This window comes from Leptidea sinapis, chromosome 24, assembly GCF_905404315.1.
Source record: "Leptidea sinapis chromosome 24, ilLepSina1.1, whole genome shotgun sequence".
NCBI classification, from domain to species: Eukaryota; Metazoa; Arthropoda; class Insecta; order Lepidoptera; family Pieridae; genus Leptidea; species Leptidea sinapis.
This window is the reverse complement of record NC_066288.1, coordinates 8,535,871-8,587,099: the sequence shown is the minus strand read 5'-3', so window position 1 is coordinate 8,587,099 and position 51,229 is coordinate 8,535,871. Positions and strand designations below refer to the sequence as shown.

Sequence of the window (51,229 nt, the reverse complement as noted above, 5' to 3'; positions counted from 1 at the left end):
TATTACACTCACCAGCGTTCTTTTATCAGCCAGTTCCACAATTGAGAGGCTTTTGTACACGACACTGGATGAGTGACAAAGCGGAGCCTTTTTCTGATGCCAGACACTATTTGAAAGCTACCATCTTATGTATCAAGCGCAATTTGACAAAGAATTTTTGAAGAATCTCAAGCGTGGCACTGTATTAATACAGTTTACAAGACCCGAAAACTATAGCTCGAAATGAACAATCATAACGGTAATCAATCGAGCTCTCTTTTATTTCAGCAAGGTTAGTTCAATAGGTAAAAGTATTTAATGAGAACATAACTTAAGCTCCGTACGTTATAGACCCATCGATCACGTGGGCAACCCTCAACTAAATACACTAGCTATTGTTCGACCTCCTATCTCTGCAATCAATCATTTTTACTATGACCTATTTCTGGTGTAGACCCAAATATTAGTTTTAGAATTCGATTATACCAAATGCTATAGATTAAGCGTAACGTCATATAATACAACGTATTTAGATTAACTAACATCTTGATAATTAGTTAGACTTATTGTCAATTATACATTGATATACTATAAAGAACTAGACTGCCAATTTACTATTAAAAAGCCGTCAAAATGGCGGAGCGAGAGTAAGAAATGTTCAAAGTCATTGTATACGTTCATACAAAGCTCATTGATTATGGTGCGAAATTTGCGAATGAGACGGACGTTCCTTTTCGCACATTTCTTCGGTGATGTATTTGTTTTTAGCAATTTTTAAAAATAATTTAGCAAAATCAATATAAACGTAAAGTTACATAATTGTGTTAATTTAAATGAACACTTACCTGAAGTACGACACTCCATACTATTTAAGTTTGGATATGCTGGTATTTGGACAGTTTTTCAATGAACACCAACCTCCACAGTGCGGTTTCTAACCGACTTCAAAAAAGGAGGAGGTTCTCAATTCGTCGATATGTTTTAGTTGTGTTTGTTACTTCAGAACTTTCGACTGGATGAACCGATTTTGATAATTATTTTTTTACTGGTTCAGATCTGACAATGGTATGCATGAAGATAACCATAAAAGTCTTAAATTTGCTGTAAGTATGTGCGTGATAACTTTACTTCAATATCGCGCCAACCGATTTCGAGTATTCTTTTTTAATTCGAAAGGATTTACTTCAAAGGTAGTCTCGTTAGGTCCTGATTAACATGACAAAGTAACTAAACTCTTTAATTCTTAGGATCAAATTAAGTATACTTGGCCAAATCTTTTATATGCTCTCCGGATATTTGAGTCACCTACCGTAACATCGTTATGATCAAGTAATTGTCGTAGTCGAATATTATGATCAATAGAACTCCTTAACGACTTACAGTAAGGGTACGATCTGTGGCAGAATTTCTGTCTGTAATCAAAAAAACTATACACCAAGGCAATAGATATAATATGCACCAAAATGTAATTAATTAATCTAATTCTAGTTACGATTATTGTTATTTTTGGAGTCGGTAGTACATAATATTATAAATATTGTTTTGGAATAGTGTTTTTGAAGTCGATTGTTGTTTTGTTAATATTTTTAAGGAGCTCTCTTCCACGTACTACGAAACTGTGGAATGAGCTTCCTTGTGAGGTGTTTGTGATCAGTTAACACCAGATGACCCGTACACTCGTTTGTCCTCTTTTCCTATAAAAAAAGACACAAAGCAGATAATATTTTTGTTTCTCTGGTTTGTAAAACGGAAATATTCTGATAGTGAAAAATATTTATATGTATTTAAGTTAATCTGAAAAATTAAATACATTTATTAGCAGTTTTGTGAAATAAATACACACATCAGCTGAAAGTCTTGGAAATTATCTTTAATATTGAAACTAATAAATTTAAGCACTTCCTAACAACGATCTAATCTATCAATCGATTTCTAAAAAGATTCTAGCAAGTAGTAAACAAAGGAAGCCAATGTGTATTACCGGCCTAACGATGCTGGCAAATTCATCCGTCTTTTAATAATTCCAAAAACATTTTTCGTATTGTACAAAATATTACAAGAATCTCCATTTCCTTAAGTATGACGAGAGAGCAAGGACCCCGACGTCACCGATCATTAATTCCCACAATGACGGCCAATTTATCAAGAGCGAGATATTTCAAAGAGCTTTGGCTGAATCATTCGAATCAATTCGTAGCCGCCTATTTGTTATTTCAGCGTATTGATGAAGTATAAGTGGATTGTGTCGCATTAGGCAATACAAATGTGACTCGGTATGCTTTTGAAATGTAAATGTATTTGGCAGCAGCTTTACTGCGTCTGGTAACACTGTTAACAAATCGATAAAATACGCTATTAGCTCCCTGTATTCTAGTTCGGTCTTCGTTTATAAAACTACAATTGCTGAGCCGGTAAAGTACATTGTGTTGCCATATAATTGAATGTCTCATTGTATGAATTATCAAATGTAATGAAATGCCATTGACTGAATTATTTATATTTCGAATATATAGGTATTTCGAATTCAAAACAATATATGATCCTAATAAGTAATCATGATAAATTATATTGTAAAACCTTTTCTAAAACACACGGTTCCGTAATGTTTGGAAAAAAACAACTCTTCATTTAGGGCCGATTTTTCGATTCACAGTTAAACAACTCGATAAGCGAAATTCGACGGATAACGCAATTTCAAATTTTTCAACAGGCAGATACAAGTTATCGAACGAATAAAGACTATATCCGGTGATTATATTTATCGGCCCCTTTGGGAGCCGGTTAAGAGGTATCGGTGCGATATTTATGACGTGTTTAAGTTTTTAGGCTATATTTGTTGCTATCTCAAAGCTAATAACTATCTTCTTTTGACGACTACATACGTTATTGATCTTATTATTAGATAGTAGAAATTATAAATTATAATATAATGAATATTTTTGAGACGATTGATGACTCGCAATTGAAGAAATAATCCAGATCCTCAACTTTGTGAACTCTCCGGAAAGAAAAACCAGTTGTGAGAAAGAGACTAGACCACGACATTATCTGGGATGGGATGAGTTCGGGAGGAGATTTCGTCTAAAAAAATATACTGTTACTTACTTACTCTCATCGGTTGAGTATAAAATTAAATATGAAAGCTATGGTATGTAGTATTTTTTAATGATACAAAGCTACATACATAATTTTATGTAATATCAAAACTACTCTGTGCTTAATATCTATTTAAGTAGATAGTGGTACTCATGTACTTTAGTTAGTTCAAGCATGCTCCTATACTACGTGTAATGTGGTTCCTAAGAGGAGAGCTTCAATCGAATTTCTTATGTAGAACAACAAGTAAGAATACAATGTATTTTTAACCAACTTCAAAAAGGAGGAGGTCATTTGTCCCTCAAGAGGAATAGTCGCAACATGGCCGGTTTTGGAGACAAACGTGGCCACCATTTTTTTTGCAACACTTCGTGAACGAACAACAAACACAGCATCGACGTTTTCTTGCTGACTGCAGTTTTTGGACGACGTTGACGGGGATCATCACTAAGCTTGACACGTCCTCGTTGAAATTCAGCAAACCACCGATAAATTAGGGTTATGGATGGGGCTTCATCACGAAATGCAGAAATCATCCGGTCAACACACTTTTTTTGTGTTAAACCACTTCGAAAGTCATAATAATTAATCGCTCTAGAATTTTGAACGACTAAACAAGTTTGAAAAGACCTTCTGACAAAACCGAGAATCTTTTTTTAAATAAATAAATGGTATTGGATTTTTAAGACCAAAGACTTTTCAATTAAAAAGATTTTAATATGACAGGAACAGTGGAAATATTCCATTCTCCATACTTTTAGTGCAGCCCTCGTATATACACGTGGGTAGCACTGAAAATGTTAAGACTTGGCCAGTTAGAAACATTGCTGATGAAAACTTATTTTGAATTTCAATTTTAGAACTCTTTGGTAACCTAATGTAGTAATAATAGTAGTATCCCGAAACCAAAAGATAATTAGCTCAATGGGTGTTTCCTTTCGAGGATCGGCCAACTAAGGTAAAGAAAGGAAGAAGTCAAGGAAAAAAGATGATTGCCTCATTCTTTGGTCAGAAAGGTCATTTCGCGAAAGTTGTGCAAGAAGATGGAAGGACAGTTACTGCAGACTGGTATGTCAACCGCTATTTGCCTGTTGTCTTAGAAAAAATTCGACAGCAGCGCCCTCGAAGCAGGATCCTCCTTCACCACGACAATGATTCAGCGCACTCCGCAAAACGGACTGTTGAATATTTGACTATGGCAGGTGTCGAGATAATGAGTCATCCGCCATACAGTCCTGACCTGACGCCCTGCGACTTTTATTTATTCCCAAGAACTAAAGATAAAATTCGAGGTATTCGCTTTGAGTGCCCTGAAGATGCGGTGAAAGCGTACGAAAATGCTATCGAAGAGACCCCTGAGGAAGAAAGGGCCCACTGCTTTTTTCAGTGGTTCCATCGAATGCGACAATGTGTAGAGAGGAACGGAGATTACTTCGATAATCAATAAATGTATTGGCAACTTTCTACATTAAGCCGTTTTTCATTTTCTAAAGATTTTCAGTGTTACCTAGGTAGGTATATTAGTGTGGCAAAAAAATAGTTACAATATTCGGCAATATTTAACAAGATGTTTAATCTTGAAAGTATTAGTCTCTTTAAAATATTTAGAAAATTTAAAAACATGTCTCAATGTTAGTGATTACCACATGCATAATATAATAAAATCGTGACGAAGTACGACCTGTACATTAACATTTTTTGTGCAAGTTTCTTGTAGTGTATTCTACAAAGAAAACCGAAGCCAAAAAAGTTGTTTAAAGAATCTGTTTCTATATATTTATGTCCGGACAAGACGCAAACAGCTGCATAGGTTTAATTAAAATTCTACATGAATATTAACAAGAGATTGGGAGATAATATAGGCCACATACGAGTCACCATTACCAGTGGGAGGATCCTATGCACAGGATGCCGGCAAGATTATGGGTACCACAATGGCGCCTATTTCTAATAATGTATAAGCATTACTGTGTTTCGGTCTGAAGGGCACCGTAGCTAGTGAAATTACTGTGCAAATGAGACTTAACATCTTATGTCTGAAGGTGATGAGCGGAGTTGTAGTGCCGCTCAGAATTTTTAGGGTTTTTCAAGAATCCTGAGCGGCACTGCATTGTAATGGGCAGGGTGTTTCAATTACCATCAGCTGAACGTCCTCCTGTCCCTTATTTTCATAAAAAAAGTATTATTACGCTAGCATAGTATTTCTGGTGCTTTACAACATTGACGCGGACGACTTCCCGGGCAGCAGCTAGTATATATAAAGCACCCCACAGGCCGTTGTGAGATGAAATAGTTAATGATTAATAATAATCATAAACAAAACTTAATGGCACTACAATAAGTATAAAATCTTCTAGAAGTGTCGGCGAAGAGCAGCTATACAATGAATGTTATATTAAGTCGAGTGGTATTTCAACCACCTCAGAGCGAGAAGGAATTCTTCAAAGGAATTTCATTAAATTCTGTACCCGCTTATTGATATGGACGCCCAGCCATTGGAAGTGAAGTTCTCACTTTATTAAGACATATAAACGATGAGAAATGCGTACGTGCTAATAGCGGTATATTCCTCCACGTCCTAGTTATTTGAACTCAACAGAACTGGCACAAATACTTTTACTTAAGCAAATATTTTACTTTGAAATACAATACATCTCTTACATTTATTGGACAAGTTTTTTTTATGGAAATAAGGGAAGAGATGAGCCAGACGTTCAGCTGATGGTAATTGATGCGCCCTGCTCATTACAACGCGCTCGTCAACTTGAGACATAAGATGTACATTTGAGTCTCGTTTGCCCAGTAATTTCACTAGCTATGGCGCCCTACAGACCGAAACACAGTAATGCTTACACATTACTGCTTCATGGAAGTAAAAGGTACCGTTGTGGTACTCATAATCTAGCCGGCATCCTGTGCAAAGGAGCCTCCCACTGGTGTACTCTCCCACTCCAGTGAGATACTTACAAACAAATCTATCTACATATATATTTAAATACTAGTTGACCCGACAGACGTTGTTCTGTATATAATAAATAAAATACTGTTTTTTATGAATTTGTCAATAATATTTCATAACATCAAGAATTATTTCGTAAAATATGCTCCCTGTTGTTGTAATGAAATTGTTTTACAGCAGAACTGTCAAACCGTGCGTCAAAAAATTCTCTCATAGAAAATATGTCATACAAAACAAATATCGGACGACGGGGGACACATCAAAGGAAAAACAAAATTGTTGTTTTTATTTAATTCCGAACACTTTCATATTTATTCACCTTTTAAACCTAAATTAAAAACACCTAAAACCTTCATTTTTATATATATAGATATAATGAAAACGGTCTTTGTTTGAGGCTCTTTCAAGCCTAAACCACTGATCTTATCGACATGAAACTACCACCATTCGATGTGAAATTTATCTTAGATAGTTTATGACTATTTTTTGAATTCCAGCGTTCCTTCATTAATTAATTTCCTTTTAAAATTCACTCAGTGAAATGGGCGGGAATGACTAGTGATTTAATAATTTGAGGAACTCTCACGATGAAAGCATTGATAGTTGTACTTATATTAAAGAGCTCAAGATTCGCACTTCCTATACGAGGAAACTAAGTAGTTATAAAGGTTGCCCTTCTGAATTCTAAGAGAACGGTAGCTTTATAATTATGAAGCATCGAACTAATTAGTTCGATGAAATGGTATATTCATTTAGATGTTACATATAATATAAATTCATTTAGATGTTACATATAATAAGGGCTCATTAACTATAAGAAAAGTAACTCTACCTACGATTTAGGTTGCAACCTGGATTTTTAGTTGTTTTATATATGTGTAACTTTAAAAATTTATGCAAATCCAAAGAGGACTGAGTTGATATATATTTATAATAATAATAATAAATGTAAAAGTGTGAATTTACATATAATTTTTTTTTTGTCATTTAAAGAAAATCATCGTTTTGTTGAACTAAGTTGGTTGGGTGTAATTTGGCCTGAGGCATAGGCTTTGCTTAACTTCTTCCACTGATCATTGTCGAGAGCTAAACTTTTTCGTTCTTTTGTTTCATCCCATAAAAATACTGTTTGTTCTCATTATGCAAATGTTCAGTGTTTGATTGGTTGTTAGCCTCCTAAACCTTGTTAATAGTAAAAACATTATAAAAAATACAATCAGTAGCAACTCAAACCCGGAACAATTTAGAGGATCGTTATGCGCTGTAAGCTACTCAATAATGGTGCATGACAGACAAGACAAGACGCGCTGACACCGCTGAGATGTAGCAATATCAATTAACACTTATGAACAACTTAATAGTGCAGCGCTGACAAATTGCTACGCGATAACTCTACGTCGCGCTGACGAGAATTCGTTGGTTTAATAAAATGGCGTCATTTTGTCTCGTATCCCAGCAATTTCTAAAAAACGAGTATACAATTTTTTAACTGATCCGCACACAAGAGTCTCTTGTAATCAATTTCGAAAATAGTCCTACTAATATTATAGACGCGAAAGTTTGTAAGAATGTAGGCATATATATTTGTTACTCGTTCACACAAAAACTACTGAATGGATTTTAATGAAACTTTACAATAGTACAGCTTACACACCACACATAGGCTATAATTTATAAAGATACAGTGTGATTTATCGAAAATAATACGATAAGTGTTATGAAGTAGGAAAAAATGCGAGCTTTTCATGAATGCGCTGCAAAAAACTGTAGGAGTTACAAATATTATAATGTATAATATAATTGTTTATCTTTAATAATCTTAGAAAAAATCTCGGGACAGCATATTATATCTATCTTTTATGTGTTAGCCATTATCGCCAAAATAGTGAACCATGAATATAATAAAAATTATTAATTTATTTCTAACCCACATGTGGTAGTAAAAAATTGGTCCTTATATCAAAATAAATGCTTTTATCGAATCTGGTATTTAAAGTGGGTACTTTAAATACCAGATTCGATTAGAAGGTTCTAATATTATAAACACAACAATTTGTAAGAATGTATTTTAGTTACTCTTTCACGCAAATAATACTGAATGGAATTAAATGAATGGTTACTAAAAATTCATTTAGATGGCATATATTATAATAAGGGCTAATTAACTATAAGAAAAGTAACTCTACCTACGATTTAGTTTGCAACCTGGATTTTTAGTTGTTTTATGTATGTGTAACCTTAAGAATTTATGCAAATCCAAAGAGGACTCGGTTGATATATATTTATAATAGTAATAATAAATGTAAAAGTGTGAATTTACATATTTTTTTTTGTCATTTAAAGAAAATCATCGTTTGGTAACTAAGTTAGTTGGGTGTAATTTTGGCCTGCGGCATAGGCTTTGCTTAATTTCTTCCACTGATATGAACATTGTCGAAGGCTACACTTTTTTGTTCTTTTGTTTCATTCCATTTACATTATGCAAATGTTCAGTGTTTGATTGGTTGTTAGCCTCTTAATAGTAAAAACATTAAGTATAATGAATACCACCAGTAGCAACTCAATCTCGGATCAATTTAGTGGATCGTTCTGCGCTGTAAGTGACTCATTAATGGTGTACGAGAGACAAGACAAGACGCGCTGACACCGCTTAGATGTAGCAATATCAATTAACACTTATGAACAACTTAATAGTGCAGCGCTGATAAATTGCTACGCGGTAACTCTACGTCGCGCTGACGAGAACCATTGGTCTAGCTCACTGACATGGATCCAAATAGATGCCGCGAGTGTATGTACTTCGCGTGTCAAACAGAGGTCTCAATGCTCTTCCTTTAACGCTTTTATTTTATTTTTTATTATGATTTACAATACATTGCTGATTTTAGTAATAAGCAATACCTACTATTGATGTACTGAAAACGTCAACTAATGATAAGGTGAGTGACTAAACGTTAGGTTCGATGCACTGGCATTTAACGACGTCACAGTAGGTACAAAAAAAGGGCACGCTTGGTTTTCATACAGACGGAGGGATTTGTGTTATCTACTTGGATCTATATCTGTGGTGGAGCTCGCCCGTTGGGCGGTCTTTGGTTTAATATAATGGCGTCTTTTTGACTCGTATCCCAGCAATTTCCAAAAAAGAGTATACATATTAGATGATCCACACACAAGAGTCTCTTGTAATCTATTTCGTAAATAGTCCTACTAATAGTATAGACGCGAAAGTTTATAAGAATGTATATGTGTACGTTTGTTATTCTTTGACACAAAAACTACTGAATCGATTTTAATTAAAAGTTTACAATAATATAGGGGAGTTATTAATTTTTAAGGCCTGCAGTTCCCATTAAAAGTTGCATTTTCAATCTGTACGTTTGTGCTGACCGACAAAAATCGTTTAATATCGTTAATTGGAGTATATTGCAGTATCATCATCATAATATACATACGTACCTATCCATCCTTACAAACTTTTATAATGCCATTCATACCAGTGAGATCATTCCAAAAATACTTTGTTCCAATTTACATACATTACACAATTTAGTTGTTCGAACACTTATAACTGGAGAACGACTAGACCGATTTTCATTATTATTAATTTGTTTAATGTGTTTATTTTGGAATATCAAAATAATATAAAAAGATTTCAATATTCACAAAAGTATATATAAGCTCTGGATCTACTGAACCGATTTTGAAAATTCTGTACTGCCAAATAGTCGATGGAAAGCATCTATGTTGCATTGTTAATGGTGGCAAGCGCATTCACGGTGCTCAAAATTTTGTGGTTTTAGAATTCCGCACTGGATTGTAGTGCTGCTGAGAAAATCGAAATTTACATCATTAATTTGCTTATCGTTTAAATATAAAACAAACCTTATGAATCAGCAATATCTCAAAGCTCCAATTTACCGCGCTAAAATTTACCGCGCCATATGTCAAAAATGTTGATGCGAATATTTTATTAAACGTAGAGGTGGTAAAACTGGTGGAATCTGCTATATTTCTTGGCATTACTATTGATTCCAAATTGCAATCGGGCCCCATATTGACGGATTGGCGAATAGGCTTAGTTCTTCAGTATATGGCGGCAGGATGATCCTGTTGCCGGAGGCTCGGATTCAGATTCTTAAAAGTTATTATATACGTAATGGACTCCGGTCCTCGACACTAACCTATGCGGAACATAGCGGCACTAGGCCGCTACTTCACGCCGGTATTCTGTGCGAGTGTGGTAATTAACCCGGACGAGTTTGGCCCGATTGTGCTGACGTCATAAGACGGCAGGGAGACCCACTTCTAAAAAGCCCTTAGTCGCCTCTTACGACACCCATAGGCCTGGGACTCCCTATTCTTTTTACGCCCCGGGGAAAGTACAGGGCAAAATTCATTCATTAAAGGTTCATAAGCACATTAATGAATTTGCTAGATTCTGTGCCAATCATAATGTTAACAAGAGGAACAAACATAAACTTGTTATGCCTACTACTCGGTTAAGTGGAGTTAGTATGTCTTTTTCAAATTTTTGACTTTTTTATTTTTATATTGGGCGATGTACCTATAATTATGCTTTTATAATATGATCCCAGGTAATGTACAAAAAAATGTGTTACGAAAAAATTTAATAGAACTGTTAAAAACGTTTGTGCGGGAAAGGTTATTATAACATAAATGATTTTCTTAATGATACCACAGACTGGGAATGAAGCGGACACCTTCAGGCTCTTTAATTATAAATGTTTATTATACGATATTACATTGCAATTCATATTTTTATAAGACAACAAGCCCGCTGAGTTTCTTGCGCCCGTTCAATAAGTAATTTTGAATCCTATTTGAAGGAAAATATTTTAATTTGAATTTTCTCAACTTAAGATATAAAGAAATACGTACGACTCGATAGTAAAGAAGTTATTTTTGTAGTCTCAAATAAAAAGTGATATTTTTCTAATTTGCACTTACTTACGTTGCCCTCGTTGAGAGTATCATGTTGAATTTATCAACTTGTTTGCTTTGAATTAAAACTTTATGAACGAAATCGAATGAAAGGTTTTATGAACCATTGTTTGAAATACACGACTATAAACTTTAATGTTATGGTTATAGTTGACCTGTTTTTTTATAAATATACCAACAAAATAGAAAACATGACATTCAAATTTTCCATTTCATAACGATAAATATTTATCGATTTGATTGACTGCATACAAAAATGCTTAAAAGCATTTCTATGTTAGCTTTTAATAATAACGTTGATAACAAAACACGATCTGTGCCTATTCCATACCTGTTTTCAACGGATTCCTCAAATAATAAGGTATCGAATAACAACCCCATTATTCAATTTTGTAGAGAATTTAATGAAATCTGTGCTGGTATTGATATCTTGTAAGAAATATACATTCGTTTAAAAGTAGTCATTATAGATTCAGCTGGTTTACGTTCAATGTTTTGTGTTAAACTTAAATCTCATTATTATGTCATTTCTGTTTCTGTCACTCCACTTTTCTTGCTGTATTTGGTAAATGCTATGTACAATATTAATTAGATCTTAGGACTTGTAGTTTTATCCTGTAATCTGTTATTGTACCTTATTGTAAATAAAAATGGCTACGACGATATCCCTATTACTATTGTCAATGAAAAGCACCAAAAAGTACTTATTCTCTTTTGTGTTTGATTACGGCTTACAAAATTAACTGTCAACAATTCTATATAATTACATAACAACTTAATGAGGTATCTCTGGCAATGCAAGACACAGACTCAGTAAAGCGTAACATGTCAAGCACCCCTTATGATGTGATAAAGATCTTTGGGGGAAGATTGAAAAAGCCTGTGTTGTGTCGCGCTCTAGATGCAAGTTCAAAGACCGACCCCTACGTTTGTCGATTCGCAGCGGCCGGGACTCATTCAGCCAGAACAAACATTAAAAGTATACCTTCTAGCGCTTTTATCGCTTTCTACTATATGTTTATTTATTTTTAAGTGGAAAAATTCACAGGGTCACAACTTATAGATAAGCCTACATAATAATTAGGAGATATTGCGCTTAGAAAAAATATGTATGGATAATAATTGTATATTTGAAAAAAAATATTTTTGTAACACAGTTCTGTTAAAAAATTATAAATTTTAGTTTGAATATTATTTCTCCTTTCATAAAATAATATGTATCGTATGTTAGGTAACTAGATCGGTGGCGGAACGTTAGGTACCCAATAACAAAATATTTAAGTCAAACATCATTGGTAGAGCCTCATACTCTCCCATAGCTAACATAAAATAACTTATATTTTATGTGTTTAAATAAAGTATTAAAATGTCTAGGTAATTTAATATTCTATGATATTATTCGTGTCATAAAGCGCTTCAATCTGCTGTACGGGAATATTTCTGCTGTGAAGGGTAGTTGGCGCCGCTCTGTCGGCCGCAATCGCTAGTGTGTCGCTGGCACTGATCGTAGACAAAGATTTGCAAGGAGGTAAGATTTGTACCTATTATTTGCGATCCAATTTTGCGTCTTGCTATTTAACATTTTTCTGCACAGCGACTACATTTTTTTAACTGGAAACTTCTTTAGGTGCGCTAACACACTCACTTACTTACTTGTCTTGCTTGCTACATGAGTAAGGGTTTATTGCACATGGAGACAGACGAGCATCCATACGGGTCAGATGATGGTGTGTGATCACTCAATACTCTGTTGTAACAGCAGAGGTATTACATAAGCGTTGCCGACCTCGCCTCAAATAAACGTGAACACATGAATTCAAAAACCGAAAACACGTGGCGTTCGTAGCGGGCGAGGATCGAAACGGGGCCCCGTGATGAATGTCAATGTTTCTACCTATTGTGGTACCAACGCTTCAAGGAGAATGATGGGTGGTGGTTATTTTGATTGAGAACGAATCCATTTTACCAGTGGAAGGCTCATTTGCATAGGATGCCGGATAGATTGGGTACCAGAACGGCGCCTATTTCTGCCGTGAAGCATTACTGTGTTTCGGTCCGTAGGTAGTGAAATTACTGGGAAAATGAGACATATACATCAGTTGCTAATATACGAGGGGCGGTCAAAAAGTTCGCGGAATGGCGGGGTTGGCGGGGGTGAGGTCGCTCCTCCAGGTAGCCGCTACTTGAGTAACTCATAATTACTATATATGCCAATTTCTAGCCTAATTGGGTCATTAGCTTTCGAGTTACAAACGAGTGAACAAGTAAATCGGGAACAAACTAGCCACTATGGAGAAAATTGAACATCGCGCCGTCGTAAAGTTCCTCACCAAACAAGGAAAAACGCCTCAAACTATTTTGCAAGAGATGTTAGCTGTTTACGGAGACTCTGCTCCTGGTAAAACCATGATTTACAAATGGCACGGCCTTTTCAAGCAAGGAAGGGAGTCAATTGAAGATGATCCTCGACCTGGACGGCCCATTGAGGCCACTACGCCGGAAATCATTGAAAAAGTTGAAAAACTTGTATTGGAAGACGGAAGGTTGAAGAAGAAACAACTTGCAGCATCAGTTGGAGTATCAGAAACCACAATTTTAAATATTCTTCATCAACATCTTGGCATGAGTAAAGTGTGTTCAAGGTGGGTCCCGAGAATGCTCACGCCGCTGCAAAAACGTGAGCGCGTCAACTGTTCCCGCGAGTATTTGGACCGCTGTGGAGAAGTTAGGGAAGAAATTATGGCCCGAATTGTAACCGGTGATGAAACTTGGGTTCACCACTATGAGCCTGAGTCAAAGCAGGAGTCGATGCAGTGGCACAAAAAAGGCACACCACCCCCAAAAAAATTTAAAGTGTCGCAATCGGCCGGAAAGATCATGGCGACTATTTTTTGGGATACTGAAGGTATTCTTTTGATCGATTATAAAGAACGTGGTGTTTCTATAACGGGAGAGTACTACGCTTCCCTATTGGACCGATTAAAAGAAGCTATTAAAGAAAAAAGAAGAGGAAAACTGACAAAAGGTGTACTCCTTTTGCACGACAACGCGCCCGTTCACACGAGTCATGTTGCGACGGCTGCCATTCATCGATGCGGTTTTGAACAACTACGCCATCCACCCTACAGTCCAGACCTGGCCCCTAGCGATTTTTATTTATTCCCAAAGATGAAGAAAGAGCTGCGTGGAAAAAAATTTAGAGACGATGATGAAGTCAAGTCGGCGATTTCGGCGTATTTTGACGCCCAAGACAAAACCTATTTTTTCGACGGTATTAATAAGTTATATGCCAGATCCCAAAAATGTATTCGTGTTAAGGGGGAATATATTGAAAAGGAAAAATAACATAATGTATCATTTCATCTTTTTTCCCAGTCATTCCGCGAACTTTTTGACCTCCCCTCGTAGGATTAGTAATTATAACGATAAATTATTGAGGTTTTATAGGATCTCATTTATTAATATTTGGGCATGGATTATGTTCATCCGGTATATTTTGGTTTAACATCTTATGTCTCAAAGTGACGAGCGCAGTTGTAGTTCCGCTCAGAATAATCGGGAATTTTCAAGAATCCTGAGCGGCACTGCATTGTAATGGGCAGGGCGTATCAATTACCATCAGCTTAACGTCCTGCTCGTCTCATCCCTTATTTTCATTAAAAAAAAAACAATTTTTTTGTTCTGTTTTGTATTTCGTTATTTAGATAGAGACAACAATACCTGAAAAAGTTTAAGAATAATTGTTAACTTACCAAATGAAAAGCGCTTTGCAATTGTATTTGGGGCGTAACTCTATACGGATCTAACTCAAATACTTATTTTTTCTTAAAATATAGATTTCTTTTGAATCGTCGACACATGCATATTTACCATGTGTTCGAAAAAAGTAGAGCGCTTGTAAAGAACAAATATTAAACCCTCTTGGCACAGTTTTAAATTGCTGATATTAATAAGTTTTTGTGTAATTTTAGTTTTTCTACTTTTTTATGGTACAGCAGTCAGTATACGAAATTAGCTTAATAATTTATTTTATCTTTATGGAGGACAAACGAGGATAAGGGTCATCTGATGGTAAGTGACCATCCATACTCTTTTACAACACCAAAGAAATCAGAAGAGCGTTTTGCGCTTTTATGATTAAGCCATGCCATGTCAAAACATGGCATGGAAAAAAAGAAAAATTTTATTTTACGCACCTAGGGAGGAAAGTAGGTCATTCTCATCCGCGGAATATTGTCCATCGCGGATGGCAATGTCCTTCTTATCTCACGTAATACCTATACGGATTTTTTTCACACCTGGATAACAAGCTCGCTTTTAATCCATAACGAGGGATAAAAGTCGTCTTACCGGAAGAGACTCGGCTACTTTTCTCCCTCGTACCAGGGACTAAAAGTGAGTTTTTCATCGAGGTAGGAAAAAATATCTCTTTTATTTTACAAAATGTTCGTTTATGCATCGCAGATCGCATCACGATCAACCATGAGGGGCCAGTGTAAACAATGAAACCTGATACTTACTAATATTTTAAAGCGTAATTTATCAGGTTTCATACAACAGGCCTTTGTAAGCTTACCCTCTTATTCATAATGGTCCGCTAACTTTAAACAGCCGCTAAGGAGTATTATTTCTCATTCTGACTTAGGTCAATAGAAGAAGACGGAGTGAGAATTAGCAATGCTTTAAGTTAGCAGACTATTATGAATAATCTCTATAAGTAATGAATGAGTTCATTAGGTATTCAGAACAAAAACTGATTGTTTCATACAATTATTATACACCTACTACGAATTGATAGATTACAATTGATTCGAAGCTCTTATAAATTAACTTGTGATATGTTTTGATGCAGGTAAAAACAAACGAAACATTCAGTAAGCATTCATAATTAGCAATACAGTGCAGTTAGTTCCTGCAATGGCCTTAATAAAGACAACCACCACAGTAGACTTTGACTTAAAATTAGTTTGTTTGTCTCCTTTATTTTACAAATACTTTACAAGGATTAAAAATCTTCGCCCAATTATTATTAAATATATTCTCCAAAAAATTGTATTGTGCCACTTAACACTTAACTTAATTGCTATTGAACGGTTTTGCACACCTGCTATCTATTTACCCGGTATTGAGATGAATGGGATTATCACGCGGCAAAGGTATAGTTAGTTAATCATTTATCAGTCTGTTTAGAATGTATACCCTTAAATTATATTTTATAACAAAGTAGATAAGGCTTTAAAGGCTTGAATTCACTGTTTATGTAAAGATGTCTAATCTTTTTGTATAGTGATTTTTTTATGATAATAAGGGACGAGACGAGCAGGTCGTTCAGCTAATATAAACGAAAAATAGTAAAGTTTACATATTACTGCTTCACGGCAGAAATAGGCGCCGTTGGGTACTACCCATAATCTAGCCGTCATCCTGTGCAAAGGAACGTCCAACTGGTAGGTAGGTTAACGTTAATATTCAATTACAACGTCAGATTGATATCTATATATATAAAACAAAGTCGTGTTAGTTACACCGTTTATAACTCAAGAACGGCTAGACTAATTTTTCTGTTGTTAGATATTTTGGATTTCTCTTAGTCTGCAATAATAAGTAATAAAATATCAAAAAAATCACGAAAAATTATTATTATAAAAAAATATATTTTCTGATACATTTTGATGACATCTCGAGAATAGAAAGAATTCAATAAAGTTTTTTGTTAGTTTCACGCTACATGACTTATAATATAAATACAACTGACAGTCATGTCATGTTATTGAAGTTGACCGGTTGGGGTGTTTGTTTCGAGTTTCTTAGCTTATTGTGCCGATGTTATCATTAACAATGTCACGACCAAGACGATCAAATTATTCCTGACAAAGACGTAATGCAACTAGGATTCGAAATATTGCGAATGAAAGGACTGAAGAAGAACAAGAAATTGCAGGTGAAAAGAACCGCGTTAGTATGGATCGTCTTCGTGCTATGAATCACAAGAGCAAAGCGCAGCAGCCCGTAAAACGGATCGGCTGGCAATACGAAATCGTCCAGTAAAACCTCAGACCTCAACAACTTATAGATAATTTTCGACGCACAAGAAGAAGTTTATGAAGTACTGATTTGAATCAAGCAGCGTTTCGATACGATTGCAGTACTTATACTGTACTGTAGTACTGCTTGCATACTAGCTTTCGCATTGGGCCGATGGACGTTGTTTGCGAGTATTCTGCGGAGAAACGCAAGAATTGTGCTGCCATGTTCTAGAAAACACTCAAAAATACAATGTTTGTTTCCAAATGACCTCATTTGGGGCAGACAACTAAGAACGAGGATTTAATCCGACATTCAATGTATTTATTTATTTACATACTTGCACACAATACAGTAAAAGAATAACATACGTAATATATATTATATACTATATATTTTATATATTTTAATACTTATTCCTATGTATTGTGTATGCTAATTCTAAAAAAAAGTGTTTATAAATCAGTAATACGGGTTTTGCTTTTGATATTGTAGATATAAGGACAGATTCACCATCGTATTGGATCACTGCAACCTCTCGAAGATGCACAGCTTAAATTTTTACAATTATACTTCATGGGCAACATGGACAAATAACTTGATCGATGTCAAGAGATCAATGCAACAATGATAATAGCAATTCTTCAGATCTGCAGCAACTACTTAATGAACATTTTGCATGACGAGTTAGCCCACAAATCTTTAATTTCCGATCCGTCTCGCATTCGCCCTGACCATTCAAATCCTAAGGCCAATCCTTGAAAGTTTGTGGTATGAATCAAGATAATCCATTTCCGAAGTTCAATCTATATATATATATATATATATAAGATATTTCCACGTATTTCCACTCATCACGATATCTCTGGAACCACTAGAGCTAAAGACTTGAAATTTGGTAGGAATATTCTTTTCACCGAGTAGAGGTCAGCTAAGAACGGATTTTCCGAAATTCCATCCGCAAGAGTTTTTTTTATTATGAACAGAACAATGTCTGTCGGGTCAGCTAGTAATTATATAAAACAAAGTCGTGTTAGTTACACCGTTTATAACTCAAGAACGGCTAGACCAATTTTTCTGTTGGTAGATTTTTTGGATTTCTTTTAGTTTGGAATAAGATAATAAGTAATCAAATATCAAAAAAAATACGAAAAAATATTATAATAAAAATATTTATTTTCTGATACATTTTGTATAGATTGACATTTTGATGACATCTCGAGAATAGAAAGAATTCAATGAAGTTTTTTGTTAGTTTCACGCTACATGAGTAATAAAATACAACTGACAGTGCACATCATGTTATTCAAGTTGACTGGTCTTTGTTAATTAAAATAAAAATATTCCCGACAAAGACGTAATGCAACTAGTATTCGAAACATTGCGAATGAAAGGACTGAACAAGACATGAAATTGCAGGTGAAATAAACCGTGTTAGTATGGATCGACTTCGTGCTATGAATCACAGGCGAGGCAGCCCGTAAAACGGATCGGCTGGCAATACGAAATCATCCAGTAAAACCTCAGAGATCAACAACTAGATAATTTTCGACGCACAACAAGAAATTTATGAAGTACTGATTTGAATCGAGGAGCATTTCGATACGTTTGCAGTACTTATTATTGTTTGAGAGTGGGAAACTACCGAATCAGGACATTTTCTAGCAAACACTCAAAAATACAATGTTTATTTCTAAATGACCCCATTTGGGGCAGACATTATCTAAGAACGAGTATATTCAAGGTATTTATTTATTTATACTTACACACAATACAGTAGAAGAATAACATACTTACTATACTTATTCCTGTGTATTATGTATGCTAATTCTAAAAAAAGTGTTTATAAATCAGTAATACGGACTTTGCTTTAGATATTGTAGATATAAGGATAGATTCACCATCGGATTGGATCATTGCAACCTCTCGAAGATGCACAGCATAAATTTTTACAATTATACTTCATGGGCAACATGGAGGAATAACTTGATCGATGTCATAAGATCAATGCAGCAATGATAATAGCAATTATTCAAGATCTGCAGCAACTACTTCATGAACATTTTGCATGTCGAGTTAGCCCGCAAATCTTTCCTTTCCGATCCGTCTCGCATTCGCCCTGACCATTCAAATCTTAAGCCCAATCCTTGAAAGTTTGTGGTCTGAATCTTTTTTTTTTTTTATGGAATAGGAGGACAAACGAGCGTACGGGTCACCTGGTGTTAAGTGATCACCGCCGCCCACACTCTCCTGCAACACCAGAGGAACCACAAGAGCGTTGCCGGCCTTTAAGGAAGGTGTACACGCTTTTCTTGAAGGTACCCATGTCGTATCGTCCCGGAAACACCGCACAAGGAAGCTCATTCCACAGCTTCGTGGTACGAGGAAGAAAGCTCCTTGAAAACCGCACTGTGGAGGACCGCCACACATCCAGATAGTGGGGATGATATCGTAACTTGTGGCGTGTCGTGCGAAGGTGAAATTCGGCGGCAGGAATCAGGTTGAACAGCTCTTCGGAACACTCCCCGTGATAAATGCGGTAGAAGACACACAATGAAGCGACGTCTCTACGCAACGCCAAGTGATCCAGCCGTTTACAGAGTACTGGGTCCCCGACAATTCGAGCTGCTCTGCGTTGCACGCGGTCAAATGGATCGAGCTGATACTGGGGTGCGCCAGACCAGAGATGACAGCAATACTCCATGTGAGGCCGGACCTGCGCTTTGTAGAGCGCTAGAATGTGGGCCGGCTTGAAGTATTGCCGTGCTCTATTTATGACGCCCAGTTTCTTCGAAGCCAGTTTGGCTTTGCCCTCCAGATGGCCACGGAATTGGCAATTGCTCGAGATTTCGAGACCCAATATTCCGATACTAGGCGAGGCTTTAGGGGGAGTGTTCTCGAAGAGCGGTGATACGGCAAATGGGGTTTTTTTAGTGGTAAACGCGCAAACTTGAGTCTTTTGGGGGTTAAATTGGACAAGGTTCAACTTACCCCATTCCGCGACCTTCTCGAGAGAGGACTCGATAGAAGACACAAGTTTCTCCCGGCACTGGTCGACGTTTTCCCGAGAGAGACCTGCATGGCCCGTGTATAAGGCATCACCAGTGCTGTCGTCTGCATAGCAATGCATGTTGGCGGTGTCCAACATATCATTGATATGCAGAAGAAACAGCGTGGGAGATAGCACACAGCCTTGGGGCACTCCAGCGTTCACGGGCTTGGGATTCGAGCAATAACCGTCGATAACGACCTGTATGCTGCGCCCAGTGAGGAAGCTGGAGGTCCACTTGCATAAGCTCTCGGGAAACCCAAATGGTGGAAGTTTTGCGAGGAGCGCCTTGTGCCATACACGATCAAAGGCCTTCGCTATATCCAGACCAACTGCCAGGCCTTCCCCCTTGGTTTCAATAGCCGCCGCCCACCTATGTGTTAGGTATACCAGAAGATCGCCAGTCGACCGACCATGGCGAAAGCCGTACTGCCGGTCGTTGATCAACTGGTGACCCTCAAGGTATACCAAGAGCTGGCGGTTAATTATGCTCTCCATGATTTTGGAGAGTAGGGAAGTAATAGCAATAGGCCTGTAGTTTGCCGAATCCGAACTGTCTCCTTTTTTGGGATCGGATGGACAAGGGCTGACTTCCATGAATCAGGGACTACGCCTTTTGAATAAGAGTGCCGGAATAAACGCGTTAGCACCGGCGTCAACTCAGGGGCACACGTTCTAAGCACGATTGGAGAAATGCCATCCGGCCCGCTCGACTTCCTGACGTCCAACGAAAACAGAGCTCGCCTAACAGTTTTCTGTCGGAACTGTACTTCAGGCATGGAGCTCTGACACCGCGGGATGGTCGGCGGTGTTTTTCCGTTGTCGTCAAGAGTCGAGTTGGAGGCAAAAAGAGTGCACAGGAGATCGGCTTTCTCTTTTGCAGTATGGGCCAGGGTGTCATTCCACATGTGCAACGGCGGCATGGACGGCTGGTTGAAGTTACCAAGAGCAGCTTTCGACAACGACCAGAACTTGCGTGTTCCGGTCGGGTAACTGGAAAGCTGCTCGCCAATTTTGACGACGTGCTTCGATTTCGAACGGGCGATTTGCCGCTTGAAAAATCTGGAGGCACGGTTATATTTCCTCTTCAGAACTTTGCAGTTCGGATCCTTTGAGCCCAGCGCCGCAACCCAAGTTCGATACGCCTGTTTTTTGCAGTCACATGCTGCTTTAACTGACGCATCGAACCAGGGCTGTGATCTGCCACCGATCGGTACTACAGAGCTTGGTATAAAAATATCCATGCCCTGCAGCATCACATCGGCTACTGCAACGGCGCAGGCACTAGGATCATCCGAAGGGAAACAAACCCTGCCCCAAGGGTAGGATGCAAAAAAGGAACGCATCCTATCCCAATCTGCTGACTTGTAGTGCCAAACGCGGCGGGTCGCTGGTGGTCTGCGACGTTGGCGTCGGATAGGCACTACACTCCTGACCACGCAATGGTCGGACGTTCCGAGAGGGGCGTCGACAGAGACCTGGTAACCATCGGGATGTGTAGTCAGCAGAAGATCTAATAAGGACGGCATGTGGCTATCCACATCCGGGAGCCGCGTCGGCGACTCAACCAATTGGGACAGACCATACGCCAATGCAAAATTATGCACAGATCGCCCTGCGTAGTCTGTGGTACGTGATCCAAGCCATACGGCATTGTGCCCGTTGAAATCACCCAAGACTACGATTTCAGCGGAGGGGATCTGAGCAAGCACGTCATCAAATGCCGCTAGAACGCAGCCCATGAGGTGATCTGTTTCTGCGCTACCACTATGGGACCTGTAGACACACGCATAGATGCGGACGCGGTCCTCTAAATCTACGCGGAGCCAAAGAGTAGACAGGCCCCTACCCTCAAAATTGCCGAGACGGCGACAGCAGATATCCTCCCTAAAGTACACACATACCCCGGCATGAGGCATGAAATTATCCTCAATTTTGTACCCGGGGTACGTTAAATATGACGTATCTCCGTAAGGAAACACAAGGCCGGCTGCGCCATCTCAAGGTGGTGGTGGACGGCGTTTAAGTTGGAGTGCATTCCCCGGATGTTACAAAAGTCCACATTAAGCGTGGAAAGGGGTGCCGTGGTGTTGCTGCCCTGTTTGTCCTGTGACATACGCGGTACTGTGCCCTCCCCAGAATACGAGGGGCAGCCCGAGCGCGAATGCTCGGGGAGGGATTCACCGGCTCTACAAGAGCCGGTACCCTCCTGGGGTAATTAAAAATCTAGAATCCATTTCCCATGTTCAATTAATTATAAGTGGCATGTTCATGGGATGATAGACCATCTGCGTTATTTGCTTTTGCGCATGATAATAAAACGGTAAATGTCGTCTATCACAAGGTGCTTCACTGAAGAGTGCAACCCAAGCATCAAAATACACAGCCAATAAAGAATCATTAACGAACTTGATTTTTTTTTTCCTTATATTTATTATCCTATTAAAATATTTAAATTAATTAAATCCAAAATCTGCACATTTATTGCCTCTAAGGCGGAACAATGTTCGCAGGGTCAGCTAGTATATAACCGTCAGATTTCTTAGTAACAATAATTATTTGATTTAATGAGTGAAAATTTTGAAATGTGCGAATGGTATTAATGAATTATAGATAGAATACAAAATAAAAATAATAATCAGTCAAATAAAATTGTGAAATGCTAGGAAAATGTAACTCTTTCATCAATAAATAAGAAAAAAAGAGAAAATCAAGAACTTGACCTGTAAAAAGTGTAAGTGTTTATTTTCTGGTGAATAATAATATCAAAATATAACATTATATCATTATTTGTAAAATATATTAAATCTCTAAAATTAAATATGATAAAATAATATTAATTATATTAAAAAAGGTCTTTTTTTATTTTAGGTAGAGAAAATGCCAACTTTGCACAAAAGATGAAGTTATATCGTCATCGATTCCAAAAAGAAAATTGCTCTAACAATGAGTGCTAAGTAACGAACAAGTCATGGCTTTAATTAATTTAAATTTAATATAATATATTTATGTAGGTATCTGTTATCTTAAAGTTAATTATTATTAAGTTTTACATCAATCGCGCGTAAAGATTACACGCACACACCCTTTTTTATTTATTACAAAGTAGTCATAAATTAACAAATACACTTGGATATTTTCAGAAAATATTACTCAGTAATTTGATACAATTTTTAATTATGATGGTTAAAAATTATTTCAATTGACTTTTTTCTGCCGGAAGTACTAAAGTTACTTCCGTCAGAAAAATATTCTGAGTTGAAAAATTATCGTATTTTTTTTCTCAGCTACGAGTCCCATCTACACAATTCCACTTGAAGATCAAAAGAGTGTTAATGCCGAGTGGTATTCTACCATTTGTTTACCCACGGTATTAAAGATAGACGCGAAACACCACCACAAAGCCGCGTACTCCTACATCATTAACAGAACTAAGTCATTTTTAGCTTCCAAAAAAGTACAACTCGTTACCCATCCTGCACATAGCCCCGGCCTAGCACCCCGTGATTTCTGTATTTCCCCAAATTCAAAGATTTGATGAGAGGTTTCACTTTTACCAATTGCGAAGAGGCAGTAATAGCGTTCAATCAGCATGTAGAAAACATGCCGTCAGGTCTGTGGTCCTCCTGGTTTGAGTGTCATGTGACATGTCATTCATTCAAAATAAAAGTTACTGTTAACAATTTTTGTTACGAACTTTATTCGTGTATTATTCAGGGTAATGTGCTTAATAATTTATAGCATAAATGCGTAAGACTTTCTAAGCTACACCATGTAATAAAAAAATTGTGTAAAATATGTGGTTTAAAATCTGGCTGGTCAGATGGGAGTAAGAGAATTTTCATGACTAAATTCTTTTTGGATAAAGAAAGGTAAGTTTATGAACAAATAATAAGCTAATAAAGAATGCTTAATGTGAATAAAAGTGATAGAGTATTGATTTAATTCACCTAGCGTTAAAATTATAATATTATAATCTATCTGTAGTGTTTGACACTTTTTTATCGATTGTTGATATTTTATTTTAAATTATTATTAAATTTATTTTCTTTTATTTCATTTTTATGGTATCTATATTTTTGGTTAATAAGTTTATTGATCTTAAAATAGCTTATAAGTTTAATCTTTAAAATCATTTTTATTATGTTATGTTGTGGTTATGATTTGCAAAAAAATTGTGTTGTGATTATGATTTGTAAAGCCTAAAAATTAGGGTTAAGTAACTTCTGTTAATATGTATTCTGTTATAATTTTAGATTCAGGACCCACGCCTATGACTTTATTGCAACATCAGAAAAACGAATACCAAAGACTGTCTAAACCGAAACTACAACGCAAAACAAAACTTAATCGTTTTTTTCTTTGAGATAACTAAAACGTATCCCTTAGTTTTAACTAGTTAGACTTTTCTTAGGTCCATCTTAAAATTAACAAAAGAGAACCTTAAAAGTAGACATTATTTGTATTAATAATATTAATTAATAATAATAAATAAATATATATATATATTAGTTAATTATCGATAAAAATTATGGATTGATTCCAACCCTATATATTTATTATATTGGCAGCTCTGATATTACGTCATTAGTTGATTATGTTGGTATAAAGATTTAGTACAATACAATCGACATTTCTCATTATTTTGTATGGCACTCCCGTCTCTTGAACGTAGTGTTTAAGGTTTCTTTGGTTGCTACTATTTTTAACTTATGTCAAATGGCTGCACGCTTCTAAACTAAATTTAAATTTTTACTTAGGCTAGGCAGTCCCGCCTCTTATTACTTAGTATTTAAGCGCTTATTACACTTCACTTAATTTAGTTGTCTGAATTCAGTCCTTACTGTTTTAGACAAGTATAGTCGCATTCAGCAAGCTAGCTTCCTAAATTCAGAAATAAGGGTGGTTTCTGACTGACTGAATCATTTAGAAACCTAATTAGAAACGCATTTAGGAAGGTGTAATCGCATTAAGTTACTGATTTTTATTTTGTGTTCCCGAATAATAGAAATAGCCAAAGAAGTTTTAGGGATATTTTTGTCAGCAGGGGTTGCGATATTAAAGAACTGAATTTTAAATCTTGCTGCTGTTTAGGACAGTGTGATTAGAAGCTTCAAATTTGTAAGTTGCTTCTGAATTTAGACGACTAAATTCAGTGAAGTGTAATAAGCGCTTTACATCCTCTTTGTCAACTACTCTGTAGTCCGTACAACTTACTCTGTACGTTCTGTGCTCTGTACATATCTAACTGTATTTTTGAAATTGCAACTTTAAAGTTGTGGATAGAAAATTATAGATAATGTTGCATTGTCCCTTGGTAGTTTCATAATTAATTGGCTCGTTTAGTTTTCCGAACACTGAATTTACCATAATATTACATGAATAAGAAAATCGACAAAAAATTATTGTCCAATTACTTATAAAAAATTAAAACTACATATTATGTCAACAGAAATTTCAAATCTATATCAATTATACACAACATTAAATTGAAGATATAATTTGCATTTTGCACAACTCTTGTTATGAGTTATGGATAACAAGGATTACAGTGATATAACATCTCATTTAGACGCGAGAGAAGTTTTAAGGTATCTGAATCACTTAGGTATCCATAATATCAGTGGTGAAGTTCTTAAATATTTTATCACAGGTTTGTCAAATTCTAGTATTATTTTACCTATATAGTTAAGAGACTGAATATGTAAAATTCGTCTAGTGCTGTATTAACTACTACTAATTAAGTTATTTTCTTCATATTACTGAATAATCTTATCTGACTACCACTTTTTAGACCTGAAAAAGCTTATAAAATATGATTTACAACAGAGAAAGTCTAATGAACAATTATTAGAGGAAGGCTTTGAACGATTGCACAGTGCAAGTACATTTTCATCTCGAAGCAGATCAAAAGTGTATGATGGAGAGAAGTTGTGTTGTAATAAAGAATGTGAAATAGCAAGAAGACCCCTTGGTGTAAGAAATATTCAATCAGCACCAAATATAGTGCAGCCGAAGTTAGAGAAACCTCAACGGAGGGCATGTTCATGTGTCAGAATTGAAAAAAAAACAGATTCACAAAAGGACTGTTCAAAAACAACGACTACTATAAGCAATAATTGTAAGAATCTTATCCGTTTTTATAGTAAATGTTTCATATATTTTAAAATTTGTTGGAACATATTTTGTGTTGGCAATATTGATTCATGTATTCTTTGTGGAAGAGAAAAAACCTTCTTTTATGGAAAAGGAGGACAAATTAGTTAACGGGTCACCTGGTGTCAAGTGATCACCGCCACTCACACTCTTGCAACACTATAGGGATCACATGAGCATTGCCAGCCTTAATCCTCATGTATAGGTCCTCTGATGATAAGCTATTACTACCACCCACAGTCTATTGCAACTATAGGAATCACTGGAATGAAGGCAGCTTTGCTTAGAAATTAGTAGGTATTTTTAACATGTAACATGGTCATACTGTACCTATTATCTTAGAGATTGTATATTTTTCCCTGAACATTCCTTATTTGAGACAATATTTCTTATGTGCCACACAAAAACTCCACAAATAAATGTTTGTTAACAAAAATAAATCTTTAGTCCTCGAGTACGTGAGTGAAGCCGCAGTACATTGCTAGTCTTATTATTATATAGTAGCAAGTAGAAAATTTAGATTGCCTTATATGTAATGTCATCTAGATGATGAATGTTATAGTGGTGCGTTATGTGGTCACATAATTCCGTACCAGAAGTTCTTGTTTACAAATCCAGCCTCAAAGGGCTAGTTAATTTAATGATGTAACCTATAATTTTTTTTTGCTTAAGTAAGGGTAAAATTTAAAAATCAATTAAGAAAACCTAGTAAAAAGAAAGCCAAAACAGATAGTTAAAAACTATGAAAATGCCCTGTCTGCTGGTTTTTAACCTCATGTGTTTTAGATACATAAAAACTTTTGTATAACTTACTGGAGATGGTAGGAAATCTATTAATTCAAGTGTCTATAAATATTCAACTTTGGTATTACTTACCAACACAATCTCTACTGATATCATTAGGTCTATAGATTTTGTCAGTAGCATTTTAGCTCCACATATACATAAACTGCTTAAGAAGCTATATATACATGCATTTATAAATCATAACAATTTGTAGTAATTAAAGTCCCCAAGCAACAACCAAAGAAGAAATGTGACCCAGTATCATTATATCATTACTACTCATCACTGTGGGAGAAGTACAAGCCACATGTTCCTGGGGAAAATGATTGGGCGGATATAAGATGGAGGATCCGACAAAAGATGGTTAACATTGACTCACAGACTTCAAATAAGGTCAGTTTCACAATGTTATGCATGTTGGAATTGCATTGAAGTCTGGTATGGTTGTCTACCATCAGCAAAAAAAGTACATTGAGAGCTGGTAATGAGAATAATCAAAAGATTTTCATCAAAGTCTGCTAAATACATATTCAAAATAGAATTTTAAATCACTTGACACTTTGAATGCCTTTATCAATACTATGTATACTTTATGTAAATACATGTATGTAGCCCCTGTCTCTAATAACATTTGTGACAAAATATAATCTTAATATAATTTAACAGAACACCAAACCCTTGAATTTTGGATGTCGGTATGCCCTGTATGTTACGATAATTGTTATTGGAGGTAGATCATTTGATTGGCTAATGAATGCATAATGATGGCGAGTTTTATTTGTATCTAAGAGACATGTAAAAATAATCATTCCATTTCCAATCAAATCAAGTCCACTTTATTCATGTAGGTCACAGAAATGACACTTATCAATGTCAAAAATTTTTTTTTCTTATTGAATCTTCTAGTTGAGCTTATGAGAAGAAGTAGCAAGAAACTCATTGCTACTCTTTAGAATGACAAAGAATGTGTCTAATGCAAAGACTCAACCAATCTATTCAAAATGAAAAAAGTTAAAGTGATTTAGAATTTTTTCAAATTTACATTGGTAAGTAAATTTAAAGAAAAAATCTCTAGATATATCAATTTTATAGTAAAGAAACAAAGAAAAATAATTTATTCAATTAGATCAAAATGACACATAATAGTTGAATATAGAAGATTTTCCCACCACTTGGAAAAGTTCAACTTTAATGAGTAGAGTAGCATGAAACTCATTGCCACTCTTTCTAATCTATGTATAAGCTTTCAGCATATTATATTTTACACAGTGATGCACCAAAATTACTCAGGGTTAGGGGTTGACCTTAGAACCTCCCCAGTAGATTTATTTTGCAGAAGATGACCTCATCTAACCCTCCATTTTTGCCTTATGGCCACTGATCCTGAGGTGCATCACAATTTTATTAGGTTCATTGTATTGAGACATTAGATATTAAATCTTGTTAGCGTAGTATTTTCACCAGCAGCTAGTTAGCTAGTTTCTAGCTCACCCTACAAACTAATATACAATAAAGCTTGTTCATTACTGCTTAACGGCAGAAAAAGGTATAGCTGTGGTACCCACCTAGCTGGCCTGCTTAGCAAAGAAGCCTCAACTGGTAAATTAAACTGTTAACTGTGATTGTTTCTATTTCCAGGTCTCATCAGCACAAAACAGGAATAGGATTAAGAAGAAAGACAATAGCTGATATAGATTGTTATGGCAACAATTAATAAACTGAAAACTTCCTAATTGTTTAATATTGTGACTATTTACACTGTAAATAAAATTATATAAAAACTCAAACTTATCATTTCTATGAAGAGGATGTCAATAATTTACCCTCACATAATATCTTATCTTCTTTCTAAACTTGATCTAATTTGAATGCAGCTTGTTGTTTCCTGGTATTAGAGTGGAGATGGCAAAGTATTCTTTCTTCAATCCTCTCAGCTGCAGATTGAGTTAAAACAAGTGTATCATGTTTAAGCATAGAATACACATTTAGCCCATATACTGGCATCACATTAACATGGGGCAGAGCATCTAGAGCTGCTGTTAGATTTCTTGGTGCAATATCAGTACTGAAAGCAAAAACCACAAATTAAAAAAAAATAGTTTATGCGGTTTTATATTAATATAAATTTATAGTAAACAGTCTAATAACTAATTGATTAGGGATTTCTCTTGAACAAATAAAATGAGTTTCTAATTTATATTAATATTCATAAAAAAACTTACTCATCAACAATGAGAACTGAAGGACCCCAATTCCTTTGTTCAATAAGATCTATAATATAATTGGGCTCATCAGATGGTAGGTTCAAATCCCTAACAACATGTAAATCATCTTGGGCTAACTTTGCTGATAATGTAGATGTCAGACCATGTATGCGAAGATGAAATGGAAGCATGAAGAAATGTGATTTCCCTGATCTTGGACCATGAGCAATACCACCACCACGCCACAATGGGGACCGAATTGACCCATGACGAGCACGCCCAAGCCCTTTCTGTGGCCAAGGCTTTCTTCCACCTCCTCTAACTTCAGCTCGTGTTTTAGTGTGCGCCCAAGACACCCATCTAAATTTTCGTTGCCAAATAACGTTTTGATGAATAATATCAATACGAGGTACAGTTGCATACACTGCAGGATGAAGTTCAAACAGGCCAAGCTTCTTTTCTTCAATAGAATCTAAGTTTTCTATCCACACTTCACGCGGTTTTGTATATTGTGGAGGGAATTTCCAATCTTTCTTAGTTATGTCTAATGTATTCGAATTGTATGAAGAAGTTGAAAAACACTTAACTGCAGTCTGAGTTGGTAAAGACAGGTGTATTCTTCTCAGGGCGTTGATTAATAGGGAAGTCATTATAAGAGTTTTGGCTTCTTTTCTAAATACCTATTTAATCTTTATCCCAATTCTTGTAGCAACTAATTGTTCTAACCTTAAACCTCACGGAACTATCAACTAGTTTCCGATAAAAAAATTCCACCGCTTTTTTGTAATGAAGAATCAACATTCAAGTCAAGCCCATCTGCAGCTTATGCGTTTAGAACTTTACGATTTAGTAATTAAGTAATCTGTTATCATTACATATTCATTATTGATAGACAATTCACGATAGTATCGAGAAGAGTTAGGTATTTATATATTTTTGACGTTATTTATGTCAATATTTAGTATTTACCAAAGAGTAATACGCAGTACGCTTATCAGCTGTGATTTACAGTTTCAGACTTAGAATATAGAAATATGTAGCCTCCGCGTGCCCCTTTAAGGTTATTCAATAGTTTTGACCAATGACGTGCTACACATATAAACAATTCCCTCATACAAAATCAAAGCCGAAATGTCGATCATGCTACAAATGACTCAATATTATGCTTTGACTGCCATATCTATACATTTCTGCGTTTACTGCAGTTGTATAAAATGATATTGGTGAATAAGCGTCAATGTAAACATTTTTTTAGTTTAAGCTGCATATTTTGAATTTAGAATCCGATTTAAACAGTGAGATCAGTGGAATAGCAGTTTAGTATTTTTTAAACCGTGACGAATAAGAAGGTTGCTATAAGTTTCACGTTTATCGGTCTGTCCCTATTTTATGATCAAGATATGTTTAACGATTAATGATTTCGGGACAACTACTGAGAAGAAGAGCCGAAAATGACGGGTAATTCTGGAGCACTATCGGAGGAATGCCATCGGGCCCGCTCATTTATGAATGTATAAGGTGAACTTTACTTCCGGCATGTATGACTCGCACCGCAGAATATACGGTTATGACCGATAGGTGCCGAAAAGGATGGATTAAATAGTACTATACCTTGCAGTACCACATCAGCAATAGAGTCAGCAGCGGTATCTGGATCATCCAGCGAAAAACAGATCTGCAAGAAACACGATCTTTGTTCCGACACGGAATCTGTACTTGCTTGGATGAGCTGGTCAGTCTCTGCGTTACTGCCATGGGATATATACAGGCATGCGTAGATTCGCGGATGATCGTCACAGCCAGATAAAATATGTCCTGTCCTTCAAGGATACTCAGGCGTCGAGAACAGGTATCCTCCCTGACGAAAACACACACACCAACCCATGGTATACAGGAATGTTCTAAATTTTACCCTGGGTACGAGAGGTAAGATGTATCAGTCAGAGAAGATATCTGTGTCTTGGTCAAAAACAGCAGGGCCGGCTTCGCCATCTCTAGATGGAAGTGGACGGAATTTAAATTTGAGCCCCCTGATGAGGAGGGTGGTTTGAGCCTCTTGCTCTGCTTGCCCCATCCAGAATATGCGGGGCAACCCAAACATTCACTATTAGGTTCAGGTCCTAATTGTGGACACCTAGGGACGTATTCTTCAGGACTTTCCAATATTGTTTTGTTGAGCAGGTTATCAACTTTAAAGTAAATCCTGTAGATGAAGTCACAACCTCAGAGTTGAACAAAGCATACAAGATTTTATAACGAGACGTCACTCGAACGGTAGGCACAGTTGTTTAAACCACCGGCACGGAACGCCAGAGGTCGTGGGTTCGAGTCCCGCATCGTTCATAAAATTTTGTTTTTTTTTTCAAATTTTATTTGTGTACTCATAACGCTGTTTTTTTTAGGTTACTATTTGTTGTTAAGTAGGTATTTACGATATAAGGATACCTTTTTAATTCAACTAATTAAAACGTTATCATATTTTATACAATACTAGCAGTGTAGAAAAAGGGAACGTATTTATCATCAAACATTAACGAGAAACGTAACAAGTAATACTTCCTAAGACTCTGTTTATGTTTTGTGTTATTATGCATATTGTGTTTATCCCTAAGAAAAATTATTAATGTCAAAATTCATAAAACCATATTTCTTGCATAAATTCGTCAAATTGAAAAAAAAAAATATGAAAAAAATTCAAGATATTTAACTTGAAATTTACTTTTCAAATATAATAAAATCGGCATCTATAATATAATCAATATAATAAAATCTTGGACAGCACACCGAACTAATGTGTCGATCCTGAAACAGCTGGGCATTGTGACTAGGCTCTCTACCATCTGCTTGCGTAGGGTCCTAGAATACTTCGATCACATCGCCAGAAGGGATGAAGACAACCTGGAGAGACTGATGGTAACAGGGAAGGTGGAGGGAAGAAGACCAAGAGGAAGGAGCCCCATGCGATAGACCGATCAGATTCGCACTGCCCTTGAAACCACTGTCCACGACGCTTTACACTCTGCTTCCGACAGGGGCAGATGGCGGCAAATAATACGCAAAAAAGTACTCTGTCGAGATGATCACGACCCTCAGCACTGAGGAAACCGACGCGAGGAGGATAATAAAATCGGCAATTAAATGTAATATAACTTTATGCTCTTTTTCCACTGAGGTTGCGATTTTAGGCACTAATCCGTTATCAGGTTGAATTTACTGTGCCCGTGTGGAATCCATAATATACAGACTCTTTGGCATATTTCCTCTATTTAGTTTGCTGGACAAAGGGCAATGACTTTCACTACCACGTCCAACCATAATTAGTCATTGATAATTTTGACAGTTGACGTTAGGTTACGGGAAGAAAACTGACATTTTATTGATGAAAAACTAATTGATCTATACTACGTAAAATGAAAACGTTTCCTATTTTATTCAAATTTTAGCTAAAAAATTTAAATTTACCAACTGATGGAAAGGATCATTAAGCTTTAGTATCACGTTACACGTAGCAAATCTTAACATTCACATAAATGATAAAAACTTAAAGAATGATTAACTATCTATCATAAGGTAGGTGTAAGTATCTGGTAATTATTTTGGTAATTTGGTTTTCTTATCGATTATCCAAAGTCGAATATAATTGAATTTTAGTCGAATTTAATATCGATTCAGGTACATCCATGCAACATGAGATATCATTTAACACAAATATTTTGTGGCTGTGTACTTTTTCTTATTTAACTTAAATTTTTTGGTAAGGCGATCACTTGATAGTTTGAGATCACCTCTGTGCAGTGTTCAGTACATTACTTCAGTGATCCTACTGTTAAACTAAGCTTTATATTTGCATTGCGGAAAAATACAGTTTATTACATTGGTGATCAGCAAATCAGTTGATCTATAAAAACACAGATGTGAGTTAAATATGGATCTGGGGTACCTAGTCTCTACTAATAATAATATTTCTTAATATTGTTAGTTGTGTAATATTTAAAATATAATTTGTATATGAAATATGGTGCAGTGAGATTTGCCACACATATTTTAAATTGAATATAAAGTTAATATCTCTCAAAAAACAATGAATTTTTTATGACAATGATTGAGTGATAGCCTGAAATTTTGTTGCAAATATTGCTTAATCACACACCTCATATATATATATATTATTAATTTTGTTTCCTTTCCAGAAAAGACTTACAAAAAACTATTCATGTGATATCTAAGAACTACATTTCTACAGGGGAATTAGAAGAAATATTTTGCCTGTGTCATGGCATCTAAAGGTATTGTTTACTTTATATTTTAATATTGTACATTTATTCTGATTATAAATTCCAACTAATTTACGAGTTAATACTTATTAAAATTAAAAAACACTTTATTCATGTAGGTCATGGAAATGACACTTATGAATGTCAAAAAAAAATAAAAAAATTGTTTCTTATTGAATTTACCGCTACTTTGTAAAGGGTTGAGCTAATGTCAAGCAGTAGCAAGAAACTCATTGCCACTCTTTTAAGTCAAGATTTACATTTTAATTGTTTTACAAATCATTTCAATTACAATATATTTATTTATTTATAATAGACACACCAACAAGCTATTCTAAACTAAACAAAAATAAGAAAAATATAAAACAAACATTATGAACAGAATAGCTTTCTTACAGGTATGTACAGCTCTGTTGTATTATTAATGATAATGTTAGTACAAAAAACACAAAGTAATTTAAAGATGAAATATGCAAAGTGACGCAACAACAAAAATACTCAAATGTCAAAAACGGAAAGGCTTACACAAGTATCACAAGAATGTGATACATAATTTGTTTTATATTATATATCAAAGTATATATTGGCTGTGAAATATTATTATGTGCTTTATAATGGAACTTCTATAAAATAAATGGTATTTATCTCAAAATTAATTATTTTTATAATACTACTGTTACTAGAACACAATATAAGAATACATTATTTTATTGATAAGATAGACAAATTGGGCACCTTTTTCTGGCACCAAACAGTATTGTGTGAGCACTACTGGTTCATGCCAATAGAGCTAGTGGAATTACTGGGTAGTGTTCACAACCTGAGGCCAGGCAGCTATCGTACTAGGCCTCTTAAATTATTGTATATTTGTGCATATGGATCAAAATTACTGTACACACCAGGATAATGACTAATACATAAAAAATCATATTAAAGGTGAAAATAATGATATATTCAAATTTCTAGTATAAATAGTTAATATAAGTACTCTTTGGATGATATCAATATCAATAGCTGATTGGTAGACAGTATAAGTACTCTTTGGATGATAAGTAATAGCAACCAATCAAGCAATTGTTTGAAACAGTCCTCACTTACAGTCATGTAAACAATTTATGAATAACTTATACATATTGTTGTGTAATAAAATGAAAAACTGAAATTGGCAAGGCAAAGTAGCCAGACCCTGTTTAAAACTATGCTATTGACACATTCACAGATACCATCATAACATAAATTTTTGTCACTGTTTGCTTATGATAAAAGTTATTTAATGAGTATTTCATCAGCTGTATAATGTTTTAAACACATATGATAGTGTAGAATGCAATTGAGTAGGTACAAAAATATTTTTTTTTTTACGGAAAAGGAGGATAATTCTTAATATATATAAATCCAGTGTCATTTTTTCCAGTGAACTCCTAAACTAATGAAGTGATTTTAATGGGAATAACTTCATGGGGTGCAGTTTGGTCCAAATTGGATACAGAGATAGGATAGTTTTTATTTAAATTTGGGACCCTTAATTATTTTATTTCCAATATTAATTGTTTTGTATCGACATACCTTCTATGAGAGAATTTATTGACGCACACCTTGACAGTTCTGCTAAGATACAATTTCATTTTAACAACAGGGAGCATATTTTACGAAAAAATTCTTGATGTTATGAAATATTACTGACAAATTCATAAAAAACAGTATTTTATTTATTGTGTACAGAACAATGTCTGTCGGGTCAGCTAGTGAGTATATATATAGGGTCACCCAATGATGTGTGATCACCGCAGCCCCTCAGAATACAGAACAAACCAGAAGAAGTGTTTAATCACTTTTGTAAGCAGCGTGTTGTGTACAAAATGCCGCTCCTCAATTACCACTTTTGGGGTAAAATTAATATATTATATAGGTACAACCAAGTAATTTGTTTAGATAGGTGGAAAGTAAGTACTTATAAATTTAATTTCCAAGTATAATTTAGTTAAATAAAAATAATCATTGCTTGATAAGGCGCTGTTTATTAATAATAAATAAACTGTATAGATAAACTTGATATTGTAATATTTATTTAATGATATTTAGCTTTTATATTAAGGGGTATCTCATACCTAAGTGTGAAAAAATACTAACTAGGGATTACTTTTAATTTAGTAGTGGAGAAATAAAGGCGATATGTTTTAGTATGCACAGAATTTAATTATTACATTCTCATAATTATTTTCACACAGCATTATTTAAAATTGTTAATTTTTTTAATAACCTAGGATAAATATTTTAAAAAGTTGGGTAAACTAATAGGTTATTCAGTGGTAACACTTACGACGAAGCAATAATGTTCTTTGACAAACAAGGAACGTCAATTAAATTAAATATTTTAATAAAATGCATTGGAAATGTGCAACCTCATCCCATCCGACTTCTTCGTATGTCCGGTATCATATTTGCAAGTGGCAATGACACACAACGGCATAATTGTATAAAACTGACAACAACAACTAGATGTAAACAGTATGCGCGTCGGCCATTGACTAATTGACATGGTAATGAATCATGCCGTTTTTTAGTTTACACCGCCACAACTTTGAGCGCGTTGCGGTTTATGGTTTGTTCTGTGTTCTGAGCCCAGCCCATACTCTCTTGGAACACCAAGAATGTTACCGACCTAATAAATGTAAATTTATGTTTCTCCAACTCTATTGGATAAGATTCCACACAACCCGGGTTCGAATCCCGGTATTTGATATTTGAAACGCTTTAAACCTTGAACACGATTCATGTATTGGATGCAGCACCTTAAAACTTATTTGTTTTGAATATTACAGCCATTGTAAAATACTCAATTGATTAAAAAGAGTGGCCGTTGAGTTTATTGTATGATCTTCTCACAAGCTCTTCCTTTTCCGAACATATTGTGGTAGATACAGTAATTTAAAAGAAATATTAATAGTGGCGATTCAAAAGTGCTTAACTTTAATCTCATTGAATAAAGTTTTTTTGACTTTGAATAGTGCTAATAATTCATGCCATTCTACCTACCACAAACATCATGCTTACCTGGAAAATAGATATACATACAAGGACTACAGGGTTTGGAATAGTTTATTGCACATCATAGCAGTGAGTACCTTTTACTAGGTACCAATAACTCAACACACTAAATTCCTGACCACCTTAGATTAGAAATTGTATTTTTTTATAATGATAGCTCTGAATACAACCTACTCTATAATTTAAACAATAGATGTATCAAAATATCTACAGAGCTATCAACAAAACTATTACAAACACTTTTATCCCGCGCCACGCCGTAGGTACCTATTCGAAATTGGTTCGCCAGTCATTCTGAGTGTTGCCACGAACAGTAACGGTACAATATTTTGCAGCCAAGAAGATGGCGATAGACTACAAAAACAATCCAGCCGTTGCGAATTTCGTAGAGTATTTGAAGATACCAAGTGTTCAACCTAATGTTAATTATGGTAAGTTTTTTCAATATTCTATGGATGGGTTGAAGTACCTCAATGCCGTACAAAAGCAATGCACGTAAACGACATATAATGTTTTTTTTGTTGTGATAATCATCTAAGTAAATATATTGTGCTTATATTGTATTATATAAACATTATTATATTTATATAATCTTAAAGGTTAGGTAATGTACCTACGTAAGTAAGTAGAACAAGTCTAGCAAACGACTTTAGTGAAATGTTTGTATTTAGAAAATTTAATCGTCTTCCGTAAACTGAAAAACACGCAATGAAATAGAAATATAGAAACAGATTTTTCGATGGTAGGCACTTAAATTAGTACCTACTTACTTATTAATATTGTGTTAAGGGTCTGTTGTCTGTGACAATGTCCCGAGTAAATTTACACAAAGGCTACTTGCAACTTACCTATCGAATAAATAAACAATAGCGGTGAAGTGATTAAGGGAGTAATATGCTTTACTCGGAATTTTCATGTGGTCATTAATAATTTATCTAGCCTATGGCAGTTCGCTACTTCACGTGATTGGCATACATAGTACTAAAGTACTGGCGCTTTACCAACCGCTTTGAATAATACCTTTATGTAATACATTATCAAATGCTAAGATAATTTAATCATATTATGTGAGAGTGAGATAAGATTATATTTGATGCAATGGTAGTTACTATCTGAATACATTAGATTTCATGTTTCCCTAGTACATTTACTCTGGGCATTAATTCGTGTGAATGATTTGACCTACAGCTACACACAGAGCCGTAGCTTCAAATTACGCCGTGCATCTTGTGCAGTTATTCGATGTCTCCGAAGTAACAATAATATTGGGCGCATCCGTTTAGAGAAAAAAAAATAGCTAAAGAGTTATATATAATACTAAATTGTATTTATTCATTATATTCCTACAATGATTAAACCTGATTCATGATTAAAATGCTATATTACAAAGAGGAAACGTTGTGCAATATTTAACTTTATGTATTTAGACTACACTTATAATTTTAAATATTATTTTAGTTATATTTTAACACGCACAATGGAAAAGGTTATTATTTGTTGTTGGCAACATAAATTCTTACATTTTTGATCTGGAATTAAAATTCCGAGTATACATAAAAATATTCAAGTATTTATTTGTAACTATTGCTATTTTTAAAAACATTTTTAGCGATGGCGCCCCTATACAGAGCAGTTGGTATTCGGTTTTTGCAACTTAAAACAAATTTTATTTAAAGTTAGGTAGTTACTGTTGATTGACAATATTAACCACAACATTTTTGCCCAAAAGCAAACACATTTTTACCATAACAAGAGTGTTTTATTTGAAATAAATTCCCTATTGAAAATTGATCCCGTGTACTGTTGCAATAACTAATATTATAGTTTTTCAGGCCTCAAAATTTAAAATACTGATTTTATTGTTTTAGACCGGAGATCTGTAGTTATATTGGCCGTCAATTCAAATGAGTTTCAGGGAAAAATAAATCATATTTTCTTTGCAGCTGACAACCTAAATACGCAAGTATGTGTACTAGTGCAATAGTTCATAGCCTTGGACTAAGCTGTCGCTCTCAATGAAATTAATTGAAAGATGAGATTCAAATCTTCAATTGAGAAGAGTACATCTGTAGTACTACTTATGTTCAGTATTGATACTACAATAATAGTATATTTATATATGACTATTTGAAGAAGACAAACAATTATAGTTAAATAGCGGACGTGGATCTTTTACTATTTTTATATTTGTATCTACCTAACTACATAGATGAAAAATACAAGAAGTTATTTCACAGTAATATCTAATATATAAAATTCTCATGTCGCGGTTTTTGTAGTTAAACTCCTTCGAAACAGCTTGACCGATTCTCATGAAATTTTGAGTGCATTTTGGGTAGGTCTTAGAATCGGACATCATCTATTTTTCATCCCCCTAAATGTTAAGGCTGGTCCACGCCAATTTATTTTTTTGACATTTTTTAATTTGTTTGATTATGAGTCAACATTAAAAAATACATACAACTTCAAAATTTTCACCCATCTACGATCAACAGTTACTTTTGTGTCGCGATTTTAATATCGGCAATACAACGTTTGCTGGGTCAGCTAGTGATAAATAAATTTCTGTTTTTAATATTGAATTAAATATTTTTTGGGATGAGCTAACTAAGTGTAGTTATAAACAACAATATTATTGTAGATTAGGTTATGGAAGTTGCAAAAGAAATTTTCTCTCTTTCTGTTATTTTTTGTACATACGTAGGTACTTAGATTGAGATCTATAAAGCGTACTAAAACTTTACTTACGTAAAACTTACTTACTGAGTGTAAGGTTAGCATAAAGCTTACAGCTGAAATTATACTGAGATTAAGCTAAGACAGCCCAATGCAAAAGTGTCGTTCAAAGCAAGTTCACATTTTAACACACTCGGCTAAGTTTTACGTCAGTAATTCATCTGGATGAAGTATCCATCTGGATGTGTGGCTGTCCTCCACAGTGCGGTTTTCAAGGAGCTTTCTGCCACGTACCACTAAGCTGTGGAATGAGCTTCGTTGTGCGGTGTTTCCGGGACGATACGATATCGGTACCTTCAAAAAAAAGTGCGTACACCTTCATTAAAGGCTGACAACGCTCCTGTGACTCATCTGGTGTTGCAAGAGAATGTGGGCGGCGGTGACAACTTAACACCAGGTGACCTTGTTTGTTCTCCTTTTCCTTAAAAAAAAGCTCAAGTTCTGAGCACAGTCTATGTTAGTACACTCTATAGATATCAGCATGAGAATCCTTCTCCTTCGATGGTTTTTATTTTTTTAATGACTTCTCGTATATTTTTTATTTAATATATCTAGTATCGACTGCCCTGTACTTTTCCCGGGGCGTAAAAAGAATAGGGGAGTCTCAGGCCCATGGGTGTCGTAAGAGTCGACTAAGGGCTTTTTAGAAGTGGGAGAGTCACGCTGCCGTCTTATGACGTCAACACAATCGGGCCAGACTCGTCCGGGTTAATTACCACACTCGCACAGAATACCGGCGTGAAGTAGCGGCCTAGTGCCGCTATGTTTCGCATAGGTTAGTGTCGAGGACCGGTGGCCTCGTCAGGAGTGTGGTGCCTATCCGACGCCAACGTATGGTCTGTCCCAATTGGTTGAGTCGCCGACGCGGCTCCCGGATGTGGATAGCCACATGCCGTCCTTATTAGATCTTCTGCTGACTACACATCCCGATGGTTACCAGGTCTCTGTCGACGCCCCTCTCGGAACGTCCGACCATTGCGTGGTCAGGAGTGTAGTGCCTATCCGACGCCAACGTCGCAGACCACCAGCGACCCGCTGCGTTTTAGCACTACAAGTCAGCAGATTGGGATAGGATGCGTTCCTTTTTTGCAACCTACCCTTGGGGCAGGGTTTGTTTCCCTTCGGATGATCCTAGTGCCTGCGCCGTTGCAGTAGCCGATGTGATACTACAGGGTATGGAAATTTTTATACCAAACTCTGCAGTGCCCATCGGTGGCAGATCACAGCCCTGGTTCGATGCGTCAGTTATAGCAGCATCTGACTGCAAAAAACAGGCGTATCGAGCTTGGGTTGCGGCGCTGGGCACAAAGGATCCGAACTGCACAGTTCTTAAGAGGAAATACAACCGTGCCTCCAGATTTTTTAAGCGGCAAATCGCCCGTGCAAAGTCAAAACACGTCGTCAAAATCGGTGAGCAGCTTTCCAGTTACCCGACCGGAACACGCAAGTTCTGGTCGTTGTCGAAAGCTGCTCTTGGTAACTTCAGCCAGCCGTCCATGCCGCCGTTGCACATGAGGAATGACACCCTGGCCCATACGGCAACAGAGAAAGCCGATCTCTTGTGCACTCTTTTCGCCTCCAACTTGACTCTTGACGACAACGGGAAAACACCGCCGACTATCCGCGGTGTCAGAGCTATATGCCTGAAGTACAGTTCAGACAGAAAACTGTTAGGCGAGCTCTGTTTTCGTTGGACGTCAGGAAGTCGAGCGGGCCGGATGGCATTTCTCCAATCGTGCTTAGAACGTGTGCCCCTGAGCTGACGCCGGTGCTAACGCGTTTATTCCGGCACTCTTATTCTAAAGGCGTAGTCCCTGACTCATGGAAGTCAGCCCTTGTCCATCCGATCCAAAAAAAAGGAGACAGTTCGGATCCGGCAAACTACAGGCCTATTGCTATTACCTCCCTGCTCTCCAAAATCATGGAGAGCATAATTAACCGTCAGCTCTTAGTATATCTAGAGGGTCACCAGTTGATCAACGACCGACAATACGGGTTTCGCCATGGTCGGTCGGCAGGTGATCTTCTGGTATACCTAACACATAGATGGGCTGCGGCTATTGAAAGCAAGGGGAAGGCCTGGCAGTTACTGGGCGTCATTAATAGAGCACGGCAATACTTCAAGCCGGCCCACATACTAGCGCTCTACAAAGCGCAGGTCTGGCCACACATGGAGTATTGCTGTCATCTCTGGTCTGGCGAACCCCAGTATCAGCTCGGTTCATTTGACCGCGTGCAACGCAGAGCAGCTCGAATTGTCGGGGACACAGTGCTCTGTGAACGGCTGGATCACTTGGCGTTGCGTAGAGACGTCACTTCATTGTGTGTCTTCTACCGCATTTATCACGGGGAGTGTTCCGAAGAGCTGTTTAACCTGATTCCTGCCGCCGAATTCCACCTTCGCACGACACGCCACAAGTTAGGATATCATCCTCACCATCTGGATGTGTGGCGGTCCTCCACAGTGCGGTTTTCAACGAGCTTTCTTCCACGTACTACAAAGCTGTGGAATGAGCTTCCTTGTGCGGTGTTTCCGGGACGATACGACATGGGTACCTTCAAAAAAAGCGCGTACACCGTCCTTAAAGGCCGGCAACGCTCCTGTGATTCCTCTGGTGTTGCAAGAGATTGTGGGCGGCGGTGATCACTTAACAACAGGTGACCCGTACGCTAGTTTGTCCTCCTATTCCATAAAAAAAAATTGAGGTGTCAGAGTTTTTTTAACACCTAAATAATCCTTCTATTTTCAGATGAATGTGTTAATTTCCTCAAGAAGCAAGCGAAGCAGTTGGATCTATTATTTAAAGTATACGAGTTAGTACCTAAGAAGCCTATCGTAGTGTTAACATGGCCAGGAAAGAAACCGTCCATGAAGAGTATTCTTCTTAATTCACATATGGATGTTGTGCCCGTCTTTGAGGTAAGCTATCTCCTCTACCCCCTTTTGAAGTTATACTTCTTTAGGCGCGTTATGAAAAAATGATGATAGTGCAATTTTAAGATGCGCGCGCATCACTGTAACGCAAAAGTATCAGGGTGAAGTTGGTTCCTAAAATTTTCTGACGTTTGCAACATTCGTTATTTTTTTTTTTTTGGTTTCTATAGGCAGAGGGTTTAAGCCCGTACAGCCGTATTCGTTATTTAATAATTAATTTTCAAATCCATTGTTGCAACATTTTTACAATATTGTTCTATCTACAAACGAAGAATAGCACGAGGAATAAATAATTGTAAGGATTTTTGCTTTGTTAGGCCAAAGAATTATAACTTCTTGCGTGCATACATAAGTACACACACACTTTTTTATATAATGGATCAGCAATATTACTATAGTTATCCATTGTATCATCGATAAATTTTGTTAAATAAAAATTTGTTTATGAAATCCCTGTATAATTTAGAGTGAGGGAAATTAAAAATAATGCCAGTTGTACAGACTGCCGATAGAAGAGAAAACTTAGAAGTTTTAGAAATTTGAAATTTCATAACGTTTAAATCATTTAAATTATTAATTTCAATCTAAAACAGTATATTATACGCATTGAACTTTTCTCTAAATCGATTCAATTTCACTTATAAGATATACACAGCACTAATGTTGCACAATATGTCAGCTGTAAAGCTAAAAATATACTTCTTTTAGCATTTCGGTGACGCGAACTCGCCCATCCGTGTCTAACTATTGTATATATATTTTTTTAATTATATATCGCGTGCGCCAGTCATGAACAAACCCATAAGATTTTCCTCTACCAAAAGTGCCCAACGCAGATTAAGAAGATTTCACTTCAAAAAATACAGAATGTCATCTAAAAGTATAGTTGAACGTGTAGAATGCAGATCAAATCATAACTTGAGAGTTGAACTTGCATACCAAGATTTATAAATGATGTAGGTATCGCACGATTGTTTTTGTGTTACCTTACTTACAACTTTGCTGACGCTTACCCGAGTAGCACAGAAATGTCAACTTTGCTCAAAGAAGGATGTCAAAATAACCACCGCTTTACAAATATTTTCCAGCAGTGTTTTTGTAATAATTAATTTAACTTAACCCTTCTTTGTACGATCAATCCTTAACCAAACTCACAAAGTTACATATAGAGCAGTATTCAATAATATATATATATCAAAATATGTGTTACTCAATTTCACATATCCGTTAGTCTTTATCTTACTGATATTGTACTGTACTTTGATTGGAAACAATTGTCTTGTTATAGGAGAGTTGGACATATCCGCCATTTAGCGGCCACGTGGACAAGGAGGGCAAGATCTACGCGCGCGGCTCGCAGGATATGAAGTGCGTCGGCATCCAGTACATAGAGGCTGTAAGGAAACTTAAACAACAAGGGGTCACGCTTAAGAGAACTCTTCACTTGTCATTTGTTCCTGGTACTTTGATTAACTGTTTTGATAGAACTTTTGCATTCAGTATCGATTAAGGACGAACTTCACTGCATAAAGAGGGGTCACACTTAACTCTTCCCTTGTCATTTGTTCCTGGTACTTTTATTAACTGTTATAATTTCATATTAAATTCCGAAGGAAGCATATTGTGTTCATCAAGGTGACCTAAGAGAACTCTTTGCTCGTCGTTCCTGGTCTTTTGATTAATTTTATATTGACTATCCAATGAGGCTCACTGTCTTAATAGTTGGTAATCCATAGACAATATGATTGATAATAATTAGTAAATTCATACGAAGAAACACTATTTGCACGTTACTTAATTTTATTTTAATAGCAAAGTAAACACTACAATAAAGAAACAAGTTATACTGCCAGTACTGCTTATAGAAACTACTTATACATTTCATGTCGCTCCCCGTGCCTTCCGCCATTGAGACCCCATTTTCGACTTCTGCGCATTCGAAGTAATCATTCAATATCTATTTCCGATACTTATAACTTTAAAATAATCTTTATTTAAACTTGTTTCATATATAAACAGATGAAGAAATCGGGGGCGTTGACGGTATGGAGAAATTCGTCCATACTGCCGAGTTCAAGGCGCTCAACGTTGACTTTGCATTGGACGAGGGAATGGCCAATCCCGATGAAGAGTTCATCGTATTCTACGGGGAACGGAGTATTTGGCGTAAGTTTTCTAAATAATTTTAATATAAATTCATCAGATATCAGTTTTCCAGAAAAATATAATGTGGGTATCTAAGGCTAGAGTTTGTAGGCATTTACTGATTGTGCGCGTAACATATTCGTCCTCCAGTTGTGGCTTTCCAACAAGCGATGTTGTGGACAAACGCACAATCAGTCTCATAACAAAAAAAACTTTATTTTTGTTTGTGCAGAAATCCATGTGCACTGCCTTGGTCAGCCCGGACATGCATCGCTTCTATTCCCGAACACGGCTGGAGAAAAGGTAACTCACACATATTTCCAATAATTATTTACGATAAAGTATTATCATAATGTTTATCATAGTTATTGTTTGTCTATGAAATACATGTCAATTTCGCTGAAATACTTTAACATTTTCAGTTGAGATACATCATTAACAAATTTATGGGCCTAAGAGATGAACAGAAGAAGATTTTGGACAATAATCCCAAGTTGACAATCGGCGACGTCACGTCCGTTAACTTGACGCAAATTCGGGTAGGTGTTGCAAGTTCAGAAAATCATAAAATTTTGATGATAATATAGTGTATGAATCACAAACTTGCACATTCACATTATTTATTATGACATTCATATCGGTCGTTCATTTAATCATGGAAATCACAACAATAACATTAAAGTTACTCATTTTTTACTCTTTGGTTCTTGGAAGGATGGAGTAAATACTGCACTTTTATAGCATTTCATTTCGAATAAGGTGATTGTCGACACCAAATTTTTTTTTACACCTGATTTAAATACATACCTATGACATTATTGTATATTAGCTATTTATTTCGTCTTCCATTACAGGCCAACTTATATTACTGTCACGCAATGCACGACTCACTATTCGATCAGTTATAATTTTGTATTGTTTTTTTACACAGCGTTTTCTCTATGGAAATTTTTGCTGCAAATTATTTTCTTTTCACGCATTTCATTACTAGAAGCCGTGGAACGTATGGTGAGACAAAGAATTAAAAATAAGTAGGTAATATTAAAATATATAATAGAAAAGTAACATAAGATTAGGAATGCCCATGCACCATGTTTTGTTTTTATGTAATATTAATGAAAGCTAGAAATTGTTTTCCTTTTTGTTGCTGGCAACACTATAGAGCTGTCATTGCTAAAATAGTTATGACATTGCCTATCAAATTGAGTGTGGTAATTCTGGATTGTTTTAAATCAGGGTGGCGTGCAATCTAATGTTATACCGGAGAAACTGACTGTTGTATTCGACTGTCGTTTAGCTGTTACTGTGAATCATGAAGAGTTTGAAAATAGGGTAAGAACATTTATGTAATTTTAAAAGTACACTTGAACCTCTTGCCATGTGTTTTTTTTTAAATAAGAATTGGGGATAAAAAATACACTTAAATCCCAGGATGTATTGTGGCCCCTGATTTCACTAGCGCCCCTGCCCTCAACTCAATATCTAAAAATATACATGTGAAAAATCGACGCTAGTATCTAGGAAACGTGTGCAAGGGCACACACAGTAAGGACTGTGCCGAAGACTTAAGATGCGTAGGATCCTTAGAGGGCTTAGGCAGGGCACATCCTCTGCATTTGCACTTTAAGACACTCCAGCCTGATTCTGGCAATGACCTCGCATATTAGTAGGATGTGTTTAGGGTCTTCAGCAGAATTGCAGAGGTTGGATTCACTGAGACCCATTCTGGCTAGGAGCCCATTCAGCTTGCAATGGCCGGAGAGGAACCTCATGAGGGCTCTCAGTTGTCTCCTGTCCAAGCTTATGCATTGTTTGGCACGCTTATGTTGATAGTTGCCTAGGAGCAGCTTAGCTTACCGATGGGCTGGCAGCGAGGACCAGTAACTGTTCCGAAGTGGCGGTAAATGTCAACAAAAAAGAAACTTGACATTCCTAGTGTCATTTCTTTGACGTACATGAATAAAGTGATTTTGATTTAATTTGAGTAAAGGTCTTCGCAATCATGGAGACGCAAAACATGAATTTATTAATTAAATGAATTATTATGAATAGTAAACATAGCTTCTAATGAGGCACGTAGGAAGAAAAATTTAGTATGTAGTAGGTAAATATCCTTTCTTCCGTGCGTGTTGTACGATATATTTGGATTTGTCAGATTGGTTAGCAGACTTTTTAGTACTACTCCGATCTTTTATGGTCTTCGACAGACGATTTTATGTTGTTGTCTATCGATAGTACGATATACGAACATACGGCTGATAAAGCTTACAGTGTCTTGAAAATGACCGCCGGACCATACCCACTTAGTGCAAGGCATACACTGTATTACATTTTCTTTAACATCACATTATTGTGATTTATATTTGCCTCAAAAAATATATGCGAAATCGTGGAAACTAATCGAAATTTCTAATGTAATAAACGCGTTCCGTGCGAGCGCTCCCCATTACCAGCTTCATCCATTTGACCGCATACAACGAAGAGCGGCTCGAATCATCGACGATCAAGTCATCTTCGATCCTGATTCTTTGGCATTGCGTAGAGATGTGAGTTTTGTCGGGATCTTCTACCTCGTATAATATCACGGGGAGTGCTCAGGGGATTGTTTAGCTTGATACCAGCAATCGAATTCCACCAGCGGACATTACGTCAAAATGCGAAATTCCTCCCGCATCATGTTGAATCTGGCATTCCACTACCACGCGTTTTGCGAGAAGCTTCTTGCCCCGCAGAGTCACTTTGTGGAATCAATTACCGGGTGCAGTTTTCCTAAATCCATGCGACTCAGGGACGTTCATGGAATATTCATCATCATCAGCTGGAAGACGTCCATCTTGACTCTGGTCAGATCGTCGGTCCATCTTGTGGGGGGCCTACCAACACTGCGTCATCCGGTACGTAGGCGTCATTGGAGGACTTTACTGCCCCAACGGCCATCTCTCCGTCGAACTATGTGCCCTGCCCACTGTCACTTCAGTTTCGCAATCATTTGGGCTATGTCGCTGACTTTGATTCTCCTACGGATCTCCTCATTTCTGATTCGATCTCGCAGGGAAACTCCGATCATAGCCCTATCCATTATTTACACTCCCACCTTAAAGGACGGCAACATATCTCTCGGCACCTTGTGTTGCGAATGTCCATGGGCGCTCACCACCTTCCATCACATGAGTTGTTGCCCGTTTTACCCTCTCTTATATAAAAAAATCAGCATAAATAATGAACTAGAACTTAATATGAAGTGATTTATTTCTGAAGGGATCTCACATATTTTTTTTTAAATTAAAAACTTCGTACCAAATAGGACGGCTTTGAATATCATGATGAGCGCAACATTTTTCCATGTATAATATCATTATATATGATATAATGCCTATAGATTAAACAGTGGTGCAAGGAAGCTGGTGACGGGGTTTCTTACGAGTTCGAACAGAAGAATCCAGCTGTAGAGTGCACTAAGGTGGACGACACCAATCCGTTCTGGAAGGCATTTAAATCTGCAGCAGATGAAATGTAAGTTGTCGCCTTTGTATAGTTTATAACTATATAGAATCACTGAAAATTCCGTACTTTGGGAAGATACAAAAGGTTCGATAGCAACGTTCAACTTTTTATATACTTTTGAGAAGAAATTTTCACATTTTGGTTAATATATTTCTTATATGTAGAGGCAAAGGTAATAAATAAATAAACAATACTGTTCTTCATTTCTTTACTTTGAAATCGCTGTGTTTCGAAACAAATTTTAACAACCATTATGTCTCCTTGATGGATGAATTTAATTACAAAGATATTATGTTTCTTTATTTCGAACCTAAATTTTGGATAAGTACCAGTTATTTCATTGAGCTAACTTCAGAAACGTGTCATAATTTATATATTTTTTAAGTTAGTCTTAGTTATAATTTTTTTTCTTCAAGTCTCAGCCTTTGAAATGTCAGTTCAAAGAGGTTTCGTTCGAAGTCTCTTTTTCCAAAAACGTTAAAACGCGGTATTTGACTTGTAACCAAATTGCTAAATACCTGTTATCTTATCGGGTAATTCAAAATCGTAAGACGCTCAGACCAACTATGTTTCAACCCATTGGAAGTTATTTTTTAAAGAACGTTGTAACACGTGTGTTTTTTATTATCTATATATTATCCAGTTGCAATACCGCATAGTTCAAAATAGTAGAACTTTTCAAACACATTACTTGTTTCATTTATTCTTACCAAAAATGTTAAATTCCAGTAATTTTTTACTTCAAAACCGTAAGATTTTCAGACAAATCTTCGACCATTTGGGAGTTTATTTTTAAAGCCCCACGCATACACTTACACTAATACAAGCCGATCGGCCGCCATTGTGAGATTTCTGTTCGTCTGTGACAGATCAGTTTGCGTCGCAATAAAATATTTTAAAAATGCCGTTGTGCGGTGTGAAAAAGTCTAAAGACAATACTATAAAAGTATTCGTGGTGTATGATTATTTAAGGGAGAAAAAATTGTGTATCTGGTATACCCCGTAACTGCACACACACTAGCATAAAGGTGCTTCACTTGCTAATATCACGGAGCGGAGTCCTTCTTTTTTTACTAGTCCGTGTTATCACATTAACACTTACTTGAAAATCGTGAGATTTGAGCATTTAACCCTAGTTTAACTTCCCTATAGGTAGAAGTTCGATGTTCGCTAGTTTTGGTAACGGGTCACGAAAAAAGGTCCTTCCTGTTTATAATGTTTGTTAAGATTCTAGTTTATACCATGGGTGACATAAGTACAAAATATCAAGTTTGATCTTAGAATAAGTATACTAATTGGAAGCATTTGACAAAGTTCTGGTTTCCCCGGAATGACAACATCTCTATATTTTATCCCCAGGCAACTCAAGTTGGAGTGCCGTATATTCCCTGGAGGCACTGACAGCAGATATGTGAGAGAAGTTGGTATCCCCGCGATCGGATTTTCGCCAATGAACCACACACCAGTCTTGCTTCACGACCACGACGAATTCCTTGGCGCTGACGTGTTCCTCAAAGGAATCGACATTTACGTCAAACTGATCACTGCCGTTGCTAATGTATAATTTTCCCGCTATATTTAATGAAACACTGGCAATAATTATTTTATAAGTGCAGCTATTTATGTAAATGTTATATGTTTTATGAAGCGACCAAATCATTATGTAACAGGTGAATTTTATTTAATTACTTATATTATCACTAAATAAATCGCCTAGCGTCGCCTTAAAAAGCTTGAAAAGTGTTTAGTTATGTAAGCAAATATAATTATTTATAATGTTACAATGGTGCAATTATTTTTATATTATGTTAACATAAATATTATATTTTTAACTGTTTTATTATTATGCATAAAATCAGTATTATGTTATTTGTAACTCTGTTATTGACTTTTGTTGCTGTTTGAAGATTAAATATTTACATTAAAAGTATTATAGACTTATTTCATTTTTAAATAAATTTCCTAAATATTTTAAGTTTTGAATACCTACCTATATAAAATAAAAAGTAGTGAAAAATTTGGTAAATTTTATGTCAACACGATATTCTCCAGCGTGTGTTTATAAAGGAATTACATTACAATTTGATGCGTTCAACTACCGTTATAGTAAGTTTAAAATCCCACACAGACAGAGATGGGTCTGGAGTTCAGAGTTTCGAATTCAAAGTTCTGCGTTCTTTATAAAATACCGAGGCCTAACAACAACAAAACGCGGCGGTTAAAGTGAAACGTCGATATGCGAAAATAGGTATGGAATAGTTGTCCATCTCTTAGCTTTTCATGAAAAATAATGTCGGGGGATATACTTATAACCATAAGAATGAGGTGAAACTTGCCTACTAGCTCCTACATTATCATCACACTGCCCGTCTTCAACCCGGCCGGCGCCGTTAATTTTGTCTCAGTACGTTTTAGAAGAGAAAACTATAATCTGTTATCAGGCCCATTATAATGAAAAAAAAAAAGTATTCGCTTGAAAAACCTTCAGTGTTAGAGACCGCTCAGACAGAGAGTGGTCACGAGTTTGGGTTCCGCGTTCCAGTGACCGTTGTCCGCTCGAAAGTCCAACACACCCACAAGTGGCGTTCAAATCCTTCTGTTCTAATTTCGTTTGTGTCTACTCACGAGCAATATGTCTCTATAAATTCCTCCAATGAAGAGTCATAGAATTTGTGGAGCACCCAATTAACACAACGCGAGAAGAAGGCGAGTTTAGCGCTAATGGACGGGGGCGAAAGCTATGAAACTAAAGGCAAAAAAATGTGTAGTAAGGTGAGTGACATGTATTTGGACAAAGCCTCACACGAAACCATTGACACAATATCCTAGCGTACAGATAAACAAAGCGTGCAAGAGAGGAGGACATATTCTCTTACGGACATTCAGCAAGATAAAATAAGGTATGTGAAACTATTTTTACGACAAGTTATAAAAATCCAGCCACGCTTGGAATTAGCTCCTTTGTATTTTCAACAATTTATTTTGACATATCAAAATTGGTCACACAGGGACTGTTAGGTTGTCTATACCCTAGTTAGAGCCTAGTAGGTATATTCTAACGGCAGTTGCCAATAGACTATCTACAGACAGAGATAAATTATTACCTTCTACTGTCAGTAATTAGCTGTTAATAATCTGAAGCTGTCCCGATATACAGACATTCTTATCGCTTTATATTGGGACGCGTGAATTGCAATTTCCATAAAAACTTCTACCGCTGATAAGCTATGCGTCGTCCCATTGACAGAAAGCGTGTACGGATAAGGTAAGTTACCATCGATAAGTTTATTGGGACAGAAAAGTCAACGATAGTTACGATTTTTATCTCAAGTAAGAGATAGACTGAATATTGGGAACGACCGTAAGTCT

General features: G+C 36.1%; 3 protein-coding genes across 4 annotated transcripts; 2 read left to right on the top strand and 1 right to left on the bottom strand.

The window, feature by feature from the left end:
* The first annotated feature begins 25,285 nt into the window (after positions 1 to 25,285).
* On the top strand, positions 25,286 to 28,801 carry LOC126971813 (uncharacterized). The gene is made up of 4 exons (XM_050818244.1): positions 25,286 to 25,725; positions 25,867 to 26,193; positions 27,229 to 27,407; positions 28,653 to 28,801. The coding sequence occupies exons 1-4, from the start codon at positions 25,605 to 25,607 to the stop codon at positions 28,701 to 28,703; spliced, it is 678 nt and encodes a 225-aa protein (XP_050674201.1). The 5' UTR covers positions 25,286 to 25,604; the 3' UTR covers positions 28,704 to 28,801.
* On the bottom strand, positions 28,738 to 30,154 carry LOC126971809 (39S ribosomal protein L4, mitochondrial). Its single transcript, XM_050818241.1, has 2 exons — positions 29,237 to 30,154; positions 28,738 to 29,079 (listed from the first exon to the last, which is right to left on the bottom strand). The coding sequence occupies exons 1-2, from the start codon at positions 29,866 to 29,868 to the stop codon at positions 28,863 to 28,865; spliced, it is 849 nt and encodes a 282-aa protein (XP_050674198.1). The 5' UTR covers positions 29,869 to 30,154; the 3' UTR covers positions 28,738 to 28,862.
* Positions 30,155 to 32,608: 2,454 nt separating this feature from the next.
* LOC126971791 (aminoacylase-1A-like) lies at positions 32,609 to 49,790 on the top strand. 2 transcript variants are annotated; one of them, XM_050818209.1, is made up of 11 exons: positions 32,609 to 32,788; positions 33,409 to 33,504; positions 36,876 to 36,971; positions 42,027 to 42,196; positions 43,500 to 43,671; positions 44,231 to 44,377; positions 44,589 to 44,659; positions 44,779 to 44,895; positions 45,593 to 45,688; positions 47,736 to 47,869; positions 49,220 to 49,790. In XM_050818209.1, exons 2-11 carry the CDS (start codon positions 33,492 to 33,494, stop codon positions 49,422 to 49,424), a joined length of 1,221 nt encoding a protein of 406 aa, XP_050674166.1. In that variant the 5' UTR covers positions 32,609 to 32,788; positions 33,409 to 33,491; the 3' UTR covers positions 49,425 to 49,790. The 2 variants fall into 2 exon arrangements, with proteins under 2 accessions (XP_050674166.1, XP_050674168.1); XM_050818211.1 differs by having other exon boundaries at positions 32,609 to 32,794.
* Positions 49,791 to 51,229: the final 1,439 nt, after the last annotated feature.

Excerpts from the sequence above, each read along its gene's own strand:
- LOC126971791 (XM_050818209.1), top strand. Across the intron at positions 45,689-47,735 it reads ATGAAGAGTTTGAAAATAGG|ATTAAACAGTGGTGCAAGGA; the intron begins GTAAGAACATTT and ends TAATGCCTATAG. Across the intron at positions 47,870-49,219 it reads AAATCTGCAGCAGATGAAAT|GCAACTCAAGTTGGAGTGCC; the intron begins GTAAGTTGTCGC and ends TTTTATCCCCAG.
- LOC126971809 (XM_050818241.1), bottom strand. The coding sequence starts at position 29,868 with ATGACTTCCCTATTAATCAACGCCCTGAGAAGAATACACCTGTCTTTA. Across the intron at positions 29,080-29,236 it reads TCAGTTCTCATTGTTGATGA|TACTGATATTGCACCAAGAA; the intron begins GTAAGTTTTTTT and ends TTTTGCTTTCAG.
- LOC126971813 (XM_050818244.1), top strand. The coding sequence starts at position 25,605 with ATGGATAACAAGGATTACAGTGATATAACATCTCATTTAGACGCGAGA. Across the intron at positions 25,726-25,866 it reads TCTTAAATATTTTATCACAG|ACCTGAAAAAGCTTATAAAA; the intron begins GTTTGTCAAATT and ends ACCACTTTTTAG. Across the intron at positions 26,194-27,228 it reads GACTACTATAAGCAATAATT|TAATTAAAGTCCCCAAGCAA; the intron begins GTAAGAATCTTA and ends AACAATTTGTAG.